The 63,600-nt window shown below is 45.3% G+C and overlaps 4 protein-coding genes across 5 annotated transcripts; 1 reads left to right on the top strand and 3 right to left on the bottom strand.

Moving 5' to 3' along the window:
* Positions 1–6,426: 6,426 nt before the first annotated feature.
* kctd9b (potassium channel tetramerization domain containing 9b) lies at positions 6,427–13,830 on the bottom strand. Of its 2 annotated transcripts, none has more exons than XM_076029779.1 (12): positions 13,549–13,830; positions 13,272–13,393; positions 11,617–11,660; positions 11,299–11,392; positions 10,753–10,808; positions 10,524–10,652; positions 10,389–10,456; positions 10,184–10,279; positions 8,996–9,145; positions 8,384–8,489; positions 8,130–8,263; positions 6,427–8,018 (listed from the first exon to the last, which is right to left on the bottom strand). In XM_076029779.1, the coding sequence occupies exons 1-12, from the start codon at positions 13,594–13,596 to the stop codon at positions 7,902–7,904; spliced, it is 1,164 nt and encodes a 387-aa protein (XP_075885894.1). In that variant the 5' UTR covers positions 13,597–13,830; the 3' UTR covers positions 6,427–7,901. The 2 variants fall into 2 exon arrangements, with proteins under 2 accessions (XP_075885894.1, XP_075885893.1); XM_076029778.1 differs by having other exon boundaries at positions 10,753–10,811; positions 13,549–13,828.
* A 232-nt stretch (positions 13,831–14,062) lies between these two features.
* Positions 14,063–19,331, bottom strand: marchf5l (membrane-associated ring finger (C3HC4) 5, like). Its single transcript, XM_076029781.1, has 7 exons — positions 19,186–19,331; positions 18,384–18,477; positions 17,861–18,063; positions 17,488–17,618; positions 17,237–17,408; positions 15,786–15,952; positions 14,063–15,605 (listed from the first exon to the last, which is right to left on the bottom strand). Exons 2-7 carry the CDS (start codon positions 18,410–18,412, stop codon positions 15,441–15,443), a joined length of 867 nt encoding a protein of 288 aa, XP_075885896.1. The 5' UTR covers positions 18,413–18,477; positions 19,186–19,331; the 3' UTR covers positions 14,063–15,440.
* Positions 19,332–20,298: 967 nt separating this feature from the next.
* Positions 20,299–27,750, top strand: actr1b (actin related protein 1B). The gene is made up of 11 exons (XM_076029780.1): positions 20,299–20,491; positions 22,082–22,146; positions 22,310–22,385; positions 22,940–23,065; positions 23,166–23,290; positions 23,371–23,587; positions 24,393–24,485; positions 24,572–24,746; positions 24,838–24,899; positions 25,488–25,528; positions 25,630–27,750. The coding sequence occupies exons 1-11, from the start codon at positions 20,444–20,446 to the stop codon at positions 25,730–25,732; spliced, it is 1,131 nt and encodes a 376-aa protein (XP_075885895.1). The 5' UTR covers positions 20,299–20,443; the 3' UTR covers positions 25,733–27,750.
* Positions 27,751–41,917: 14,167 nt separating this feature from the next.
* On the bottom strand, positions 41,918–49,706 carry npy8ar (neuropeptide Y receptor Y8a). The gene is made up of 4 exons (XM_076029777.1): positions 49,353–49,706; positions 47,922–48,163; positions 43,884–44,030; positions 41,918–42,965 (listed from the first exon to the last, which is right to left on the bottom strand). Exons 1-4 carry the CDS (start codon positions 49,659–49,661, stop codon positions 42,515–42,517), a joined length of 1,149 nt encoding a protein of 382 aa, XP_075885892.1. The 5' UTR covers positions 49,662–49,706; the 3' UTR covers positions 41,918–42,514.
* Between the last annotated feature and the right edge of the window lie 13,894 nt (positions 49,707–63,600).

The following is a 63,600-nucleotide window of genomic DNA, read 5'->3' as shown; positions in this document are numbered from 1 at the left end:
GATGTAGAAAAAACGCATAGTCTTTTACCTGTTTACATCACCTCAATCCAATTTGTTCACCATGACGGAAAGTGGATGTGAAGATCCAATGTCATGTCGATTTTGCATGCAATAACTAACACCTTTTCACAGGCACAAATCTCAGGCCATCTCAGAGGAGGGAACAAACACCTGGCTGGGGATGTAGTCACTAATCTGAGAAAGGAACCATTGTGATGTCACATTTTGCATGCATTTTGGTATCTTGACAAAAAGGTGCAGCAAGCAAAAGTAGCAAAAGGTGGATTTCCCTCAGGATTGTTTTGCACCAATAGGCAGACGACACAGGAAGTGCATTTTGTAATATTTCATAATACGGGGCCTGTGATGTTTTGTCAGCCTGAGAGATATTCTAGTATGAAACGATAAAACACTCTCAAGATGAGCAGATATCACACAAGGGTTTCGCGAGAGTAAGCAGAAAGTGTGTGAACCTCAGCATCACTCTTGTGCCGGTCCTTTAAATGGCCGCCCGCTGCCTGCCTCCACCCCTCCACACAGGACAGACGGACAGACAGACAGACAGAGGCAGGGAGAGAGAAACACCACAAACTCAGGAATGTGGAGTTTACATGGGCAGCTTTATTCGGCCTGGAGAAAATGTTTCCTCATTGAGCGCAGAAAGCCACATCCCCAAATGCGAGCACGCACACGCACGCACACACACACACACACACACACACGCACACACACACACAGAGCGAGAGAGAGGCACACACGCCCCTGCGCATCCACACCCGCCCACATAAAGAGTATGACTGAGAACCCACACGTAAATTAAATGTCCAAAATAAAGCTCCGCCTGCGTTTGACAATTAACGTTTCACAAGTTTTGCTGTGCAGAAAGTTTTTCGAAAAAAAAAACCCCAAAAAACCCTGCAGGTAATTTTTTAACCACCTCACAAGCCAGGTAGCAGCAGCCCCTGGCTTCCTATTGGTGAGCGGAGTGATTTCTCAATACTGATTAAAATGTTTATTTTTTTCATTATTGTGTTGTTGTTGTTATGCTGCCCTCCTGTTTTTTTTTGTGTTTGTTTTCTTGCACACTTGAAAGAAATGCGTGCATTTGTTAGTCGCCGCTGTGACCGAGTGCTCACGCAAGAAGGTGAGCCCGAGCGGGAATTCACAAGAGAGGTCGGAAGCACATGGTTCCAATCTCTGCGGTGGACTTTCTCAGGAGGGCTGCGTCTCCGCCGCTGAGCACCGGAGACAATCTGGCGACTGGCGCGGCGAGGATCGCTGCCTTTAAGCCGCCTTTGATAGTGATGAGCTCCAGCTGTGTTAACGAGCGCCTCACCTGCCACCTGGGGATCCACGCCCGGCCCCTGCCTAAAAAAAGGGGGGGAATGGGTGGGTGGGAAAGGGGGGGAATGGGTGGGTGGGAAGGGGGGGGGAAGAAAACAAAACACACACAAATAACCTCACGCCTCTGCAAAACTACCACAGGTAGTTAACCGTCAATAAAAGACATTATGAAGTGTTATGAAACATTACCCAATCCTTTCTATTTACTTTGCGCTTCACATTACTTTTTCAATACCCCACAAATGAAAGACTTCACTTAATTCTTAATGGAATTTATGTTGTTGTCATTTGAGGACAGATTTGTAGCTTCCCCTCGTGATCAGACGTCTTCTGGAGTGATTTTTGGGCCAAAACATCTACTTAACGCAGGAGAAGGGGAAGCTGTTCCTGTACCGCAACCAGAATAAGCATGGAATGAGAAAGAAGTTGGCCGCGCTAGCAAAGACCTGACTGTTGTGAAGTCAAATATCTGCAGTCTTGAGGGGCCACTTCCCCCTCAGAAGCGTTTGGCTCCAACCCCCCCCCCCCCTTCCCCCCGCCCAACCCGCCAGCAATAACACGCATATTAAAACGGACACTATTGGTTTTGGGGGAAGGCAGTGGAACAGATGTGACTGTGTGACTCAGCTCCTATTAGAGTAGGCTGCTGCTGCTGCTGCTGCTGCTGCCATTTCGACAGCGAGGCAGACGTTACACACTGAACCGGGGTCATCTTATTTAGTTTTAGAGCCCACACAGTCGGCGACATTTACAGAGAAGGTCTTTGGTTCGTGCAGGACAGGACATTTTCCTGAGTTCAGTGGCAGGTCGGCAGGGCCAGCAAGGCCTTCTCTGCTGCCTTGCATATACGTACTACTTACTTACTTGGTTGCACTGCCTTCAAATATTAGGGTAGAGTTTTTATCCAATCATACGTCAGAACTTCAGAATCAACACTGCAGGTCCATGTCCGCTGTAAGTGAACGTACCGCCACAGTCAGTTGTGATAGCCAATCAAATCTCCCGTATGGAAAGCCAAGGCTAGCTAGCTGGCCTTACGCTGAACTTCACAGCCACACCTCCTGTGATTGGATAAGTACTGAAAGCCTGTAAGACTAACCCTACTCCCTGAGGGAGTCATCCCAAAGGGATCAATAAAGTCTCTATCTATCTATCTATCTATCTACTTGGAGATTCGCTAGCTAGCATTCAGATGGCTGAAGGCAAAGGTAAAGACTTTAGTTGCTGAATCATCTGCAATTTAAATAACATGGCGCACTGGCACAGTGCTATTTTATACAAAATAACAACATTGTGGAATTTTTTGGACAAATTTGGACAAGAGTTTTAAGCTCAGCTGAGTGTACTTTTAGTGGACTTATTAAAACTTTATTAGAAACCTCTTAAACTCACCTTTTATTTTTACTTTTTGACAGCATCAGTGGCTTAAGTTCCTTACTCTCAATTGCAATTTTAAACGCTTGACTTGTTTAGCTATATTAAACGTGATGCAATGTGTAGGTGTGATTCTGTTTGGATTCTCAAGCCGAGGTGTCATATCGAGGGATGATTAATTTAGGGTGGACCAAGTATGACATCACTGATGGCCTTGGTGTGAAATACCTGAGTTGGTCCACCGCATTGTCGTCTCATTTCAGTGTAACAAATTTTTCAGGGTCACATCGGTGGTCAGTGACTGGTTTCAGACTTTGGTGTTGCACCAAATCAATAAGTTGCTTTTGATTGGTCTTGTTTAACGATGAGACGTAGAATCATAACACCAGACATTTTTGACCAACATGTGCATTTGTATAATCTGTATGCATTTGCATTTTACCTTATATACTCTGGTCTTCCGCGCCACAAGTAATGTCCTGTTAATCAGCGCTTGCTTGTTTAGGCTCATTCCAATCTTAGTAGCACATCTACCTTCCTCATAGTCCTCAAAATATATTGTAAATAGGCCTGATTGCAGGGCTTTTTAGAATTCAATTTCCCAAAGCCGGGGAAAAGACAACTTAAAAACACCACAAAATGGACAAAACAATAAATAAACGGAAGTCTAGCCCTGTGAAAGGTTTAAACAGCTCACCCCAGAGTCCCAACACATTTATTGACCTTCTGGATGCAGACTGTGTATCTTTCCGGTTTCAAAATAAATCTCACTTGAAAAAAAAAAAAAGACCTTTATGTTCTTCCAGAATAAACAGCCCTCTGCAGACTGCAGCGTGCCGAGTACCTGCAGTGTTGACACTCAGCTGTCAGGAGGCAACTGAGCCCCGAAAAGGTGTGCAGACTCCAGCCTGTCCTCATGCATTTTATTTTTAGCCTTTTGACCCTAAAACACAACATATACAGTCATTTCATCAAACACTCAAAGTGCTTTTTTTAACATTGCATTTTATTGACATATAGATGTGCGTGTGTGTGTGTGTGTGTGTGTGTGTGTGTGTGTCATTAAATCTGAAATTGAAGTGAAAAGTTTCAAAATAAATGTCCGGGCCGAGTTTCAAGTGCATCTGAAGGGTTCCTGGTCTGATTCGGCCTCAGATGACAAACGATGTTTTGCGAGTCTGTCCTGAGACGCGCATTGAAATGGTCAGGCTGCTTGTTGTTGCCCAAGCCGCAAACCACCAATCAGAAACCCCTCCACCCACCGCCTCATTTCCTCAGGTTAAGGGCGCTGCCACATTTCGGTGTTGCGGCCGCGCTCTACGTAACGTGATACGGCCGGGGGAGGGCGGCGGAGGGGGGCACGGCGCGCGGATGTGCCGTTGATTTTGTGAGGCAGTTTTTTTTTTTTTCTGAGGGGGGGTTGACTCACTGATTTACATGTTCCTGTGTTTACAGTCGAGCCTCGCATGTGTACACAAATGAACCGCAGATGTAAACCCCAGCTCCAGACACATGACTGACTTCCAAGGTTGCCAAGAGAGGCTGCTGCAGGACTCGGGCTCATCCTCTGGATTCAGAGGTCTGGCACGGCGCCGGCTGCGGTGTGTCCTGTCAACGCCAGAGCGGGAGGGCAGGAACTCCGACAGGCCGCCTGGTAATGATGCATACGCTTGGTATATATACAGTTCATGTGCATCTATTCGCTGATTGGCCTTGATCTCCGCGTTATTTCTGAAGCAATCTGTCGCTGTGTTCCCTCACGCTGAGAAGGCAGCGTCCTCCCAAAGAAGGGCATCGTGGCGATCGGAAAACCCCGGGGAATCCAGTGGAGCAGCCGTGCAAGGTTAGCTGGCTGGCGAGATCAGAGGTGGGAAAACTTTTTGACTTGATGTTCACAATGGGTTCTAAAATGTGACAGAGAGGCTGGAGCAGGAGCAGGATCAGGTGGATCGAGCGTTTTGGTGACCCACCTCATAGGAGAAAAAAAAAAAAATCTAACATGGGATATGTATAAAATGCGCGTTAATGTCAATTGAAAATGAACAAATGCGTTACGACAAAATATGTGTCTTTGATGCCCCAAGGTATTTACTGTAGCTCTTTATTGAAAATGCTCTAAAAAAAAAAAAAACTCGGGAAAATTGAATGAAATTTCTCCAAGTCCGGCGACATGGTGGCGCAGTGGTTAGCACTGCCGAATACAGCAAGAATGACGTGGGTTCGATTCTGGTCTTTCTGTGTGGAGTTCGCATGGTCTCTCCAGCTTCCTCCCACTGTCCGAAGAAATGCATGCAAGGTCACTTGAAGACTCTAAAGCAGGAGTCACCAACCTGTTTGAACCTGAGAGCTACTTTATGGTTCCTGAGTCATATTTTTTCTCAGCTGTATATTATCTGATCTATCTGAAGACATTGATCACGTTAATGAGTTCTGAATAATTATCAATCATGACTTCACAAGGTTGGATAAAATGGAATTTTGGACATAGCTCGACGAATTGTGCTATTTTTCTAACAGGTTTACGGGCTACTTGCGTGGTCCTTGGGGGCGACCTGGTGCCTGCGGTCACCATGTTGGTGACCCTTGTTCTAAATTGTCCGTAGATGTGTGTGTGTGTGTGTGAGAGAGAGAGCGAAAGTTTGTTTGTCTCTATGTGGCCCTGCTATGGCGACTTGTCCATGGTGTCACCCTGCCTTCGCCCTATGACAGCGAGGATAAGGCTCCAGCAGGTAATGAATAGAGGCTTTGCTTTACCTCCAGCATCTTCAGAAGGGGTCAGCACAGTATGGAGTCAGTGGGTATCTTGGACATACCTTTTGTCCTTTGTGACATCACAAAGAGACTGATTTGCCGAAACACATGTTTTAGCACACAAGCAAATTAGTTCAGTGTGGTTGGGAAGGACATGACAAGAGGTAGAGTGAAAACTGCAACAAATGCAATGCCTTTTTTTTTCTTTTCCAAATCTGAGAGCCTTTTTTTCCCACGTTTGTCTCACTCTGTTTATGAATCTTTTATTGCCATTTTACTCAACCCACTCTGTTCTAAACGGATCTATTCTTCTTCTTCTTTTTGTTTTGTGTTTGTAAATTTCTGCGTTGGTGGTGTTATTGGGCTTTCGCTGCCCTCTAGAGGTTTGTTTGGGCGTGAGCTCCACGTTGCGGTTTCAGAATAGGCGGTGTTAAAAGTCTTTTTTTTTCTTTCCCCCCTGAATGTTCTATTTAAATTATTACGACTGATTGAATTCCACTCCAAGTTCTACTCATCTGAATCCACAAACTCTATCAACTTAATTATACTATTTATCGAATTGTATAACTTTGGGATGAAAGGAAAAGGAGTGATATATATATATATATATATATATATATATACTTAATATGCTCGAGTTATATGTCATTGGCAATTAGAGTGTTATGAGCATTCCCGCTGCCCAGTCTTTAACCAGAGACAGTTGTATGTCGACCATGACAAACTTAACTTGTCTCCAATTATCCAAATATGAGGTTGAAAAATACTGGAAAATATGGTGTCACACTTACTATAAATATCTGATAGAGATGCAGATCATGCGGCTTGGAAATAAAACAATAAAAGACGAAGTACTTGGGAATAACTAGGAGTGCTAGGAATGCTTGGACTCCCAGCTGAGCTCTGCCTTTGACGTTGGGCTAGTGTTTTACCAGAGCATCTGCCACGGCAGAGAAGTAGTTCCAGAAAATCATTTATTAAACATCATAAATGAACTCCATCTCAGCAGGACAGACGTCTTGAGCACCTCTGTGGTCTCACACCAATTTGTGTTGACAACAGTGACTTTGAACAGAAGTTAATACAGACAATACAGTAGACCATCATTCAGTAGGATAACGCACATATTAAAAATACAGTTTGCCTGAAGGGACGGTGACACCGTGTACACCATGTAAAGAGCAGTAGTCTGACAAGGCAACACTTCCAAGAGAAAAGAAGACATTCTGGTTCGGAGCACTTACTGCATGTTAAAATGTGCACACGACGACTACTGTACAAGGCATCTCATTTGGAATGTTCGTTACAAAAAGCAGGTGGAGCTGAAAACGATGTCGGCACCTGTCAGAGGTATTATAATGGAGGTGTAAAGTGGCCCTTAATGTGTCAGAGCCAATACCTGCGGTCACGGATGTGTCATCCTCTGAAAAAAATTAAAGCAATTTTCTTTTTTTTTTTTTCAGTTGCTCACCCGGTAAAAAAAGGGGAAAAAAACAAAAAAAAAAAACGAGTTCACTGAGATCACGTCCAGAAAAATGAACAAAACATCAAGAGCACACCAGTGTTTACAACGACTGCGCTAACAAAGCATTACTCATCAACACTTTGACTCTGTGACGATGGAAAAAAGCAAAGCAGTCCCTGAAGCCAGGTTGGCTGCTTACTCTGCCAATTACAACATCACATCAACGCAGTTAATTCAACTCCGAACGGAACTCTTAATCTTGAACAAAACATGCGGCGGGGCGCAGGCAGCTCTGGAATGCAAAAAAACTAAATGCATTTTTCATTTCACGCTGCGTTTGTTCTGCTTCGTGGTGGACGTTGTTGAAACCGTACAGGTGGAGAGGAAAAAAGCTCGAAGGCATTCGGCACGTTAAAAAGAGGTTGTCTGGACACGAACCCGACGACATTCACGAGCTGAATGGATGAAGCGGCACTACACGTTTGGCATCAACTCTGTTCACTCGGACAGAAAAGCACGCGAGCTGCTCCTGTTGCACAGAAACGCACAAAAGCAAGTGTTGGCGCAGGGAACGACAGCAATCATGAGAATAATTCTCGGTGAGCAAATAATGAAGTTTGTGATGATGATAAATTACACATTTCCATGGGACTGTATTTAAGCAGGGATTGGCCGAACAACACGTCCAGTAGTAGGTCACATTCATATATGGTGCACAAGATTCTCTTAAAGTACAATCAGGATTTTGCTAAATTTATGATGTCGAAAAAAAAAATAAATTTCACCAGCGAGGTATTAAATCAATCTAATTCACATTCTGGTACATCTCTTTTGCTCAACAGTAACACCAGGGGTCAGTAGCGGTTAGCAGTTAGCGGACAGGATGTTAGCGCCTGGTGGGGCGCTAATATCAGTTGATCATCATACACTCTAGGGTGAGTGGGCGTTGCCAGTAGGGAAGTGTGTTTCACCGCACGCTCTGGGACATGTGCAGGGGGGTCAACATCTCTTCAAAGATGGCGCCTTTCACGTTGGAGCCTCTCAGGTTCGCCTCCTGGAGGTCACAGCCGGACAGGTCGCAGTTCTAGGTGGGTGAGGTCGGGGAAGAAGAAGAAATAATAATAAAAAAAAAAAAAGCAGCAGGGATTGAGAGGCATCTGCAGAAAACGACGGCGGTCCGGCGAAGCGCTCTCACCTCGAGGTCGGTGCCGGCCAGCGTGGCTCCTCTCAGGTTGCAGTTCTTCAGTTTGGCGTTTTTTAGCGTGGCCACCCTCAGGTTGATCCCCGTCATCTGGCTTCCCTCCATGTCCACGCCCTTGAGGTTGGCCCCTGCGGCCAGAGACACGCCCCGCGTGAGCGCAGCCAAAGCTTCACCCAAATTTTTGAAAAAAACAAAACAAAACAAAACAAAACAAAAAAAACTAAACAAGGGGAATTTCTATTCCTCACCCTCCAGATTGGCTTTGACCCCGGCGGGGTCCTCAAAGTTGCAGCCCCTCAGCGACGCTCCCTCGGCGTTGGTGCACAGCATCTTCACACCCTGCAGGTTGGCAGCCTGCGACGGACAGTGTTGGCGAGTAATCTATTACTTAGTAATCCACTACTGTGATTAAACTGATTTTATTTAGTAACACAGTAATGGTACGGGATTACTGTGGCAAAACTGGCAATTATATCATAATTAATTTATCAAGTAACGATTCCATTACTTTTCCGAAAATATTTTGCAAGCTAAAAATGTCTCGTTATCCACAAAATATCTGAAATTTAGGAAAACAACCGGAAACAATGATGTCGCAGATTGATGACGCAGCCGCGCATGCACCAGAACAAGCATGGCGGCGGTAAAAGACAAAACAGCAAACAGCGGGATAGTGTTCGGGAGATTAGCTTGGGCGTTGCAGTAGGAACAGGTTTGAGAGCGGCGTGCCCTTTTCACGTGGTAATTATATCATTGGAAATTGAAACCCGTCTTTCTTTTTTGTTTGTTTTTCTTTTGGCACAAAAAAAGCAAGGGGGAAATGTGGTGTTAAATCTGTTAAGAAAAAAGAAAAGTCTCACGTCAAGGCACGCCATGGACAGGTCGGCTCTCTCCAGATTGGCGCCGCTCAGGTTGCAGTGGCTCAGGTTGGCTCCACTCAAGTTGGCCATCTTGAAGTTTATGTAGCGCAGATCCAGGCGGGAGAGGTCGGCACCATTGAAGTTAAGACCCTGGCGGGAGACAAATTTCCCACTGGATAACGCTTGATCAGTCGATTTGTTTTGCCGTTTCGCAGAATCCTTTTAACATTGCACTCATTAATGCAACAGGAATTTTAAAGAGATGCGTTCCATTTCTCTCAGTTTTAAGAGTGAGTTATTATTTTATTATTCATTCATTCATTTTCTTCAGTTCATCATCATTACCATATAAATTACAGAAAAATATTAATGCAAGAACAATACAAGAATACAACTGAAAGGAACTGAAAAGGTGCAGGCAGAAGCCATAGCTTACATGTTGCCTACACCCACTTTCCATTATTCAAAATGCCACACCAAAACAAAACATTATAAGGAAATAGATTTAAAAACAAAGCACTATATTTACACCATTAAGCATAAACCAAATACAACGCTGCAATCAATAATAATACCTGATGTAGATAAGGATGGATTATCTACATCATGGATTAAAAAGAAATACATAACATACATATACCAAATTACATATTCAGTCAAGGCATGCTATATTTATAGATCATTTTTTTTATCTATAACAACAATTTATATCTATCAATTACCTTGACTACGAATAACTTTTTGAATTTAGGGACATAAGTACTTGCACTTAACTCATCACAGAGACTATTCCACAACTTTACTCCCTTAACTGAGATACATCAGCTTTGACAATCTGTCCTGACCTTTACAGTTGTAAACATATTAGTTCCCCTGAGATTATAGTGGTTTACTCTGGGTAAGAACATTTCCTGAATGCAGTGAGGAAGTTGGTTGTTATGTGCTTTGAACATTACCAAGGTTGTTCTTAGCTCAACAATGTCAGAGAATTTTAAGGTATTTAGTTTAATAAATAAAATAAAAAAAAGAAGTGAGAAAAGTGAGTTTCCACCTTTAAAGACTGGGAAGGAATTTAAATGGTGTGAGAGTGAAAAGCCACCTGGTCGGGTTTTTTTTGTTTTTTTTCACACGTCCCTAAAGCACCTTCCATAAAGTTTGTTAGTTGAGCGAGCTGGAAATTCTGCGTACCTGACAGCGCAGCTCTGACTTGGTGGTTGTGGCCAACAGGTATCTAATAAACTCCTTGCGGGTCAGAGGGGAGTGATCATCAGGGGGCTGCGACGCCTGTTGAAAACATGCGGCCGTTACGGGGCTGGCAAGGAAATCGCATCACGCTCCGTCGCATGTGTGGTCTCACACTCGCACTCACACACGCACACGCACACGCACACACCTTTATGAGGGCCTCCAGCTGCTCGGCGAGTTGCTCGATGCCAAAGAAGCGAGCCTCCTCCAGCACACCTGCGGAGGTCCGACGGAGGATTAGCAAAACGCTGAAACCTGAGTTGCTAACAGTAACGTGCCGTACCCAGAGGGTTGATGCCGTCGTTGATGATGAGCTGCCCGTGTCTCAGGTAGTTCAGGATGGGCTCGAAGTAGTCGGGGCTGCGATCTATGAGATAGGCGCCGCGGGAGTCCTGCTTGTTGCCCCAAACATCTGAAATCGACAGGAAACGGCCGTCAGACACGCCGCTTAAAAACAAACAACCTGGAGTTCACTTTGGTTCTCGTTGAGGTGAGCTGTGAATTCACGTCACCTTTCTCTCTGAACATGTGAGCCAGCATGCTCTCTGGTTCCTTGCTGACCAGGGTGCTTCTGCAGGCCAGACACACACACACACACACACACACACACACACACACACACACACACACACACACACACATACATACATACATACATACACACACACACACACACACACACACACACACACACACACACACACACACACACACACACACACACACACACACACACACACACACACACACACACACACACACAGAGTCAACAAGAGATGTCAAGAGATGAACATGAGAAGTCGAACACGCCCAGAAAATGTCATAACGATCTGGCTTCGCTTCAGTTAATCTTCATCTACCTTAATCGCACTAGGTGGGCCTACAATGCTAGTCATCAGCTTTCCAAGTCCCACCAGGTGAGCCGCCCAGCCTCCAGTAAACCCCAGAATCCCTGCTTGACAGTCACAGCACAGACCCACTGCGGCCTCAATCGGCTCCGCTGACTCATCGCCACAACGTTGGAGACTAGACGTCACATGCGCGGCACTCGTGGCTACCTCGTGGTGGTGAAGCAACGCCCGCCGACATTCAGCGTCAGCCAGTCGGTGTGCATCTGTCCTGCCTCTGGGCCGCTGAACTCCTCCTGAGGATCTGAGCGCAGAGGTGAAGTCAGGCTGACTGATTGATGATGATGATGATGATGATACTTGCTTTATGATCAGTTTCTGTTCAATTCTAAAACTAGTATCAACATTTATTTGCTATAATTTTTCCCCTTAAAAACCACAACAAGGTACAGTAATGTCAGCTTTGAACAGTTATATACTGCTTTCTATATCTCCTGCTGCTACAGTTGTTATTCTACTATAACTCACCTTCAAGAGCCTCTTCATCGGAGATGTAAAGTACGTCGTCATCCCTGCGGGAAAATCCAAAGACTTTATAACCATGACTGTGTGGGCAGAGTAATTTTCTTAATACCAGTAGCGCACTTAAAGCCTATGGAGGAATAAAAGTGCCACAATGAAATAAATAAATACGTCATTAAAGAATTATTTAAATGCGTCATTGATTAATTAAAATTTGAATTAAATACAAAAATGTGTTATTAAATGTGCCATTAATTCATTAAAATACCAATTCATTTTAAGTACATATATATATATATATATATATATATATATATATATATATATATATATATATATTTATATATATATATATATATATATATACATATACATATATATATATATACATATACATATACATATATATATATATATACATATACATATACATATATATATATATACATATATATATACATATATATATATACATATATATATATACATATATATATACATATATATATATACATATATATATATACATATACATATATATATATATATATATATATACACACACATACATATATATATATATATATATATATATATATATATATATACATATATATATATATATATACACATACATACATACATATATATATATACATATATATATATATATATATATACACATACATACATACATATATATATACATATATATATACATATATACATATATATACATATATATATATATATATATATACACATACATACATACATATATATATACATATATATATACATATATACATATATATACATATATATATACATACATATACATATATACACATATACATATATATATATATATATATACATATATATATATACATATACACATATATATATATATATATATATATATATATATATATGTATACACATATACATATATATATACACATATACATATATGTATATATATATATATTTATATATACATATACACATATATATATATATATATATATATATATATATATATATATATATATATATATATGTATATATATTTCCATACATAATTATTTCACTATTTAATTAATTATTTCATGTCTCGCAGTGCTTCACAAATTTATTTTATCTGTCAAACTCGTGGGCGGATCTGAACACCTGACTGGTTACCCTGCACATCAAGTCAAGGTAAATCCATTCCAGATAATTGGTCGGAGAGTGCAGAAATGACTCCGACATTTTCAATGATCTAACCTGGGGGGCCCTGGCTCACGCTGATTTTCACAGGAGTTGGGTAGTGTCTCTGCCTGTGGCAAAGCACTGGCCCTGTTCCTGGCTCTGGCTCGTCTTTTTTTGTATCATTTAACCACTTATTACACACACTGAAGTTAGCAGGACAGTGTGTGGGACATGTCAAAATCACGTACATCCAAATGAAAAAATAAAATAAAAAAATAAATAAAAAATAAAGTTTAAAATGAAGGAAACACATTTTAAGAGACATATTATTGTACTGATTGATATGTGTGCAACTCTTTTGTCACTTATAATAAGACCTCAGAGTTTAATTATTCTGCTACATTTTCATGATGACTGAGTTATTCTGATGAGGACACCAAAGGCACTTTATAGTGATACTGACTCACCTGATCAACGAGATGTCGTCTATCAGGCCGCCGTTCCCGTTGTAGACACTAGAGGCTCTGATTCCCAGTTTTGAACTGGCCACCGACAGCAAATCCTCCAGAGAACCGTACACGGCCACCACCTGTATGATAACACCGGGTGCGCAAAACGATTGTGAGTGAAAGCGCCGCAGCTAATTCATCAGGCAGTGGCGAATGACAGCGGAACAAGCCAATGTTGTTACTACAGTGCATGACTACTCATCCGCATCTATTTCTTTGTCTTCTCGAAGCTCACCTTTCCATTCGTCGAGGTCCCGTTGACAAATAGCGTGACTCTTCTCATGGCAAAATTATATATCTATATATAATCGAAACCGCCGCCGAAGTGTGGTATACCAATTCAAATAGCGTCACATTCTTGGTAACAGTATTTCCTTTCTTTTCTTGCTCCAAACGAACAAGGAAGCAGAACAGCCAATCACCCTTTTAGACCCAAAAGCAGCAGCCAATCGCAAAGCCGACAGGGCGGGACATCCCTAAATATCACCGAAGACGAGGAAACAGTTTTTTTTTTGTTTGTTTGCTTGATTGGTTGATTGATTTTTGTCTTCTGCAAAAATTTCGGACACTTTGCACATGTGACATCTACAAAGAGAAAATTATCACAATCAACTGAACACCAATTAATACATTTATTAAAATAAAATGTAATCAACACTAACATTTTTGATATGAACCCCTAATTCAGTTTTAACTATTTTTTTTAAACGAAAAAAATGAATAAATAAATAAATGAAGCATACAATACATTTAGAAATCACTTCCTTTAATGCAGCTCCCCAAATGCAACAATAAATCTGAACATTTTAAATTGTGGCTTCCAAAGGAAAAAAAAAAGTTCTCTTTGCACGCACAATAATAGCAAGAATCTAAAAAAAAAAACAACAACCAACAACTTTGAAATGAAATAATTACTAAGAGGTACTGCATTGGATCAAGCCAAGAAAGAAGATTAAATAGCTGAGATTTACCCGTATCTTGAGGCCGATTCAAGAATTAATCAGGTCAGTCAATTCAAATCAAGCTCACAGTTCAACAAGTCAACCGATTGTGTTTGGAAGACACAAAACACCTGATTAGTGAAAAGCAAGCAAGTTAATTTCAACTACAAAATGAATAAGTAATGCATAAAACAATCAGTAGAAAAGCCGCAAGACAGAAATGAACATGCGGTGGATTAGTGAAACCGATGACCACGCATGATGAAGAGAAACACAATGACTGATAAATGAGTTAAATGCTGTAGGTTATTTGCAGGCCAATGGCTGCTTGCATGAGCCCAAAACCACCACCACCACGGCAACGATTGTAAAAACCTTCTCTGCCATCATGCTTCAAATAAGGCACATATGAGGAAGACCCAACAGTGAGGCATATGTGGAAATTCTATAAACTAACGAAAGCATTTTGTTTGTGTTTGATCCTAAGGTCACACTGGTTATCAGTGAATGACCCATTACCCAGTGTTCACCCGTTTACCTCGTCTTGCCTTCATCCTTGATGTGTTTCTCTGCCCCCAAATGAACAAGAACCGCCAACAGTGTTTGACAGACTGAACCTGCGGTACTGCAGCTGCGTTGAAGAACAATTGCATTTGAAATAGTGCAAAAGAAAAAAAAAAAACAAAACCCTGTGTGCATATTTATTTTCAGAACAGAACAGTACTACTAGAACAGTAGATTCCATTTTCATTGGTTTTTGAATATGTGCAAATTATTTGAATATGACAACACATCTCAATCAGTAGTCTTCATTCTTTAATGGCCAACTCTGAAGATTTGGACACGCTTTGCCTGACTCACCATAATAATCACACTTTTGCGAGTCCAACAAGTCCAAAAAGCTCAGCAAGATGGAACCTGTCACCTTTTTCTGACATCAAGGTTGAAAAATGAGCGGGAAATCTTAGGCTGAAACCTCTCGATCACCCCTTGCAGACAGGTCATTGTTAATTCCACTGCAGCCGATGATGCTTTTACTCTCAAACATACTTGCTTCACGTTTAATTGCGGCTTTCTGGTTTACAATAAAATGCTTTTTTCCTTTGTTGCGCCTCCAGTGGATCACGTCCCACAGCAGTCTTCTCCTCTCGTCTCATCCAAGAAAGAAAAAAAAAAAAAATGCATCCTACTCGTTCCCACTGTCCTCTGTGTCCTCCTCTCTGGCTTCGGCCTGCTCGCCTTCGCTTCTCTCCGGGTAGTTTAGGATGTGACGGTTGGCCTGAATGATGTACTGCTGCTGTTTGAAGTACACCTTGAGCACGCCCTTGATCAACACAAAGGCTATGCCACCCTGTGGGGGGAGGATACTGAGTGACTCGCTGATTCATCAAGATTTTAACACCAGACAGTAAAGTTGAAGTTTATACCGACCATCCCTTAATTATCCATCGCCTTGTAACTCATCACGCTTTGTGACATGCAGGAGGAGGCTTCAATAGTTTTACATTGAACAGATGAGGGGGAAACTCACAAGTACAGTGCGTTGCAGACTGGAGGACATCCGTCGAAACAGCAGCCGTCCCACCACGCTGGCGATAGTTGGGAATATGAGGGCGCCGCACAGAGTCCTGGACACAGAGAGGTGATCGCCAGCGCCAGGTCCATCTCCAGGGACACGGGGCAGGTAACGACTGCTGCCTGTTGTGAAATTTGAAGCCAGTTGCATTGTATGCGATTTCCTAGATTTCAATGTTAGGTTGATATAAAGTCAGTCTCCAACGCTCCAAACCAGTGCAAATAGTTTAAGAGAATAGTTTAAGAGGAGTCAGCACGGTTAAAGTCGGAACATCTCTTCCATTCCATTGAGAAAAAGTCTTTGCCTTTTATGTACATATACATATATATATATATTATATATATATATATATATATATATATATATATATATATATATATATATATATATATATATATATATATATATATATACATATATATATATATATATATTTATATATATATATATATATATATATACATATATATACATATATATATATATATATATATACATATATATATATTTATATATATATATATATATATATATATATATATATATATATATATACATATATATACATATATATATATATATATATATATACATATATATACATATATATATACATATATATACATATATGTATATATATATATGTATATAGATACACACACATATATATACATACATACATACATACATACATACAAACTAACAATAGATAGATGGCTATCTATCTATCTAACTATTGTTCATTCTTCCTTTTGTTCATTCGACTGCAATGTAGTTTGTCGTAATAGAATTGCCGTATGTGACGTTATTGGACGGGGTACGCCGACTATCTATCTATCTATCTATTCATCTAGATAGGTAGATCGATAGATATATACTTTATTCATCTCCCGTAGGGGAAATTCAGGTGTCCAGTAGCAAGAGAAACACACAACAACACACAGCCACCAGAAACACATTCATAAATAGATAATTAGAAGTTCTAAAAATAAAAAATAACAGATCTATCTATCTATTGTTAGTTTGTTATATCCATTATATATATGTATAAAATGACTATATCTATCTATCTATCTATCTATCTGTCTATCTGTCTATCTATTTATCTGACCGTGATGGAGGACACATTCTGCACCTACACCGTCAGCAGCAGCCACTGGCTTGTTGGTGATTAAGTTTTCAAGGGCAGCCATTGGAGGCTGTTTAGCGATTGGTGATTCTGCTAACCTCTTACAATTCAACTACACTCAAATGGCAAGTGCAAGGTTTCAGATGTGAAATCTCTGCCCTCAAGCTACTTTTCAAAGTCGTAGTCGACCACATTAGCAGGAGGATTCAGAGCAGGTAAGCCAAAACAAACAGCTGTATTTGTAGATCAAGGTGCAGGTGTGTGAGCGTTTTCCTACCTGGTGGGAGACTCGCTTTGTAGTAGAATCTCTGCCACAGACGCACTATGTAATCCTCCCAGCGGATCATCTTCCCCAGGACCAGCGCCACGGGGATGGTGGGCAGCCCCATGAGCAGGAAGAGCGGGTCCGCTCGCTCCATCACGTACAGACCCTTCTTGTGGCCGACCACCTGCCACGCATGACGGAGACACAGTTGACGCCCAGGCAAACGGCGACGATGAACGAATTCGGGCCGTCGGTTCACTGACCTGCATGACGGTCACGGCGCCGTAGGTGACGGCCGACCAGTAGATGGTGCCGACCACCACTCCGACCGCGGCGAAGGGACTGGCCCGCGAGAGGGATCCGTCCACATGCTGGAGGAAATACACCAGCGGACCTGCGGGAACGGCATAGCACAGTGTGTGTTCGTATTCATGTGCGCAAAAGAAGAACAAATGAAAAAAATTCATAGAAAAAAACTTTTACTGTTGAACACCAGCACCATGCCACAGAAGGTAAACAAATAATGAATTCAGCTAAAAAATAGCTTGATCTCCTCTTTATAAACAGATATTACCTCATATATACCCATATAAAATCCTACAATTTGTTGTTATTTGTTTATTATTAACTCCTTACCCATCTTTGGGAAGGTGATGTGGTACTCGGTGCCACACTGTGGACAGCTGACCGCTCCGCTGCTGTTCCCCTTCTGCTTTTCATCCAGCCAGCGCTGCAGACACGACTGGTGGATCCATTTGGTGCAGCCCTTGCATCTGCATGGACTCACCCACTCGGCGCTGTGGTCGTCCCGCTCGGTGGCGAAACACACCCAGCAGTGTCTGGAGAAGAAACAGAGCGTGTCCCGAGTTTATGACCATCGTCAATGCTTTGGCTTTAAAAGTCTTTGTTTGTTGGCCGAAGCATAAAAGCACTCACGGCTTTAAAAAAAAACAAAAAACTGGCCCAATCAGAAAAATACTAAATAATCTGTTTATTGGGTTATCTGTGATTAATAAGGGAGGCACGTCATGCTGCTTCGTCTTACACAAGAGTTATTTGTAAAATGTCGTGACCTGCATCATTTCGTTACCCACTGGTCTTAAATGCATCCCAACCAACCAGTATGTGTAGCTGCTGCTGGTGCTGCTGTGCAACCTACTTCTCGGGCTGCTCCTCGACGAGCGCCATGGTGCTGACCAGACTCCGCTCTCCCGGACGTTCTCACATAGCCATGGAGGTGCAGCAGCAAGGGGCTGAGAAGAGCACACTCGGTCAAAAACAATCTGACGAGACAAGAGAAACACACTTGGCTGCACAACGCGGGTCTATTTGAGGCGTTAAGTTGTGAAGGCTGGCTCTGCCGTTGGCTGCAGACAGGAGACCTTTGACGTTGAATAAACTGGTCATCATGGACAACCAGGACCACCCTCTCCACTACACACTGGACAGACAGCAACCTTGCTTATCCCTGCCTCTGCACTTAGTCTTATTTTGGACAGCCTTGGTTTAGCCACCACTTTAGAAGGTGACACCTGATACGTTACGATCACAAAACGCGTCGCCACACTTGGTCGTTCACGGAGTACAGGCCAATATTACGTCCCCGGGCCGTAAAATCTCAGACAGGACACCGGTGTTCGAAAAGTGACCGCGCGCCCGACACCTACCGTAAAAACGAAACCGATTCTTTGGGATACACTTGCTATCAACGGCGCCTCACTGAACTCCAACAAGTAATTTATAGCGAGTCAATTTCTCATCCCACAAAATGTCACAACTAAATGCTGCAGCTAACAAGTGGTGGCTCGTTGCCGTTCACCTGTGACCTAGAATGGATGATACTTTGGCACTAAGCTATCAAAACATTGACCAGTTGAACACAGTTGAACATGGGTGACTTCGTGGCTGATCAAAGCAACAAATACTTGTCTGATAGTAATATTTAAAAAACAAACACCTACCGGATGTTGAACACAAGTTTAATGTGGAACGTGAAACTATTTGACGCGTACTAATTCGGTTTCGCTCATATGTTAGTCACGACTTCTGAGTAGGACAAGAGACGGCAGGCTAGCAACTTTGTGATTGGTCGAATCCGCGGTTTTTTTTTTTTCTGTTCCTGCAACAGAGATCAGTAAAGACCCTCCCCCACTTATTTCTGATTGGGTTAGAGGGTCGGTATATAATTTTTTTTTTCATTCCCCAAACTTTATTGAAAGAAACAATTAATACATAATGTCAAACAACAACCTACACAACACTTGAACTTTGTTTGCCAGCACAGTAAACAAAACTGGTAGAAAAACAAAAAAACAAAAAAAACAATACATTAAATTGTAGAATTCGTTAACAGGAAATAAACTACCGACTTTAATCTCCATAGATATCGATTTCATTAAATGTCAGTGAGTAAAATTATTTAATCTTGTTACTTCAAATTTAGAAGAACGGTTAGGGATTCATATATTTAATTAAATTCGACCGACAAATGAGGACATGGGTTTGCAGTAGGGGTGACAAGGCCAATCCATGGGCCAATCAGAAGCAAGTTGAGGCCAATCTCAGTTGCAGAAAAATCGACACCTGCGACAACTCTAGCTGCATTTATGGACTGCAGAAAATGACAACTTTAGTGGGGGAAAAAATGATATCAATTCAAAAATAAAAAATTCTCACATGGTAGATAAATGATAGTACTACAATTTCCCCTGGCCCGTGGAATGACATACCCTGCTTATATTTATTATCAATAAAATAATTATCATGTTTTTGTTTTGTTTTGTTTTTTGTTTTTTACATTACACACATTTATTCAAACGACTGATTGGGTTACTATTTTCTTCAACGACCACAGTAAATCAAGTGGGGGCAAAACTGGGTTTAATCATTAGCAATGTTTCAGGAAAGATGCCGCTTCCGTTCATTGACAGGGTACCAAACGCGTGGCTATTCAATTGAACACAATGATTGGTGCGCTGTCCCGTACATCAAAGTGTTCCCTAATACGATTGGCTTATTTTCATGTCGGTCAAACCCAAGCGACAGTAATGTTGTTGTTGTAGGGAGTTGGCCAACCCTCCACAGCAGCAGAGAGGAGCGGCGGCGTCGAGACGGCAGAGTGCACAGTGACAGGGCGTTATTTTTACATGATTAAAACAATAAACCGGGAGGAATACGTGCACGGATCAATAGAGACATATCTTAAATACCCAATCCGTCATGGAATCCTATGACATTTTAGCTAACCAGCCAGTGGTGATTGATAATGTAAGTATGATGATGTCATTCATCCACACCCTAACTGAGGCCGCTGTCTGTGAGAGTGTGCTAACTGTTAGCTTCGCTGCTATGTGGCATAACGCATTGTCTTGTGTCAACCGCGCTCACTCACATGTACTGATGACAAATGCACTTTTAAGGTGTTACCCTAAGTGGTTGCAAACGACTGGGTCGGAGCCATTGATGTGTTGCGTCCGTTGTAGCTTCTAACATGACGCTAGCTTGCTAAAACTCCCGGCTAGCTTCCCTAACAAACGGAACCGGCTAGCCGTAACCCTGTCAGATCTCCCGTGCTGGCGCTCCGGACAGCACTGGATGAATCACAATTAACCAGCACGGCTACAGTCATTTTAGTATCGCATTGAACTATTGATTAAAATGCACTATCAGTCCCGTAAAATTCGTCCACCAACGGCAGGAAGCCTGGAGCACCGGTGCGCTAACCTCGCAGTAGCAGTGAATTAGTAAGCTGCATGTTGCTGATGTTGCAAATACCAAATGATGATCAGAGTTGATCAGGCACCGTTCAATGCAACCGCTGTATTTCTCTATTAACGTGTATTATGACAGCGCTGAGCACAGCTGTGCAATTTGGACACCGCCTCATGACGCTAAACGTCTCAAAATGTGTTAACAGGAGCAAAATATGAGCTGTAGGTTTTTTTTGTTTTGTTTTGTTATGTAATTAACACTATGACGCCTGATTTGATGTTCATCGATGTTTATTGACACGCACGGAGAAGGCGTTTTGCGTTTGCAAAGCTAGCATTGATCAGTGTTTACAACGTGGCGGTCCTAGCCCGGATAGAGGGAACGCTAACGCACGGCTGAATTGCAAGCGATGAACCCTGTTACAGTCAGAACTTCAGGAGGTGATGTGAATAACAGCGAGAGTCAAGCTGTTGCTTTGACGTATTCGTTTAGCTGAAACTTCTGCCAGCTCGGCTTTATTTCTGGGTCATACAGACAGAAGGAGTAATTAGATTGATGGAATTGATTACAGAGTGCGCAAGCAGCCAGCAATTAAAAAGCATCTTAACTTTAAAAAAAAAAAAAAAGAAAAAAAAAGAAATCTTAAACTTGAACATCTGTTGTTCCTGGTGTTAATAGTGATGCATATTGATCCCTCATAAAGTCTCAAGTGAAAATTGATAACAGAAAAAGCCATAAGACCTCTGCAGTCTAAAAGTCCCCCACCCCCAATATTACTGTAAATGAGTAAAAACTAAATAAAAAAAATAAACATTGAGCAGAAACTTCAATGCATCTCGCATTTTATATCAGCTTTTCTTCCCCACATGACTTGACAGTGGAGACAAAGTATCTGTTGAGAGGGAAGTGATGCGGGACACAGTGTTTCTGCTCGCTGCCAGGCGGCTGACTGCTGGTGGCTCCGGGCTGTGTCTCATGACCTGCCTCTCCTTCTCAAACAAACACGCACACACGCACACGCACACACACACACATAATATATATATATATATATAATAAAAAAAAAAAACAGCTGCAGCAGCCTCAACAAAAGGTCAGTCATGATGTGTGGCAACATGTTTGAACGTTTTCTCTCTTGTCTTTCAGGGTTCGGGGGTTATCAAGGCTGGTTTTGCAGGCGACCAGATCCCCAAATACTGCTTCCCCAACTAGTGAGTGCTCGAATGGAATCCCGCCGCCGTCACATGGGTGACGGTTTTTGTGTCTTCTGATGCCCATTTTTAGTTCAACCGGGGGTGGCGTGGCGGTTATATTTAGACAATCGAGTTGTGGCTTTGTGTTTTGTGACTGTCTGCCCCTGTGTGCTTTGCACAGTGTTGGACGTCCCAAGCATGTGCGCGTGATGGCAGGAGCTCTGGAGGGAGACCTCTTCATCGGACCCAAGGCGGAGGTGGCAAACACACACACACACGCACACACACACACACACACACACACACACACACTTCCTCTGTTTGTGTAGAGAGGAAACATTAGACAGCAAACAGTGCTTTTTTTTTTTTTTTTTTTTTTTTACTTGAAGCAGCAGAAGTCTCTTGTTTTTTTATGTATAGATCTTTATTTATTTTTCCTTTATTTATCTTATTTTTATTTCATGGAGCAGCCTCGCACATTTAATCATCTAAAAAGTATCTGGACAACAGAATAGTTAGCCCTCTGTTTACAGCATCCCGTTTAAGCTTCATGCTAAAACCGATGCAGTGTTGGACCTTCCAGAGCAGAAAATCTGTCAATCAATAAGTTTTCACCGTCTGCCCCTGAGCTTGTAGGAGCCAGTCGAGTTGTCATGTGACTTTTCATTCTCACTGTGGTTCTTTTTGCCAGAAATTAACACCGATATGAAACTAGTGGTCCGTTTCCCTTTTTGCTTTTTAATGCCACACAGTTTTCCTTTGCTCAGACCAGGGCGTTTTGTTGTTTTGTTGGCCTTTTCTAATGAACCAGGAGCACCGGGGCCTGCTGTCGGTGCGGTACCCGATGGAGCACGGCATCGTGAAGGACTGGAACGACATGGAGAGGATCTGGCAATACGTTTACTCCAAAGAGCAGCTGCAGACCTTCTCCGAGGAGGTGAGTCCGCCCCCCCGCCCCCCCACCCTAATACCTCGGGCTCGGGAATCTCCGGCGAGAGTTGCAAGCGAGTGACTCTGTCCCCTCCCTCCGACCGCAGCATCCTGTGCTGCTCACCGAAGCTCCCCTCAACCCCAGCAAGAACAGGGAGAAGGCGGCCGAGGTTTTCTTCGAGACCTTCAACGTTCCCGCCCTCTTCATCTCCATGCAGGCTGTCCTCAGTTTGTAAGTACAGATTTAAAAAAAAAAGAAAAAACCCTCTTGAACGGATCTTGGAGCTAAACGCCCCAGCCTGCCCCCTGCAGGTACGCCACGGGCCGCACCACCGGCGTCGTGCTCGACTCGGGCGACGGCGTGACCCACGTGGTGCCCATCTACGAGGGCTTCGCCATTCCGCACTCCATCATGCGCGTGGACATCGCCGGGCGGGACGTCTCGCGGTACCTCCGCCTGCTGCTGCGCAAGGAGGGCTACAACTTCAACACCTCGGCCGAGTTCGAGGTGGTCCGCACCGTCAAAGAGGTGAGCCGGCCCCGACCGTGGACGCATTGTCAGAACCCGATGCTGGACTGGCAGTATGGAGGTGTGTCGATTCTTCTCCGGTGGCCACTCCAAGTACTGCAGCCAAAACCCCATCTGGCCCAAAAAGCATTTTTCCTATAAACCGCAATACAAAAACTATGACCTGAAACGCAGTTCATAGCAAAGACGTCACGGCGGCGCTCTCGCTGCTGTCTTGGTTCGTTCTGATTGGCTGATGCGTCCTGATGTATCCGCAGGCCTGGTGTGAAGTGCGCATGCTCTATGGCAGGGGTGGGCAAACCTTTCGACTGTTGGGCCACAATGAGTTGTAAAATTTGACAGTGGGGCAGGAGCAAATGGATGGAGTGCTTTGGTGACCCGCCCTCATTGGAGAAAAAAAATCTACCATGGGACGTGTAGAAACTATGCACTTTAATTTCAATAGAAAATGAACAAAAGTGTCAAAATCTGTGTCTTTGAAGCCTCACGGTGTTTAGCTCTTTATTGAAATGACTCTTAAAACACTGAAAAAATGGCTGAAATTCTGCTATTTTATTACTTGCTTCCTCTTAATATAATTTCTTCAAGTTCGTCCAGCCGGATTAAAGAGCTTAACGGGCCGCGTATGGCCTCTGGGCCATAGTTTGCCCACGCCTGCTCAATGGGAATCATAATGTGGAAGCCAAAAAGAGAAAGAGTAACCACATTGAAATGAATCGCCACCGAATGGGAAAAACGGCATCTGTCTTCTGCTCGGCTCCGTTCACTTTAACACCCAACTGAGCGCCTCCCTCCTCCCCCGCAGAGAGCCTGCTATCTGTCCCTCAACCCGCAAAAGGACGAGACCCTGGAGACGGAGAAGGCCCAGTACGTCCTCCCCGACGGCAGCACTTTAAATGTGAGTCCCGCGGCGACACTTCGTACGGACTTTCTGCAGCTCGGCCGCTCAAATTCACCGCACGCCGTCCGCCTCGTCTCCCCCAGATCGGGCCGGCCAGGTTCAGAGCGCCGGAGCTGCTCTTCAGACCCGACCTGATCGGAGACGAGAGCTCGGGCATCCACGAGGTGCTGGCGTACGCCATCCAGAAGTCCGACATGGACCTCAGACGCACGCTCTTCTCCACCATCGTGCTGTGCGGAGGGTCGACGCTGATCAAAGGTTTGGAGCCGATTGGCCGCGAGCCCTACGTCCTGGACTTGGACTTCACGATCACCCGCTGACTGCGTTTCTTTCTTGTCTCGCGTCCCAGGCTTTGGAGAACGACTACTAACCGAAGTCAAGAAGCTGGCGCCCAAAGACGTGAAGATCAAGGTGAGTCCAGGTTCAAAACAGCAGAGCACTGATATCTGGCCTCCCGTTCAAACTCTTGATTAATGATTATATAATGCAAGTTGTGAATTCAAAAAGTGGATTTGGTTTGAGACAGAAATACAGCGTCTGCGAGCCTCTGCGGGTTCAGTTATTGATTTTTTATTTTTTTTTCTCAACCAAAATGTGATCATGATCTCCAGAACAGCAGTCCTGCTGGAACTGAGGCTGTCCCTGAAAACAAGTCAGCCACGAAGTAACCTCAGGTGGCGGAATGAACTTGAGGCTTGCAGCGTTTTTGTTAACCTGGGAAAGCTGTCAGTGTCCATTTGTGACATCACAAAGGGCTGATTTACGGAACAGGAACATAACTTTTAAAGGAAAAATTGGACTTTCTGTCATTTTTAAACACATTATTCTTAAAATTCATTGCAAACAATATTTTTTTTGCCTTTACACATTACACAAATGTAAAATTTGACCAAAGATGCTGTGGGAAGATTTTACAATCTTACGATTTCCATGTAAAACGTATTTTCATGACCCGAGTGTGTGTGTCTGTTTCTTCGTTTGGTTTTTTTCCCTTCCTAGATTTCCGCTCCCCAAGAAAGGCTCTACTCCACATGGATTGGGTAAGAACGCAGCTCCGCCCTCGATTGGAGAACATCCGAGTCACGCCACCAGTAACAAAAAAAATCAAATAAATAAATACATTTTCTGGTCGTCTCCGCAGCGGCTCCATCTTGGCATCGTTGGACACCTTCAAGAAGATGTGGGTGTCGAAGCGGGAGTACGAGGAGGACAGAGCACGTGCCATCCACAGGAAGACCTTCTAAGACGCTCCCCGGACCCCGCCCACCTCGCCCGCTCCCCCCTGCCTCTCCCCCGCGAGAACTGCCCCTGTCATACTGTCGGGAGATTTCCCGCGCCTGCGTCACGTCTGGGTCCCTCTGCGTCGTCGTCCTCCTCCTCCTCACATGCACTTCCTGCTTCGCTCCACCCCCTCTTACCTTCCTCCCCTCCTCCCCGCCGCCCCCCCCGCCCCTCCGTCCTCCTCCTCCTTGTCCTGCTGCTGTGCGGTGGCCCCGCCCCACCAGCCTCCAAACACACACACACACACACACACACACACACACACACGAAGAGGGCCTTCAGGGTGTCTGACGAGAGGGGCAGCAGTTGAGCACCGTGGACTCGACCTGCAGGCCGTGCTACTTTGATTTAGTCCACATTGAAGTATTGTCATTGCTCTCTTGCCTGCAACATGGTGTAGAATATAACATGTCAAATAAATCTGAATGTTTTTTTTTTTTTTTTTTTTTGCTACTGTTAAAAGTTTCCATTCCAGACCGAAGATTTAGATTTTTATTTGATGTGGTTATTTTTTTTTTTCTTTTGTAGATTTATTATATTTTTTTCTTCTGTTTCTGACACAGAACAGAGCATTCAAACGCTAAAAAATAAATGGTAAAACAGTGCGACTCGCATCAGTCAGCAGGTTCAAAGGCAAACCACTGTGTCGTGTATCTCGCCCAAACTGCACGGTTTAAAAAAAACAAAACAAAAAAAAAAAGAAACAGCCGGGAGCGAAGCTAATTTATCATACAGCCGATGGAACTGAAGTCAGCTCTTTTTAAAATATTTCTGTTTATTGTCAAGCAATTAAATGTTTCTACATGAACGTCACATGTTTGTGTCGACTAGGAAAGACCTTCTGTCAGCCTCTTGTGTCAGCTGATGGGATTAAATCCAAGAGAAAAAAATGCCTTGTTTTTTTTCCCCCCCTTTCCTTTTTACTGTTGCGTTCCGGGTCTACAGGAGCTTTAACGCAAATGTTCATCGCGTCGAAACGCAGAATTCCGTCTCAAGGCGGAGTGAGAGTCCAAAAGCTTTCACAATTACATTTAACCTTACAGACAATATTTTACATTTGTAGCAACATTCAGATGGAGCAGCGTTAAAAAAGATGGAAAAGCCTTTATGTGTTGTCTTAAAAAATGTTTTCCCTCGTTAGATTTAAGAGTATTTCCAGGCTGTCGCAGCCTTGCCTTGCATGTCGTGGACTCCTCTTGGATCAGAAGAGTGTTTACATAGTGTTTTCAGTGCTGGAACAACCAGCACTGAAAAAAACTTACTAAAACAATTCAACTAAAAAAAAAAGATGCAAAAAAACGAACAAAACCAAACTGATTCGACACTAATGCAACAGTTTAACAGTTCTTGGGGTCCAGTTGCTTTGTTTCTCCCAAGCGAGCGCTGTCCAAGTCAAAGGAGCAGCAAAGTTTGATCTGCTTTGTTTGACTCAGCAGTTTAAAAGCCTTATGATGCAGCGTTGGTGACCAGAGGAAGACTCAGATGTTGTGAGTGCTTCCTTTCCTATGTTCCGTTCATTCACTCAGTTTTTGGCTTCTCACTCTGCTTGTTACATACCTGTTAGTCAAACATTAGATCAGACTGTGGTGGAACCCCGGAAATGTAGAAACCAACACGCAAACAACTTTGGATCCGTATCCATGTCTGCTAGTGAAGGGTTGACGACCATGCCAGATCCAACATTACTAAACAAACTTCTCTGCTTTTCTCTCTTCCCCTTATACTCTTTTTTTGTGGGGGGTTCTTAAGACAAAATGTAGATGTTAAATACAACCGTAACAGCCGAGGTGGTTAAACGTCATCAGCCTTGTGTACAGTGGAATGCTTTTCAAAAAAAAAAAAAAAAAAGGAAAGGAAAAGATATCACCACATAAAAATACCTGGGATAACATACTAAAAATGTAAAATACTGTTTATTCAAGTGTTGGCTTTTACTTTTTCGTAAGTTCAATATTATAAATAAATAAGTTAATGGCTGCTGCTCAACTGTCCTGTCATTCATCTGTAGGCTAGCCGTGTAGCCGTGAGGTTTTCCTGCAACGGTAGTTTCAAACTCGTGGAGACATTCACTGAACGTGAAAATGTTCCATTTTTATTTTGGACCCTGACCGGAAATGGACAAATCATTACATATTAACATAATTAATTGACTGAATAAATGGATGTCCTGCATACAAACTTCCAGCTACAAGATTACTTTGTTATTCTCGTCTGTGGTTACAGTGTTTTCATATTGACAGAGACAGAGTGACATTCATTTACTTGGCTGAAATGATCGATTACATAACATAATAGAGCAAGAGATAACGATAGAGATCGACGTCTCCACATCTCGCTGCGTCGCCTGAAAGGTTTTCTGTTCACAACTGGGACAAACTCGCACGTAGTCGTGCGGTGTATCCGTTTCCGCCACTAGATGGCAGGCAATATCTTTTTTTCATGAAGCGACTGAAAACGAAGAAAAGTCAGTTGGGGTGGGGGTGGGGGGGGGGGGGAAAGAAAAAGGCAGGCAATATTCCGGATCCACTTGACTGCAAAAAAAAAACAAAACATTTTTTGTATTGTCATGAAAATCAGAGTCAATAAGCAAAGGCTGGTGGAACAGTACAGTAGCCAAAAAGAAAGAAAAAAAAAAAAATCGATCTGATGTGACAGTTACACGTGTAATTTTCACATAATGTTTTTTGACCTTTTGAGCAATGCTGCTGTGATTCACTGATACACTGAAAGCACTGCATAATGCCACCACACAACAACAGGAGCATGTTCAGACATCGTCAGTCACTGACAGTTTAGTAAAATGATCTGACAAAACAAAGTTTCCCCCTCACGCAGACCGTAGCGTTGGCTTTGTCTAGCTTGATTTGACGCGAGCGAGGGCCATCTCAGTGAAGTGAGACCGTTGGAGGGCGGGTGAGGGGGAAGGGACATCATTTAGCAGCGAACACCAGGTATTTGTCTGGCACTCTACAGAACTAAGCCAGGATCACTTTGACAGTAATAAGAAGCAGCTGCGTTAATCCGCTGCCGTTCCTGGGTCTCCGTCTCATCTCGTGCTTGGCGTGCTGAGCCGTCGCTTCAAATGTAAGACAACGTCCCTCCAGTTCTTCAAACGAGAGACCCGTTTATTAATTCACACAACTTGCTGCGCCTAATCGGATTAAGTGGTAATTAATCTGTAAACGATACAGAATCCAAACACTGGTAAACCAAAAATGAGCGAAAACTGCGATTCTGTTCTTTCCTCTCATCATGGTTGACGCTGCACCATGAGGCAGCTACTGTAGTGCCACCCCTCCCAGCGATACGAAGCCTCGAGACGCAGCACAAGGACTAATGATGACGCTATGACGGGGATGCTTCGAACTCTGCACGTGCAGGTGATCTTTTCCAGACAAATAAAATACACATCCTGAATGAACTCAAGCAAACCACAGAAAGGGGGTGGGGCTACTGATTTCAAAAGCAAAGAGCTCACTCAAGAACATTTATGTGCATGCATTTGAACTGTGCCTTTAATCTATATGACTTGTAGGGCTCAGCAAGTGTGTGATCATCCTCAAATGTACGTAAATACACTCAAGAGGATTATATTCTTTTTAAGGGAGCCTCCACCTCCCAGCATTCTGACTTTAAACACACAATCGTGACCATTTTCAGCAAAGAAATAGAAACTCCTTTATGTTAAATATTACTGTGACAGCTGAGGGTCCTGTCACTATGCCTCCAATGGATCATGTGCCCTGGCTACTTAGCCAAGGGGATATCTCTTTCGCCGACTGGTTAGCGCACATGACTATTACCCTGGGAGTCTGGGGTTCGAAGCCCGCCCGGGCCACATTATCATAGGAAGGCATCTTTCTTTCTGGTAATTGGTCCAAAATAGTCATTCTTCATATCATTTGTGGCTGAAAGAAACTTTTGTTGTGCACTGAAGTCAGAGACAATCAAGGCAATGCAAACTAAAATATCGTCGACAAACAAAACTTTATTTGCATGAACAAAATGAGGGCAACAGAAATTAGTTTTACTGGAGAGCTTATGGTATTTTCACCCAGCAGAAATAATTAAAAACAGTAAATAAAAAAAGCTGCCCTATTATTGTGCTCTCAAAGAGTGCAAGTTTGAACGCCGTCTAAATTTCCTCTCGAATAAATACAAAGTTCCTTCCTCTCCCCGGTTATTTTCATAGAAATCCATCACATGAATTATGGATGCTCATCAGATAAACATCAGGATCGGCGAGAAATGACTGCGGGCGCCGGGGTTTCAGAGGAGGATGATGGAGGGGAGGGGAGGGAGGGGATGCGCGGACAGGAAGTCGGCCGGTATTGGCGGCTGGTGGGGGGAGGGGGTTGACGGCAGGAGGATCATGTAATCAGCTCCTCCGTGTCATTATCTATCAGCTGATGCTGGAGATACGTTTGGCCACAGTGACACGTTACGGCCCTCGACGCTCTTATCTCCCTTCTTCGGATGTGCCCTTGGAAGTCCCGCAGCTGCAGCTGTGAGAACGGTGGCTGGGTGAAGGAAGATTATTGTTTTCATTAATTAATTTTTCTTTAAGCGTGTGCGAGGCAGCAGTGCCGTCTGCTCAGATAAATTGGTCCCTGCTCTGCGCGAGTTTCCCTTTCTGTTCTGCTGAGCCGAGAGTCTCTGCGGGACTTTTAAGCTGCGGCGGCAAGTCGGTCGGTGTACAGAAGTGGGGGACAAGACAAGAGCTTTCCGGGGGAGTGGAAGCGTTCCACATGACAAGACGGGGATGTTATCTCTGCCGACGAGACGAGGTGGTGGTGGGGTGAGGGGGAGTGGGGGGGGGCGTCCACCGGGGGAAATGACGCCGAGCCCAACTGTTACATCAGCATTAGCGGTGGATTACACGCACACGTCATCACCCCTCTTCCCTTTGAGCTGCGATGGAACGTTTCTGGATACTAATTATTATTATTTTTTTTTTTGGCAGATGTTTTTTTTCGAGGAGTGGAGCAGTGGTTTGCACTGTTAGCATGTTAGTTAGCTGTGACTGTTTGTTAGCACTTGCGTGTTCTCCCCGTGTCTGTGTGGGTTCTCTCCGAGTTTTCTGGCTTCCTCCCAAAATCCAAAAACAAGCATGTGAGGTAAATTGCGAACTCTAAATTGTCCTTAAGTGTGTGTGTGTGTGTGTGTGTGTGAGAGAGAGAGAGAGAGCGAACGCTTGTTTGTCTTTCAGAAAAAAACCTGCTTTTGCAACGACAGCTGGGATAGGCTCCAGCACACCCACGCAACTCTTAGTGCAGGACAGATCAGGTATTGGTGATGGATGGATGTTTTTTTGAGACTTGTGTGAGCCATGAGACAGACAGACAGGCAGACACACACACACAAATACACACACACACACACACTGACATGACATCCATGCCAAATGACTGATTCAAGAGCCGTGCGGCCAGGAGAGGCTTTTGCTCCCCCTTCTCTCGCACAACAGAGAGCAATTAAATTTCATCTCCGACACAAATTTCGGTGATTTGAATTAATTCCTCTTCTTCGCCGGCTGCCCTCAAAATGCTTTGGAAGAGCGTTTGACCCTGCTGTGTGTGTGTGTGTGTGTGTGTGTGTGTGTGTGTGTGTGTGTGTGTGCACGCACACAGAATGAATGAGTGAGGGTCGTCATGGGGTTTGGGTCGTGCGTGTTCTTTTCCCTATGTCTGGGTGGCTTCTACTGAAGTGTAACTCTGCCTTCACCCTCTCTGAGAAAGCAGGGCTGGGCTCCAGCACCCATGAGACCCTGAGCGCACGAAATGGAGGCATTCAGTCCCTTTCGCTGTATGAGCTGCACACACTCCAGCTCTCTCCTCCAGACTGCAAATTCAACCCTCAAGAGGTTTTTCTTTTTGTCTCCTCCCAGCATTTGGCAACCCCCCCCCCCACAAAAAAACAAATCATGGGCACTCGATTAAAACTCCTGCTGGTTCGCCGGTTTTAGTCGATTTAAAAGGAAGAAAAAAAAAAAAAAGGCCACAAGAGTCTTTTGTGATAAAAAGAAAGCAGACCCCCTCTCCATCCCATGCCTGCCTGCTCCAGTAGGAAGGTAAGTCACAAACATGTTTGGGCAAAGGACAGATGGAAAAAGTTTGTCATCCTGGGGATGAACTTTGCGCCGACCGCTGATGACTTTCAGCTGTGTCAGCAGAGCTCATCACGTGCAGGTGTGTGGCTGAGGCAGCGGTGGGCCGTCAGGGCCAGCTCGGTTTTCTCTGCTGGCCTAAACATACTTAGAAAAGTACATTTCCCAGTAAATACGACATCGCTTGTTCTTTTCATATCATGTAATATCCACTTGGTTGTGTTGCTTCCATTGTTGTAAGTTACGCTGGAGCTTTTATCCAATCACATTTCAGCGAGCTTGGGCTGCCACGTTCGATGAAATCTGCCTTCGGCCAGCAGAATCGACAATGCAGCCTCCTGTCCGCTGCAAGTGAACAGACCACGGTTAGTTGTGACAGCCATTCAGATCTCGAATATGCGATGCCAAGCCCAAATTTTATTTGTATGTTTTGACATTATTAGTGACTTTAGTTTCCTACTCTTAATGGAGATTTAAGTGTTTTGGAAACTAAGTTTTACTCGACTAGGTCCCATATATGAATGCGATGCAATGTGTAACTGTGATTCTGTATGGATTCTTGAGCCATAGTGTCATATTGAGGGTATTATGAGCCGGATCAATTTAGAGTGGACTAGATATGACGTCGCTGATGGCCTAGGCGTCATATCTATATCAGTGGTCCGCCACTGGGTGGAGGGGCCACGCCCACCAAGGCTGTGGGACAGCATGCGCACGCACACACACAGACTGCTGATGTGACTCACACAGTAAATAATAAAATAAACAAACAAACAAACAAACAAATAAATAAATAAAGGTCCAAGTCGTATTTCCTGTCCCTCAACTTAACATCCGAAGGGCTCACATGTTGTTTTGGGGAAATTCTGGGATATCGCTGGGCCACGTGGTGGATCCATGTGGTGTGCGTTAGTCATCCGTTGTCATTTGGCACGACGGGACATCCCCAAATGTGTGTGCAGCCAAACAGTGACATGTTAGCAAGTGGAGAGATGGCGATTCTCTGCACAAACATCACATAATACGATGCAGCCGACCAGGATTACTGTAGGTTGGTATTGGGGTTTTCTCAAAAGTAAAAACCCATTGCGGTTTTTGCCGGATGCAGCTAGTTCGTTTGCGTTTCATTCCCTGTCACCGAAGATTGTTGGAAATGATGTTCGCACTCTTTCGAGCGTGCGTGGAGCTTCATAGCATGTTCCTCAGAGTGGCACTGAAGCGGAGGAATCACTTTGCAAAGAGTCGTTGGGGAGCCGTTGGATCGCCTCACATGCAACACATGGGAACCATGAAAGTGGAGGATTCATTTATTTGGCGCTTTGCAATAGCGGGAGTTAATAGTCCTTTGATAACTTTGCGGCTTTGTCGGGGAGAGACAGCTAGCGCTCTGACAAAATGACTCGGCTCTGCAGTTAATCAGTAATAAGTCCTCGGCAAACGACTCTCAGTGACTGCGCAGCCAAACAGTGAGTCACGAGCAGGGCTGTATTTATACCTCGGTGAGTGCGCCTGGTTAGGGAGATTGTATGTCGGTGCAAGTGGAAAGCACTAAACATAATGACATGAAGAAAATGAGCAGCATCACATCTTTCCGACTGGTAATGGTTCTGTTTTGTGGATGTTGTACTATTGTGTAAATTACAGTAGGGCTGCCGTTTCTAACGGCTTCTCACAGGTCTGTCACTGGCAACCGTTGCATCCCAGATAGAGTAACAGCTTCTCACGTCCGCACCTCACACTTTACACCAGTCAATAACTCGGAGCCAACAGGAGCCAAACCTGGGATGTACTGAATGGTTATTTGATCATTTACTTTACATATCGAAAGTGTCATTTGTACAGTGATGCTTCGGTAAAAAAAAAACTATCCTTTCCATGTGTGAGCAGGTAAGGATGAAATATGACTTTGCAGTATCGCTGGTTAATAACAAGGGCCTAATTTGTGTCAAATTACGCAGGTTGAAATTAATAGGGTTCAACACTGTTTTGATATGTTTTTTAAAGGTCATGTTTGAGTCCAAGGTGAAACCAAGATGTTTGAAGTGGGAGAATATTTCCAATTCTCCCACTTTAGATTCATTGATTTTCATCAGTCGCTTACTGCACACCCTGTTCAGTGCATTTCAAATACGTGATGAAATTACCATCACTTATTTCCAGGGAAATAAAGCCCAGGGACATCAGTGTTCTTCCCATGTACAAGGATGATGGCATCATCGACATGACTACACAAACTCAGTACATACAAAGCCTGGGAGCACACTTGGGGATTTTATGACCAATTCGTAACCCGATTTGCTCACGTTGGCGTTTTCGCAACTTTATCAGAGATAACATGTCTGCGACGCCTGCGAATCAGCTCAAGCCCTGAGGTATGCGGCCTACCTGTCTCATGTCTGATGTCGCCCACATTTTTAAAGTGGGTTAAGATTCGAAAATCCTCAAGTGTGTCCATGGCCTTCGGCAGATCGACGGCCCACAAGTGAGCAGAGTAACACACTGTTCTCTGTTTATTAATCATGACCGGAACAGCCGTAGTGACCCAGTGGAAAAAAGATTCAAGTGGCACCTTTGATTTTTGAAGAAGAGGGTGCAGCGGAGTGGAGCCCCGAGTGCCTGGTGGGGTGCGAGCGTGAAGTTGTTGTTGACTGTGCTTTCGAGTTCTCCTCAAACTGCCTCTGCGCACATCCGGAGAACAACCGGAGTGACAACTCAAAGACAAAGACACCTGCTCAGTCCAAGCACGTCGTCTCTGTGATCCAGATTTTCTTTTTTTAATGGACTCTGCAGATTGCAAATGAAGCACAAAGCAGCAACCGTCCGTTTTTTTTTTTTTTCACTTCCTCGCTGATTTGAGAATGTCAGGTGCGTTTTTGGAATTTCTGCTTTTGCGGGGCCAGGTATCTGTATCAGGCATTCACAGGTCAGAAATTGCCTCCCCAAACGTGTGTGCGAGTGCCTGCCCTCGCACGCGCCGCCGAGGGGTAACCAAGGAAACAGGACGGGGTGGGCCGAGGCGGTGGCGCTTTCTCTTTTAACCTTTATCTCTCCCGTCTCCATCTCAGGTGGAGTCGTCTGATTGCCCAGCGGGGATAAAAAACAAAACAAAACAGCGACGCTGACGTTGTCTCGTCAACTCCTCCCCTCCTGGTTGTCGTTAGCTATTATTACGTGATTCTTTTTAACAAATCAATCCATCAATCACATTTTATTTGTACAGCGCTAAATCAAATCCAAAGATGTTTTTGCACAATCAGAGAAAAAAACCAACTGGGCCCCCAGAGCAAGCGAAGTGCGACAGTGGCCAGGAAAAACTCCCCTGTGGGAAGAAACCTAGAGCAGATCCAGACTCCAGGGGGCGCTCATCTGCCTCTAACCATAAATGAAATAAAAGCAATGCATGCAAAGTGAGTTAACCGAGTGAAAGCCCAGCGAATCCTTGCTCAGAAGTGCAGTTTGATGAAGGCGACGCGCACTTGGCCCGACTTCTAGACACACACACGCACACACACACACACACACACACACACACACACACACACATGCACTGTCACTGTCTGGCTGTCAGACTGCATGAGCTCCTTTAACACCCACCCGTCCAAACCCCGAAGCAGCCACCCAACAGCTGGTGGAGGGGCCGCGAAGAGAAAAAACTCTTGTCTCACCCCAATGTATGTGTCACGTTGGATTACAGAGATCTCTGCAGCATCTCCTTCGCACACACAAACACCCACACACACACACACACCAACTTGTCCCCCGAAAAAAGGACACCGCACTCAGTCTGTCCGTCCCCATCAGAGCGGTCATGTGCGGGGACTGGCTGTTTTCTCGGGGATGTCCGTCCCTCCGTCCCTCTGTCCGTTCGTCTGTCTCTCTCTCTCTCTCTCTCTCTCTCTCTCTCTCTCTCTCTCTCTCTCAGAGATGGCACTGGACTTGCTGCAGGACTTGTCCTGACATAATAAGCTGCTATAATTGAGCTTCAGCGAGATAAGGGCCAGTCGAGATGAAGCAGGTCGCCGCCGGGCCGCCTCAGCGCCCGGGGTGAAGATCAGAGTGCGAGGCTTTCATCCACACGCGTTTCGCTTCTCCCAATCAACAACGCGCACTGAGGACAGACGCCCGCGATCCGCCTGTGCCGTTTGATATCGCGCCTCATGTTGTTTTATCGTTGTTGTTTTCCTTTAACCCCCTGCCACCCCATCGCCCTAATATACCACAGCCTGGCTTTTGGAGAAGCGGCACTCTAAAGAGTCATTATTGTATCGCCAAAGGCTCAGCAGGAGACATTTTACACAGTGACACGGAATGAAGAGAGTCGGTTGAGGTCTTGGGTAGCAGCGACATTTCAAACTGCTCTTGCTTCGCCTCTTTCTGTTGCGCACGTTCTTGCTGTGCAAGAAAACCAAGGCTCAAGCATGTTTGGAAGCACCTTGCAAGTACCGGGTACCTAACGAGGTGACTGATGAGTAGCCTTGAAGAATGATGAATGAGTTTGATTAACGTGTCAGCCAAACTGAATCAACGTGATAGGGACTGATTTCACTGAACTGATTTTTTATTTCATTTGCAAACAATCGCTTTTTCCTATTTTGTATGTTTCAAACTGCTTGCTTTATTCCTCGCGAAATCAACTTCAAACTTAACATTAGTCATTTTTGAAACAGGTCCATCCATCACTTGAGAGATAAAGTGCCCAGCTGACCCCTGTGACCCCGAGTGCAGGAAGGAACTGGTGTTGAAAATGGATGAATGGATGGATGGATGGATGGATGGATGGATGGACACCTCAAACAAATAACTACTTTTTGGTCAGAGCTACATACGATGTCCTTCCGACACCAACCAATCTCCAGCAGTGGGTTGGTGAAGACCCGGAGTGTGCCCTGTGCGCCATGCCAGCTTCCCTCAGGCACATTCTCACAGGGTGCAAAACCAGCCTCGGCCAAGGGCGGTACACTTGGCGTCACAACCAAGTATTAAAGGCCCTTGCATCCTCCCTGGAGGGCAAGCGCATAACCAACAATTCCCAACCACCGCCAGTTTCCAACCCCCCATGGGAGACTGCGTTTGTCCGGGAGGGGGCTAAGGTAATCAGGGGCAGCTCCACACCATCGGAGAGAGGCCTCCATCAACTGCCAAACTACTGAAGGACATGGGATTCAGGGGCCAGAGCCAGCGTTCAGCCATCAAAGCTGCACCAGAAGCAGTGGAAAAAAGCCGCCAATGGCTCTGGCTGAAAAGGAAGGATTGTTCACATGAGCCAAATAGTTTGCAAGGGAGAGATCTTTTAAGCAGGCGTAAATCCGTGCAATATTCATTGTAAGAATGGCGGTGTGGACAAAGTGAACAGGGAACCAGACAAACGCAAAAACAAGAATTTGCAGACCAATTCCACGGCGACTGCATCAATCTTCCCGCGGTCAGTGATTCCAAGGTGCATCTTTTATGGCTGCGATTAAAAAAAACCCAGACAAAAACAAAACTGTGTTCTTCCCGAGTGCACGTCGTTTGCTTCCAGACCAATAAATCTTAGGCTACACAGTTTCACAGTTTTATTTAGGTAAAGATGACTTTAATCCCGCAGTAGTAAGAGGGAATCCGTCAAGTTCCAAACACCGAGCGTTGTTATTGTGCTCCCAAGGTGAAATTCAAGCACTATCAGAAACATCGAGCCATGGAATTCATAATGACTAAAAAGAACATCTGCATTCTGTCTGGTTTTGTCCTTGATGAGGGCTATGGGACTTGCCTATACTTTTGAGGGATAACCACGCTTGGCCTATATGATACTTTAAGCAAAAGAAGTAACTTTTTTGTTTTAAAAAAGTATTTTCACAAGGATTCGATTATTAAGAATAATGATAATAATAATAATAATAATAATAATAATAATAATAATAATAATAATGATAATAATAATAATAATAATGATAATATTATATATATTAATCACCAGAATACAATTGAACTCAGGTAGAGTCGTGCAGGTATATAATCGTTCCAATGAGCATTGAACCAGAGCCACATCCCAAGCAGGTGATCAGTCACATTTACTCCTCATCTGATTGGGTCGCACTATTTAAAGATGATTGCTTCTGGCTCTGCATTCTCGCCGCTGTTGCCGCCGCCGCCGCTGCCGCCGCCGCCGCTGCCGCCGCCGCCGCTGCAGCCTATGAGTTTTATTTCTGGGATCCCCTCGGGGGGCTTGTTATTGCATTCCCTGTATTATCAGTTTGGCACATCACTTATTCATCGCAATGATATTCATGCTTGGAGGGAAACCGAGACAGATTGTTGATGCCAAATCTTGCCATGAGATTGCTATGCCAAGATAAATACACTGATGCAAGGGCTGTCTGGCTGAACTTCCTCATTGGAGGGTCTGAGTTGGAACTGTGCACTCTTTGGATATACGCTGCCACGTGCACTCACTGTGCACTGAAGTGACTTTGCTGCTCTGAGTGTTTCACAAACTGCTGCTGAATTGGCACAACCACCCTAGACAACATTCACTGGGCAGCAGGTGGGTGTGTGACAGGGGTCAGAGGTCAGAATGGACAGGTAACAATCACTCAAATATGGGCTGTGTCTCAATTCAGGGTCTGCATCCGGCCGAGGAGGCCAAACCCAAACCCGCCTCCCCGGTAACCAAATGGGACGGTCTAGCCTTCGGGGTATTTCCTGGTTGCAACAACGCCGTTCCCTACTGCTGGCCAACCCTGGAAGTGATGTTTATATAGCATCAAGCTAACCATTGGTTCGCCATACAACCGTGCGTTGGATGTTCAAATAAGTAAAAACCCTACGGTAAAAACGTAATATTTAATGTGAAATTTGAATACTTATACTTATATGTAGTGTCTATGTCAGTAGATGGCGCCATTTCAGCTGACTTTCCAGGATCCCAGGATGCTTAGCAGCAGCACGCAAAGCATCCTGGGAAACAGAAGGATGTGAAGGATAGTAGCGGTGCATCCTCCGAACTGGCTTAAAGTAGGTTGTATTTGGAGCGTCCTTCGAATTCTAGTGAATTGGGACGAGCCGTCGCGCAGTGCTATGATGCAACTGGCCTTCGAAGTGCAGACTTCGAAGGATGGAGACCCTGAATTGAGACACAGCCAAGGCTTACAGGATACCGCAACACAGAAGCCTGCCCAACATTAAAGGCACCGTGTGGACATGTAAATAAACTGTACATGCACCGGCCAATTTAGGCCAATACTAACAAGCTGTGCCTCAAAAAGTGGCCGGCGAGTGTATCTATATCCATCCTTATTAATATATTCATTTTTATCAAGATATTCGACCTACAGTCATACATTTGACGTTAGCACTTGCACTCGTAATGGTAAAGTTGACTAAAAGAAAGCAGCTCCGCTTGCTTACTTTTGAACACCAGTGTTATTGCTCTTGCAGAGTATACTTTTGACACAAGCCGTCAACACAGTGTGCGAACTTGAAGAGAGCGAAAAGTGTCTCAACGTTTGGCAGCACCAGTCCTGGAAGTTCTTTGCTTATCCCGTTCCCCCTCGACAGCGGGCGCACCCGCCTGTATTCCTCCTATTCCGAGAGCCTGCCGAGAGGAATGCTAATGCAACGCTCGCAAAAAAGCTTCCATATTTATGAGGCGCACACCTGGGCCCAGAGACACTCGTGAGTTCCGCGGGAGCTGGGAGAGGGCGATCGAGGGGAATTACGGATGATTCAATCAGCGCGTGATGCAGGAAGAGGAAGCCATTGTGCGGCCAAAGGCGCAGATTCAATCAGCGCCGCGACCCGGGGCCACTTCACACGTCGAGTGAGAGTTCTGACGCGAGCGGAGCGGCGAGACCGCTCTCGGAGGACAGCCCCGCCGCTCGTATCGCCATCATCCCCGGGACCGACGCACGGCCGTACTCAGAGCTGATTAGGCGGAGATAATGTCAGACGTCATGAGAATCAAACGCGGCGCACGCCACCAGCGAGCGTCGTGCTGAACTGATTGGGAAAGGTTAGGGGGCGTGTTGCAGAACCAAGACGCGCGCGTTTACATTTGTCACACTCGGTTTTATTGATTTGGCCACAATAAATCGGAAAAACTTGCTGAAATTTATGATTTTCAAAATTAAAAAGAAAAGAAAAAAAAAAAAGTCTCATCAACTCTGACATCAAACATTAAGTACAGGTTGACTGGTGGCGTTTCACCTTTTCAGATGAAGGCCTGCCTCCTGGTTTATGGACCACAAATAAACCGACCAGCAAATAAAACAAATTAAATCCATTAAATAAAGCAAATTAAAGCAAATATCAGCAAAGCAAAATCAGAATATCAAGCAGATTCTAAATGGCAAAGTGTGTTTAATATGCCCAGTTGATTCTGAAACAAGCCTTTTTTATTTTTTTGTAATTTTTTTTTTAACGTCAACTGTACACTGGGCAACCAGTGGGCATAATAGCAAAAGAATCCCAGATCAGAAATAATATTTACAACTGCATTTGGTGTGATAACTGCTACAAAACTTGCTGAGTATTTGCGACATTCCAGTAGATTTCATTCAGTAGTGTAAGGCTGTGTGGTATCGGACGAAACGCATCTTCCAATGACGGACAAACTCATTCACAGTTCTAAATAGGCATTGCATGTCTTCCGTCACTTGTTTCAAAGCTCTTTTTTTTTTTGTTTTGTTTTTTTTTAAACCTTTTATTCTATGAATGCTAAAATACTAACGCAGGGCAGCCTCGTTTCGCCTGCACTGAATTAAAGTCAAGCGCTGACGATCTTTACCACACAACGCTAAGGCATGCTAATCAACAGCGTTCACGACCAGGATGATGTCATTTACACTTGGTAAAGTTACATATGAAACACGTCTGTCAGTGAGTTGACCCCATATTTCCTTCATTTGGAGAGTCTATTATTACAAAGTCCCAGACTCTTCCATCGTGGTGGGTCCAACCCTACATTCCCAGCAGTGCGGTTCGGTAACAAGCGGCATCTCGTTCCATCCCAGGTGCAAAAAAAAAGTCCTTCAACCTCTCATTAAAGATGAAAACATGTTTATCACTTCCTGGAAAAGCGAAAAATTCAGTTTGTGTTCTTTTTTATGTCGATATTTAGGGTGAAGTCAGGTCAATAATGTACTCTTGCTATTGGACGTTGAAATCGTGTTGAATATTCTCGTACTATTGCTACACTATCGGGCACACTTACTGGGGAGAGAGTGAGATCGCTCAAATAAAGCAGCAGCTAACTGAGCAAACTGCACTCATGTCAAAGCAACGTGCAAACAAGGTTAAAATTTTGCAAAAACGTTGAGAAAGTGCTCTCACAAATAACTGAGCTGAAACTAAAAAAAGCCGCAGAGACGTATTGTGGAGAATTGGATTTGTATTCATTATATCATAAGTTGCAAGCTAAAATGGGTCAAGATCTCAAGCTAAATGAGGCCACACAGACACTCACACACACACACAGACACACACACACACAATCTTGCACCTGCAGAAATTGGCTGCAAAGATTTGTTTAAATGGGTTGTAATTTTCCATACAATACTGCAACTGTATTTTTTTTAAAATAATGCGTTGAATACAGTATGGCCCATTTTAGCTGCGCAGGAGGTCCGTGTTACGCGGTAACAGGAAAAAGCGGTAGCCTGCTCTGTGATTACCCAGTTGCGATTCCATTTCATTCCTTAATATTTATATAACAAGGTCTCATTAATAGCGCATTTTATTCACACAGCAGAAAACTGGCCCACTTCACCTGACTTCACCCTAGATGCCACTGAATGTTACACAAACAACCTGGCCGTCCACTGGAGGGCACCGCTCTTCTGCACTCATAAGACTTAGCAAACATTAGCAGCTAAAACATTAGCTTAGCAAGATGTCACAATAAGGCATTACATTACAGGCTCGAGTTTTTTTTTTTTTTTTTTTTTTTCATTTGTTTCTTTTAATGTGTCTATACCTAAATAGTTGAGGAAACTTTTCTTAAACATTCAAAAACTTGTTAGCATATGTTTCCACGGAATGGTTGGGGAAAATCAAGATTTCAGGTTTAATTTTTTTTTTTAATTTTAAATAATTATTTTCTGTTGCTGGGTCTTTCGTCTAGCATTTTCCCTCCGTGTGCGTGCGTGTGTGTGTGTGTGTGTGTGTGTGTGTGTGTGTGTGTGTGTGTGTGTGTGTGTGTGTGTGTAGCCTCATGCCATAGGCTGACAAATAACTGAAGACATCCGCCTTTGACCTTTTGCTTCTGGACAAGAGGCTGATTTGTCAGATTCTCTCCCCCTCCGTTGTTCCATTGTTTGTCGGGTTGTTATTGTCAGTTTGTCATGTGTCTTCGACCATAACTGCCAGTTTTCGAGAGGCTCTGCGCGAGGACGCTTCCTTGCCAACCGCCCTCACGCGGTGCATTTACACGGCGGCTAGCCTGTGTCCGCTACCTCTTCCTGACCTTGTACATTCCCTTCCCGTGAAGAAAAGCTTCGATTTATTTTCGCTCTCAGTCCGAAAAAGTTACTCCGGAGAAGTCAGCTGCATTTCAGGTGCGGCCTCGCACAGGCTGCCGTTTGCTCCCTGTCCGTCACACACTGTTCCAGCTGTCAGCCCTCCAACCGTCCGTCACGAGGCGCTTTGGCAATTTGAATAATTAGGTGTGCGCCGGTATTGTTTTCCCGGCCATCGGTGTGTTCACCTCGGGCTTGGGCGAGAGAACGCACGTGGAGCCCATCCTGTTGAGCGACGTGGCTTTGGTCATGCCCTCGCTGCCCAGGGTGGACAGCGGGAAGCTCTCGTAGCTCTCCGCCGCCCGGCTGCCGCACTGGCAGCGCTGCAGCGTGGACTTGAGCTCCTTCTGGAAGTTGCTGTTGAGGAAGCCGTACACCACCGGGTTGATGCAGGTGGACGCCATGGCCGTCAGGTGGCACGCGGAGAAGATGGCGTCGTGCTGGCAGTCGGGCAGCACCTGGTGGTGCCAGTCGAACACCGTGTTGAAGACGTTGAGCGGCAGCCAGCACAGGGCGAAGGCGATGACGATGGCCAGCAGCATGACGTTGATCCGGTGGGCCCCTCGGGTCCTCCTGCTGCGCTCCAGCATGTCCCTGCAACAGCAGAGGTGGCAAAAGTATTACGTAAAAGTACGGATAATTGTGTAAAGAAAAAAAAAAATAAAAAAAGAACTCTGGTAAAAGTACCCATTCAATTCGTTTACTCAGGTAAGTACAGGTTCTGAAATGCACTCAGGCAAAAAAGTAAAAATGATTTTGCAAAAAAAACAAAAAAAACTGAACTGTCTTGCTTAGACTCAACTCTATGCAAGACCACAGGTCTTGCCTTATAAATACAGAATTGTCTCGTATTGGGTTGGGTGACCGAAAGGTTGGCGGTTCAAATCCCGCTCCATCTTGGTCTATCGTTGTGTCCTTGGGCAAGACACTTAACCCTAAATTGCTCCCATTGGGGCGAGGCAGCGTCTTGCATGGCGGCAGCCACCAATTGGTGTGTGAATGGGTGAATGAGAGGCCCTTGTAAAGCTCTGTGTAAGTGCGGAACATTTATATTTTTCTTTAATGTACTGAACAGTGACTCCAAAGCCGAGGTAAAATAAACTCCCTGTAAAAAACTGATGCGCTTTTATATTTAACTACGAAACAGTGTAGTTGAAATAGCTCCACTTCAAGCAACAACTGCAATAAGTAATGAGTGAATTACTTCCAACAGAATTTACATCTTTGAAACACATTTAAACACAAAAGTAACAAGCAGGTTTTTCCAATGTAAGGAGCAGAGAGTCCAGCTATTTGTGTGCAAATGTAGGGAGCGGAAGAGAGAAATAGAAATACTCAATAAAGTATAAGTACCTGAAAAACCTACTTCAGTACAGTAGCAAAGTATTTGTACTTGTTCCTTCCCACCTATGCAGACAATACATAGAGAGGGAGGAATCTCATCCTGGGGACGCCGGAGGCTTTGTTTGCGGCCCGGCGCTAGTAAACGGAACGGAGGAGAAGCGTTGTCACCTGCGTCGCTTCAGGCGGAGGAAGATCCGCACGTAGCAGAGGAGCACCAGCACGAGCGGCAGGCAGTACTGGAAGAGCAGCAGCGAGGTCATGTAGGCGAGGCGGTGCTTGTCCGACGGCCACAGCTCCATGCAGATCAGATGGTCCCTTGGATGAGACAGAGGTGGTGGTGGTGGTGGGTGGGTGGGTGGGTGGGGGGGGGGGGGGGGGGATATAGAGGACAGGCATTGTTACATTTACAGGCTGGAGCGCTTCCAGCCCATCATCCATCCCAAGGTTCAACCCTACTTATGTAACCGTCCTTGTGGAAAACGGGTTTTATTGTCAGCTGGGGAGAAGCTCCAGACCTGCGACGGTTCACGCGGGGTGCTAAAGAGATAAACACCGCAGACCCAGAGTTACCGGGCGAGACGTACTCGCAGTGACGCAGCAAAAAGCCCCGAACCGCGCCGAAGACTCGGGCTAATTGATTCCGTTTCATCGGGACACATCCGCCAGCGGTCATTCATGTTTAATTTAGCAGCCAGGAGTGGACGAGTGAGTAAGTTTTTTTTTGGCACGCCGTCATCTGGAATGAGTTGCAATGAGATCCGTTTGGGAGATGAGAAATTGCTTGTGAAGCCTGCGCTGATTAGGATTCTCCGGAGATTCCCGAAGATTTTGCGGGCAATCGGGGCGGTCGCCCTTCTCGCTCGCGTTTGCCAACGTTTTTTTTTTTTTTTTTTTCCGAAGCGCTTTAAAATTCATCGCCGGGCCTCGTTTGAAATGATGACGAGGCATTGAGTGCAGAACTAACTGTAACCTCCCTCTCCCTCGCTGAACCCCAACCCACAACTCCCTGCGGCTTTTCCAGCCTGACGTATCACTGGGTTCCGAACAAAAGCTTTAGCGCATCGCGTCAAGGTGAAAGCAATTCCGATCAGGTTCGCTGGTGCCGAATGGGGGGCAAATGATTTCTGGGGTGCCGTCTCGGCGGAGGCGTGACGAGCAAACAAACAAGTCATTATTCCCGTTGAGGCCCTTCAGAAAAGGAGGAGCGGCTCAATGCGGACATAAATATTCACGCAGACAATCAGACCTCAAACCTGACCGTCCTTGTTGTTTCTGCTCGTGCCGCACGCCGCATGCTCTGATTTTACCACGCCGCCTGATTGGGAGAGAGAGTTTGCATCCGCAGAACAAACACACTGATCGGTCTGTTAGCTTCTCTTTTAATCTGCCAACGTCTTTTCTTTGTTGTTGTTGTTATTAGAAGTGCCTCCAAAAGCTAATTAGATGTACACGGGAGAGACTAAAATTCACAATGATCAGCAGATCGGGCCTCTCCCTTTAAAATTCATTATAGAGCAGCGCACGTGGGGCGCGTGGACATGGTGCTGATGTGCTGATGTGAAGAATACCAGGCTTGGACGGCAGCGTCCCACCTTACAGGACCCACAATATCTTGTTCACAAAAAAAAACAAACAAAAAACACACCAGCCCTGAATCCAAGCCGAGAGCGGCTGTGCAGCAGTGGCTAACGTGTAATTAGCACAGCAGCAGTCACTGCGTGACCAGTGGGTGTGTTGTATCCTCAATGTTTCCAGACAAAATAAATAAATAAATGCACAAATCCTGTTTATTTCCCTTTAAGAACGGTGCCACGTTTTTTAAGGAACAAGCATTTGTAGGATAAAGCGGCGGAGCCGCGTGTGGGTTGCATCCACCCCCAAATTAGCCAAATCTTCTCTTCTGCTGCCTGACGGCTTCATTTAGCGATTTTGGCGGGTGCAATTAGGTGTCTGCTCCAGAAGGATGCCGCGGGAGGAACGGCAAGACGGGCCACGACTACAGAGTCTGGCAATTTGGCCCACGGCCAGAGTGTGAGGAGAGGAGTTACCGCCAAGAAGCAATGAAACAAATCTGCTTAATTTTAATTATATCTTACTTATTTAAAAGCACAAACTACAAGTAGTCGGTAGAAAAATATGTGCAAATTTGAACCTGCAGTAAAGTAACCAGTTGTAACCGTGCAATTTAAAACTCTACAACTGCTTTAAATGCCGTTTAGAACTTTTGTTTTTGCTGCATCGCAGGGGTCAGTCTGGCTTTTTGTGGTAGTGGAGGGAGAAGTGAATCACTGGAACGGTCATCATATGAATCTTTAAAATTGTTATGATCTTCTACTGTATACAGATCTCTGTATTGCCGCCAACTGGTCACCAGTAAAGTTTTCCGCATCAGATGCTGTCACAGCGAAGTTCATGGGAGTAGAAAGTGCCACAGGTCATTCACAGTAAGAGCGTGAGAGCAGAACATGGGCTCGGCTCAATTAACAAAGGCTTGTAATCGGAACTTTTTCACAGGCAAGTTTTTGGAACGCGGGGAGTTGAGTTGTGCCAACCCCGACGTGCATTCGCAATAAAAGTTTGCTCGAGCAAATGAAAAGGCAATTTCATGCGGCAATGGCTCCACTTTAGTTGCACTAAATCAGCACAAACACAGCCGCGGCGCAGCCGCGTCTCAGAGCCCTGCACAAGCGTGCTAGCCCAGATATTACCCGCGGCTAAGGAGTGCGAGAAAAGGTAGACCGTCTCTCACCTTCAGAGGAAAAACTGCTGACGGCGTCGGTGGCATTGCCAGAGAACAGAAAAGAAGTCCCTGCGTATTCTCAGGACTCGCATCATTTACCTTTTCTTCTCTGCCAACCCCCCCCCCCCCCCCCCCCCCCCCCCGCACCCTGAGTAGAATACCAAACTGAGAGCTACGCCTTCGTTCCCAGCAAATGACTGTCCTGCTGTTGGCCTGGTATGTCGGACTGGACTTTTTTTAAGACTCCCGGGGGATTTGTTTTCATGCGCCCATCTGCTAAAGAGCTAATTGGCTTTGGAAAAAATCGATACAAACCGAAGATGCCCTCTGCTGCAAGTTGTGAGTGTTTTTTCACGTTAAAAATCCGAGTGATTCGGGCTGCCGCGCAAAGGTCGTCGGAAGCGGGTTTGGCAGACTACAAATGACTGCGACATTTTCACGCGAGGCGCCCGCGACAGCTAGGAGCGGTGCGTTGCAACATGCTAGCACCTGCCGCCTCACCGTTTCTCACGGTTCAGAACCCGATGTGTGCTGCCCCCCTTTGTGGTCGAAGTTCAAGAAAGCATCTTTTTTGTTCTTTTGTTTGTTGCGTCTAGCCGCTAGCGAGAGCTTGAGGATAACGACGAACATGAGGCAGGAGTTTGCGCTCGTCAAACGCCACGTGTAAGCGCATCCGCGTCTCAAAAGGATCATCACCAAGCAGCACACTGATCCCCACCTCCTTTGATGGCCGAGGTGCCAAAAGACGTACTCGGACGCCGTGTCTGCCAGTTACAGTCGATCTAATCTTGTTTACACGGCAAGCGCCTTTGGAAGCTCTTTCAAACTGAGGCTTGTTTCGGGGGGGAAAAAACTGATTGCTCATTCTTTCATTCAATTTCTACCGCAGCTTCTCCTGCGCTTAAGGTTGCTGAGGGTGCCGGATCCAAAGGTGTCCCCGCCGGTTTATCACAGGGACACTCAAAAAAACAAAACACAAAACGCTCAGACTCACTCCTACGGACAAGTTGCCCAGTTTGCCTCATAAATATTTCTGTGGAACTGTTGGAGGAAACCGGCGTAGCCTAAGGATGAGGATCAATATAAGATCAGTGAAACTGAACAGTGGCTGATGGAAAAATTCTTCACTTTTCTGGCTCAGGTAGCTTGGCAGGCAGAAGGAGGTGTGAAGCAGGCCTCCTCCTCGAGAGTCTCACTCTGTCTCTGACTTCTCTGATGACCTCCCACTCACGCAGGAGGCACCGAGCTTATCTTCAGTGCAGCCAGGTATAAACACTGACTCTTCTGTGCGTTCGAGGAGCTGCTCTCCCACAAGCTGTGGTTGACGCTGACATCCTTTGTTTGTGTGTGTGTGTGTGTGTGTGTGTGTGCGCGCGGTGACTTTTTCACTCCCGCAGTGACACAAACACTTTAATCCCGCCCCTTCCCGACCTGGATTCCCTCCCGCGTCTGCGCCGGCTGCTCACCTGAAAGGGTTGGCGGGCAGGCTGATGTTCTGGAAGGGGTCGTTGGTGAGGATGTTGAAGGACAGGAAGGGCAGCGAGATGAAGCAGGCCACCAGCCACGTCAGGCCGACCGCCAGGTAGGAGTGTCCGGCGGCGGGCGACCAGCCGGTGGGGTGCAGGATGAGCTGGTGGCGCTCCAGGGCGATCAGCACCAGGGAGAAGATGGACACGGTCACGGACATGCACTGGACGAAGGGCGTCACCTGTCACCAGAGGTGGGAAGCAACAAAGTAGCAATACTTCGTTACTAGATTTTTCAGGTATCTGCACTTTACTTGAGTGCTTTTTTTTTTTTTTCTGAGGATTTTTTACTTTTAGTACCAACAATTGTCGACAAATATCTGCACTTTTTACTTCTTACATTGTAAAAAAAAAAAAAAACAGACTTGTAGCTTTTTGTGTTCAAAAGACAGAAATTCTGTTCAACACGAACCAATCATAATTTATTCTAGTTGTTGTTGCTTGAAGTGGAGCTATTTGAACTATGATGTTGTGCGGTTCAATATGAAAGTGGAGCATATTTTAGAGAGATTACTTTAGAGTAGCTCGGCTTTGGAGTCACTGTTCAGTATGTGTATGTGTCAGTAAATGTTCAATAATGGCTCACTGGTCATAATTATTTGCAGTATGGAATTGCAGTATGGAAAGTAGCAAAGTTGTTAAAAACTGTTAAAGATTGTCTAGATGCTCAACAAGACCTCTGACCTCTGACCTCTGACCAGTGCAGTCCAGATTATTCCATAAGAACTCTTTACTTTCTGCAAATTGATCGACCATTGCATTGAAGTATTAATTGAACTCTAAACTTTAGTTATTTGTATGGCACTTTTCAAACATCGCGCAGCTCAAAGTGCCTCACAGCACACAGAAAAAAAATATAAACAACAAAGAGAAATAAAAAAAATAAATAAATGAATAAAAATGAAAGAGAATTAAAACAAACCTAACCCTCCCACGTCCTCCAATACAGAGACAAACAAACACCTACATACTCTCAACCAGCACAAGCACAGTCACACATACACATACACAGGCTCATGTACTCACACCCATACTCAGGCTTATTATACTTACTATTATTATATATTATACTATATAATAATATAGTATAATTTATAATTATACTTTAATACTATATTTTTTCTATTGAATTAATTATATTTTTTAACTTTTAAGTCCAGAAGTCCAAACTGTACTTCCTACTTTCACTTTTATCAGCATGTTTTTTTTTTTTTACATCTGTGTCTATATTTCTTATACTATATAAAGCGCTTTATAAATAAAAAAACATTATTTATTATTATTATTATTATTATTATTATACATCTCTGCCTGTTACACACAGGCACAAATCGCTTGTCATTAGTTTGTGCGCGTGCGCTCCTCACAGACCTTGCACAGGGCCTCGCCCAGCACCCAGCGGTCCATCAGGGTGTAGATGACGGTGACGGGCAGACACACCACACACATGAGGATGTCGGAGCACGACAGGTTGGCGATGAGGATGTTGGTGACGTTGCGCAGCTCCTGTTGCCGGGCGATGATGAACACCAGGCCGGCGTTGCCTAGCAACCCGATGGCTATGATGGCGCTGTAGGCCACGATCCAAAAGGTGGCCCCGCCCACCGAGGGCAGGCACTGAGAGGCGTCGGGCCAGTCGGGCGCCTCCCAGACGCTGAAGAAGCTGCTGTCGTTGGACATGGCCGCGCCGCGTCCGCAGGGGTCAGAGGTCAGGCGGGCCGACTCCTCTGGCGACAGAGGGGGCGGCGGCGGCGCGGGAGGGGGGGGGGGGGCGGGGGGGCGGGAAGGGTTGGTTGTCGAACGAGCGGAAAAGACGGCGGGGAGGTTGGCGAGGTGCGATTCAAATATAGACGTCGTCCTCGTTTTCCTCGCCGCCCGCCAGCGATCCCAGACGTATTCGTTCGGCGTCAGTGCCTCCCTGCGAAGCCGCAGAAAACATAAAGGGGAATAATCAAAGACTGACAGACAAAAGAGATGAAGAGCCCTCCACGGGAGAAGAGCCGAGGCGGAGGTGAGCCAGCGTCTCGGAGTCGACCGCAAGGAGAGTGGAGACAGAGCCCAGAGAAAGTCGGCTTCCCCCTCAGCCGTCCACCTTCCACCGCTTGAAAAAAACGTGGCGTTCCGCAGTCTGGACAGACGGAACCTTCATGACGCAATGTGTGAATCGTTCTCTCCTTTTCGTTATTTCTTTTCTTTTTTTTTTCTTCTTTTTTTTTTTTTACATCGTGCCTGCATTGCACATTTGCACACATTTACATTTGAATCAGGGTGTGATGACGAAGCATGATTTGAATAACCCGAGCGCCCGGAGCGACAAAATCAAACAAAAGGAAAACAAAAAAAATGAGGGGAAAAAAATTCACTCCTGCACTTGCATTTTTTTTTTTTTTTTTTTTTTGTTCAAGTTGCTTTCTTTTTTCTTCTTCACTTTGCGAGCAAAGCTCAATCCAACACCATCCGACAATAAGTCAAATTAGAACAAATCATAGTTCCACATGACTGACAAGATGCTACTCATTTGTTGTGGACGTCATTCTGGATTCTCCCAAAACTGCTGTCGGGAAAAGCGCCTTCAACTAATTCATTTTCAGTTGAGATGGATTCAATTTGCATCTAATTATTGCAGTTGCTGTTTTAAAAAAAAGAAAAAAAAGAAAATTGCCTCTCAATGCACAAGTCACATTGTTGTTTCTGTTTCAGATAAGCAGATTAGTAAAATATTGTTATTTATTTATTTATTCTATCCGTTACATATTGCGGCTTGAAACGTTCAAGGACTTTGCTGCCTCTGGTTGTTTCCAAGTGTCGGAGACTTTTGCGGGCATCACTGTGCACTGTACAGTCACTTCCGCGTTAGGCTCCAAAACCCTTTTTGCCAGCACTCACAATGGGAAAGTGTCATTTAAATAATACACATTCCTCTCAAGTGATAAAAACCCCTCGGACTGGCATGAAGTCTCCTCTTGAGTAAAACAGAGCTGGCTATTAATCACCTCTGTTCAGTTAAAGGGCCCCCCCCCTCTCAGAATTAATGACTGCATTTTCACTCCACACGTGTACAACGTTGTAATTGCTCAGCTGGATGTATGGAGAGCCACTCCAAGGACCAAAACAGATAACATTTGCCGTCAGCGTCATTAGCGCTGTTGATTTATCCGCCACCCGGGGCCGCGTGAGAGCAATCGCTGTAAAAAAAATAAATAAATAAAATAAAAAAAATAAATAAAAGACGCCTCGTTGACATGAAGGATTCGGACGGCAGCTGGAAAATAAATTAGCGAGCGTTCAAAGGACAACACTCCGGGATCAGAAAATGGCTGTGTAATTAATTCCCACCATCTTTTTGCCGCTGTTACATTTCGAAGCATTAACTCAGCTGTTGTACTAAACAAATTTGTTTTTTTTTTCCCGTGATGTGCGCCACTTTTGGAGGAAGATAATTGGACCTAATTCCCTGTTGTTGCGCTGTGTGAAACAGGAGGGGGGCCCCAACGCTTTTTTTGATCCGCCGCTGTTCTGAAATGTTTGCGTTCCCTCAACATCGAAGAACAAAAAAAAAAAAAAAGCTATTAAACTCCACTAATTTTCACGGTGCAGCAAAATTAAATTTGGGGGGGCTCGTCGCCGAAAGTGGATCTGGCTGGTTGAGACACCTGCAGTTCGGAATTCCCCCCCAATTCTTTCATTCGCCGCCCTCATGTGGCGGCAGGAGCTATGACGTAATACATCTCGATGTAATATAGCGTTCATTATTAACGGCGCAGATGATTGATTCGTTTAATAAACCATCTCGCCAGTCATCTCACGCGAGACCTCCCGCGCGCCCATTACGTGTACACATAAATTAACAGAGAAGGAGTTGCATGCGCCACACAGGAGCCATTTCGCTCCCTCCATCCCCCCCCCTCTGATCCCTCTGTGTTTTTTTTTTTCTCTTTTCGCGGACCTAAGTGGAGGGTTTGATTTCGTCGCGGCTCATTCACATCCTTCATATCCTGCTGGATACATCTTTGCCCACATTACCATATGGACACATCTGCATGAAAACAATCAACTCGTCCGGCCCGGTCCAGGCCCCTCCCTGTCTGCCGATGTGTCGCTCTCCCCTGGCTGAGACACGGTGGCAGGTGCTGCGGCACGTCCACGGGGACGAGAGCTTTGCAGGTGTTAATGAAACGCACGCACGCACGCACGCGGCGGAGAACAGCAGAAGAGATTGTGCGCGACTGCGCGAAAAACACAAGCGGCAGACGTCACCGGGCGTTCGCTGGCAGGCAGGGAAATATGTAGAAGTCGCCGTCCAAAGTCGTCGGCGTCCCGGGGCGACACACTTTCGCACGCTGTTTGGCTGTCAGCGGCCTCTGCCCCGGAGTCCACAGGCTCAAACACATCTGCAAAGGACGTGTTTTGCCGGGCAGGAGCTTCCTTCAGCAGTCTCTCCTCCCTGTCTGAGGCAGAGGTTCCTCTCCTCGCCAGACCTTGCACCCTCCTTTCTCTAGACCCAGTAAAGCTTGAAATCATTGAGAGAAAAAGTCTGTTGACGTCATGATGCCGGTTTAAAATGACAAGTCTTCTGTTGAGAAGGTCTTTAGGCGCAGTATCGGTGGGCAGTGGGAAGTGGGGGACGACATTTAACAATCATATCTTCCCTCCTCAGTGGTTTGATTCCGGCATTAATAGGAAAAGAAGGCAGACAAATTTGGCCAAATAGTAAATTTGGATATCTTGACGCACGGATGCGCCTGAGTTTCCTCCGTGTAGGGAAACGAGGAAGCAGAAAAGCGGATCAGCATCACATCCCTGCCTCTGTCTCCAGCCGGAGGACCTCCTGGCCTTTGCGTTTCTAACAGCGGCCTCTCAGGACGGCACCTCGATGCGCACCAAGACCTTCTAACCTCAGCTACACGGAGCAGGCTGTGTACTCGGCCCACCTGAAATTCAGATCATTTCGGTTTTTGGCAATAAATAATAAATAAATAAATAAACTAAACTTCTAGCCTGAGAGGAATTTCTCTCTCTCTCTCTCTCTCTCTCACACACACACGCACACACACACAAACACACAACCTAAGCTGCAAGCAGGTTATATTTAAACACACCTCACTGTTAGGATTAGGGTTAACTGAACTTATCTTCTCATTAGAGGCAAAACTCACAAATGGGTCGGTGCCGGAGATGAAACCTGATCGCCCCGCCTCCCCTCCGCCAATGCTACTCTAATCCGCTACACAGCTGAAAGGTCCCCTATTATTCGCAATCCCCCCTTTACAAATGTCAGTGAACTTCCTTGGAAAAGAGGAAATCTGCTTGTTACTTAACTTGTTAAGGTACTTTGTACTCTCTTCTGAGTCTGCCCTGTTTTTGTCCCATTCCCATTGTGGAAAAAACAATAACAATTTTTAATTAGTCTTCGCCCACATATGCAGTTCACACTAAATTCAATCAGTGGCATAATTTGTAATACTGGTATGTTTGTATGTGCACAAGACGTCACGCTGGCTCAAATCAAATACCCGGCGCATTCCGCTCTGTTATGCGGAATGATGTGTATAATAAGTACATGCTAGGCGCCATGTAATACCCAAGAAACCTGCCTTATTATCCCTAATTGACGATGTAAACTATGCTTTGAGAGCATCCCGTTCCCAGCGTGTCCCCCATATGTCCACTTCGATTAACTAGCCACCCCCCCCCCCCACACACACACACACACACACTCCCCCGCACCCGGATGAATTGCTAAACATTGAGCCGCGCGTCGGTTGAAGCGCCGGGGCGAATACAAACGGCACAGAGACGCAGTAAAAAGGATCGCTCATTATGTTTGGCCATTAAAAATTCAAAGTCTGTACTGCATGGATAATTAAATCTTCTGCGTTCACAGAGCTTCACTCAAGGCTAATAGAGAGGATCGTCAGCAGCCGCCTACAAAGTCTAAAAAAAAAATAAAAAAAAAGAAGGAGAAAAACCACACAGAGACAAAAGGAGACATCTGCTGCGCCTCGCTACGCCCACAGCCATAAATCTTGGTCAAGGCCGCGATAGCCTTCATCTTTGAATTTATTTGGCTCATTATTTCCATTTCTCGACCTCAAGATCCGGGATTTAAAGAAGACACACTGCACTTTTGATCCGTTTTCCTTTTTTTTTTCTTTCTTGCCGTTGAATGAAAAGCCTGATGGCGTCCTTACTGGACACTAAACGGACATTGATCGGCTCTGCCGCGTAAGAACTGGATTTCCTGCAAGCTATGGAACAACAGTAGTTTCCATTACAGTTTTTCGCAAAATAAAAGCGATATTTCTAAAAATTTCGACAAAGCGCAATTGCGATTTGCAGGTGCTTCCATTGAATGGTGCGAAGCGCATTAAGCCGTAATACGAGTAAAATCTTGTCCCGAGAGAATTCTTGTAACTCTAGCGGGACATAATTCTCGTAAAATCTCTCGTTAAATATTCCCTCTCCTCCTCCGTCCAAACATAACGCGACGTTTTCACTTGAAGTGAACTGGTCACGTGACCTCCCCCATTCGTCACGTCCGCCCGCCTACGCGTAAATGCAAAAGAAGTGTTTTCATGAAACTTTTGCGATATGTAAAAAAAACCCACCTGATGAGAGCGTCAAACCTGTTTAGCGATATTTGAGCGGTTTTTCGAAGTTTAGACGTTTCCATTTGCAGTTTTTTTAATTGCGATATTTGAGTTTTGCACAATTCTAGGGGTCATGGCACCTTGTGACAGACAAACAGAAAAGATCATGAACAAACTCTATGTAGAGTTTTCTATTATTTGAAATGGAGTTTAATTGTGCTCCTGCCTGCCCACCACAGCCTCAGAAAATAAAATAGACCCGAGGCAAAACTGATCCAGCACAAAAACTTCGAACAAGGTGAACGACACAAGACCTGCTCCACTGTTTGTGAAAAAATAAATAAATAAATAAATGACGGTACCTTTTCCCTCACTGAGATTTGACTGAAACTGAAAACCTCAGTGTTTATCACAGCAAATGTTTTGCGTTCTGTGTAGTTGGACACTGCCACAATGTTACTGTCAGCACAGCTGGGCCAGTCTGAATCGTCTGAATGTTTTTTATTAGCAATATTAGCTATTGTGCCCTTCTACATCACTGACAATATATGATTGGTTCTCTCCACCTTACAAATATGTCTATTACCAATTCTCATTCCTCGCACACACACGCATGTGCACACACAAACACACACACACACACACACTCTGTTTGAAACACAGACTTCCCAATACAATAAGATTAGCAAGAACAAGAACAATAGTTTTCTTCCTTTGCTTTGGAAGCAGCAATTGATTCTAAAAGGAGTAACCCATAGGGGGAGAAGAGAGAGAATCCTTCTTAATACATGCACACTCTCTCTCTCTCTCTCTCTCTCTCTTTATTACCGATTGCTGCAAACATTCCTCGGGGACCATTGTCAAGCGTCGGCGTGGAGAAGCGTGCGCTTGCCATGATTGAGCGCGGCCGTCGCCGCGTCTCTGCAGGAGCACCGCGGAGAGTCCGGGGCGACGACGCTGCAAGTTCAGCTCTCTGGACGGCGGGCGTGCATGTGCACGCGGGGGCCTGCGTGTGTGTGTGTGTGTGTGTGTGTGTGTGTTTTGTCTGCGTAGATATAAATAACTTCCATCTGAATGTAGAAGTGGGACAGCCAAAGAGTGGAGCTACTTAATCCGTTTGGGTCTCAGCTACGGCGCAGGCAGTTTATTTGATGTCGAGAGAGGGGAGAAGTGTCGTCGGATTTTTTTTTATTTATCCCCCCCCCACCCCCCGCTCCCCTCCTCCGCCTCTTTTTGTCCGTTAGGATTTAAAGATCCTCCTCAGCCTGGGGGGGGGCTGCTTAACAGGGGGGGGGGGTGGTATGTAGCTGGGAGGTGTTGTGCAAGACAAAAAAAAATGTAATAAATAATGAAAAAACTGAAATAAAAGGAGGACGGATCCAAGGATGGAACAGCACAAAGATTGGGGGGGGGGGGATCTCTGCCTGTGCTGCCTGCGACAGCCGTGCAGATGGCGACCTGGTGCCTCGTCCGGCCAATCGCCTGAGCCACTTTAGTCGCTTGCCACGCGTCGACTTCAGCCTCGGTACCCCTGCGCCTGTCACATCTCCATCGGTGGCAAACAACTGCGGCGCAGCACCAGCTGCGTGGGATGCGTGCGAGGAGCTAATTTCTTCAGAAACACACACCGGCACGCTCGCGCTCGGTGGCTCTCGCCGTTTTTTTTCCTCTCCCCCAACGCCCACCAACTTTCCCTGTCCCATATTACGCAACCGCGCGGCGCGGCGGGCTGCAGGAGATCAAACGATATGTTCATCAACAACCTCATCCTCTCCATTTTCGAGCGGTCGCTCCACCTCGTCCTCGCGCCGCTTCGACAGTTCTCCCAGCCACAGTCGTGTCTCGGCGGTGCTTGGCAGCCCGCCCGGGCTTTAAAATAAAGAGACGAGAGGGAAGAAGGAAGACGAGTCTGTGATGGCGATCCCTTGAGGATACGACGCCTTCTCTTTTTCTTTCGGGAGTCGCTGATCTCAGTCGTTTCCCTGTGGTGCCGAGAGTTGCGTTCGCGATTGCGAACGCTTGCCGGGGTCAATTTGCGTCGCCTAGTCGACGCTGTAACCTGACGTCTCTGTTAATTACGTTTGAAACAAACGTAATTAACAGGGCCAATTGGAGTTTGAGACCGCTACGTCTTTAAAGATCGAGAGAGATTGGTAACAAAGTTTGCTAATCTGCTAAAACTGCCTGCTGCAGATCTACCTGTGAGCGTACCCACGCTGGAATTAGTTGTTTTTTTTACGATCAATTCTGCATCGATCATCTTAAGTTAAGTTACGTCCGCCTCCGTCAGTCTCGCCTGGCTTGATGCCGCGATAAATCAAGGCAAACCTCCTGCCGCCTGTGCCGGGATGATGAACTGCGTCGCCATCAAACGCGCCGACCGACCGGCAACCCGGCGGGGCGAAGCGATACCCCTCCATCTTTACATCGGGGTTTGATTCTCACGACGAAAAAGACGCCCCTGATGTCTTATCCCTCCTCCCGCAGTTGTGGTCTGGCAATGCCGTTCAAGACAAATCTCGAAGGAAGACAGGAAGCGTGGCGTAATTGCCTTTAGATTGCGATGCTATCTGCAGAGGAAAAAAAACCACCATGTGAAAAACAAGCGGACGGGCACGTGCGTATCTCACAGCTGCGTGCGACACAATCGGAGAGCTAATTGATGAGCTTTAAAGTCCAGACAAAAACGGAGACAAAGACAAGTGATTTACTGCCGGCCTTTACGATCGGATCCTTTGAAGCCTTGACACTTGGCCTTGGCATCCCCAACAGTATCGCCCCCCCCCAGTATTTTATTTACGGGTTGAAGAAATTCTGACCCTGGTGGAGCCGTTATGTGGATTTATTCTATTTTATTATGTATGTATTCGCCAACTGCACCGTGGGAATAGTAAACACTGAAGGGCAGCTGCAGAGCGGCACCTAGGCTCATCATCAGAGGACCAGCGTTTCCATCCAACCATCCCCCACCCCCGACCCCCCACCCACATATCGATGTGTCCACCCACTCGCTGATGGATGGGCCAAAGTCGCCAGTTAATGAGTGTGTGTGTGTGTGTGTGTGTGCGTGTGTGTGTGAGTTGAATACAAACCCCAGTGTCTTTGAATGATAACATCGACGTCATTTACAAACTGCTACTACGAAATTGCCGTTGTCATAGCCTGAAATTGCCATTTCAGCCTTAAAAAAAAAAACCCTGCTTTCCACACGTATTAGCGCTCCCCTGAGTAAATACATTTCCACAGAAACAGGAACCAGCGAGTCTGCCTCCCCGCCCGCGTTCCATAGAAATCTGTGCTGACACTGACCAACGCGTGGTTTCGCTGACTTAAGCCCGATGCGCACGCTTCAACGCGCCCTCGCAAAATTGGTTGCGTCGTCTGCTGCTGCCGCGCTCCCCTCCTCGTCCTTAAAGAAAAAAAAAAAAAATGAAAAAAAAAAAATCCACGGCCGTTCTCCAGCTGACATCTGCGAGCACGCCGGACTCCGCTGTGGTTTGGAAAACACAGGTGCGTCAACATCCCTGGACCGAGTTCCCCTTCTTGACCCCCCCCGCTGCAGAGCATTTCCATAAACTTCAAGGCCACACGCAAGCGTTCTCTGCCAGTGTCTCTGCTGGTATACGCCAGGGCTTGACATCAGAGACTGCTGCGGAGTCGCTGACAGCCGGACAATAAATATCGACAGGTCTCACAACAATCCGCTGGGAGAGCGTGGACCGAGACAGTTATGAAAATCCGCCAGAACAGGCTTGTAGTTGCAGGTAGAAATCCCACCAAGCTGAGTCATGCAGGTCTAGATTTATCCAGAAAAAAACAAACAACCCGCAAAAGCTTATTAATTGCCATGGTTTAAACCTCGTGCGTAATGCTCGACCAGAGTGGCGGGCGGGAAATCCGATAAATGGTCAGTGACCTGCAGAGTGGAGGCGCACGCAGGCAGATGGAGACATTAACATCGGCACTCGGGGGAGTTTTGATTTTCCTGTTCGCCTGACCGCCGTGTCAACGGCAGGGAGGAGGGAGGCGCGGAGAGCTCGCAGTGGAAGGACAGAGTGGCGAACCAGGGAAGGGAAAACCATTTAGCCCGGGTTCCCAGTTGGAAGAGGGCCCAGCAAAAGATTGTAATCTTATCGGCAAAAACACTAAAACCCCGCAAGTTGAGAAAACAGGCAATAGGCAATTCAATATGCCGTCCTCGGCTGTTGTTTTGCACTTTGTGTGGGATGTGGCCATCCTTTGGTCGTTGGCTAAAATATGCACAAATGTGTGTTTCATCGAGCACAAATCGGCAATGAAAATGTCCCCCCGATGTGAACATCAGCGGCAGCTAATATCCGCACGTCAAGCAGAGCTGCCCCGGTAGCTATTAACCCTGATGTTGACGTTAGCTAAATAGCTTCCCCCGAGAGCTTATGAATGTTCATCAGCTGGGATGTTTGCGCTCGGTCAATGTACCAACAAACTGACACCAAATTTTTCAAAGCCCTTTGTAGGAAGTGTGACCCGTGGAAAACCTTCATCCCTTCAGTGCCGACACCTTTATCCCTACCAGAACGTTCTAAAAAAAACAGCCCGGGTCTCAGTTGGAAGAGGGCCCAGCAAAGGATTCTAATTTTATCGGCCCATGGCAGCAAGAACACTAGACCCGTCCCAAGTTGAGTAATAAACAACAGGCAATTCAATATGCCGTCCTCAGCTGTTGTTTTGCACTTTGTGTGGGACGTGGGCGCCCTTTTGTCGTTAGCCGCTACACGTGGCTAAAATAATCCGCAAATGTGTGTTTCATCGAGCACAAATCGGCAATAAAAATGTCACACCGATGTCGGTGAACATCAGCGGCAGCTAATATCCGCATGTCAAGCAGAGCTGCCCCGGTAGCTATTAACCCTGATGTTGACGTTAGCTAAATAGCTTCCCCCGAAAGCTTATGATGCTCATCAACCGGGATGTTTGCGCTTGGTCAATGTGCCAACAAACTGACACAGAATTTTTCAAAGCCCTTCGTCTGAGGTGTGACCCGGGGAAAACCTTCATCCCTTCAGTGCCGACACCTTTATCCCTACCAGAACGTGCTAAGAAAAGAAAAACAGAGCGGGAGAGCTAAGAGGTTGTGACACGGGGGCAGGGGGGGGGAGACGGGACGGAATCGATCCCTGGAATCCCGCTAAAAGCTGCCCTACATTGCCTCTTTGTCTTCGTGCTGTCACTCAACTAGAAAACAGAGCGTTCTGTTCTCGGAAAATGTTAATTTCTCTATTGTTGAAATAGCCCCTGAAGACACACCATCAAGTCATTACAGTTGAGCACAGAATATGCAGGTTCCCATCTATGTCTATCCACCGAACAGGCAGGTGCTGTTGGACTGCAACCTAATGGACGTACCGGGGCACCGAAAGTGTCAGACCGAACAGAAGAAAAATTAATGTTAGCACATAGATTTCCCACTCCCTTATTTGAGCTCACCGCCGCTCCAAGGCCGAAATAACTCTTTCCGTGATGTATTTACGGTCAACTCCTAGGCAGTGACGGATAGTTACAATAAGTTTTATGATGCAGTCATTTTTTTTTTTAACGTCATACCACTCCCTACTCGTATTCCTTTCATGATTCATTTGACACCAAGGTCATGCAGAGAGTTAAAAGGTCCCTTTGTAACAGCTAAAAGGTTGTCCTGCTTTAGCACTTGTTAATCATTTAGATTTGCATAGCGATTGGGTACATGGGTACCCTTTATTTTTGCAATATACCGTCTGACCACTAGATGCAGCTATGTCTTACACTTTGGGCCTTTAAGGTCAAAACATTTTTTGAAATTTTTAGAATGTCCTTCCCTTTAGGCTTCATTAGCTCCCCGCATTGTCAGCTCAAATCAGAATTCTCTGGCCATGACACAAAGCCATTGTGATGCTGTTACGGGCATGGCATGGTGGGTCAGTTATGTAAATCCCTACCCTATATGAACTGCTTGAAACCTGCTGGCCAGGCTGTTTGCCTCAGTAATAACTGCATGAGAATTACGCGTCATAAACACAACCTACAAATGAAAAAGCAACTGGTTGTGGAAGTGAGTGGCTGCTCTTCCTCTCCTTTTTTTTTTAAAAAGAAAATAAAAAATTCACTCTGAATGTGGTTCAGGGTCAAATCATTCAAAGGCGGAAAGCTGTTCAGGGGTGAAGATTAGAGTTTGGTATTCATTGGCAGCTTTTTATGAAAAAGAACTGAGTACTGGATGAAAAATGCTGATACTCAGAAATTGCTATTATATATTTCTTGCACGGACGGAAGTTTTGCAAGGACTCCCCGAAATGTAACACTGCCTGGAGCGGTGCGGTGGTTACCAGTAATGTGTTGTTTTTTTTTTGTTCAAAGAAAAAATATATCTAAGCACATCGCCCTGTGTTTCAAATGGCAGAACTTTATCAGGTTAACGCTAACAAACACAAGCAAGTCAACCGATGGTCCAAATAGTACAGTATCATCAAACGCAAGTTATCGCAACAGCCTTGTTCAAAAACTTCAATAAACTTCCTTCACTCTGCATTCTGGGGATAATTTTGGAAGTGTACACTTACACCTCTTGCAAAAAAAAAAACTACAAACTACGTCGCAGGAGACGTAGCCCTGGGTAAATGTGGCCTTTAATCAGCGATGAAATGGTGCAAAAGGGACCCTTTGATCAGTGAATGTGCCCACTTTGGTCGTGCGGGCCGTCAATTACTTCTGCAATTTGTCGGGTTCTTTGGTATTTTGCAGGTCTGCCGCGGCTGAACGCTACAGCGGCGACGCGGGGCAAGAATCCTCTCTGGATGGAGAGCAGAGCGAATTCATAAAACAACTGTGCAGGGGAGATGGCTGCGGGATGAGGGATGGCTGTTTCCACTCCGACTTCAGTCCATGAATCTGCGAATGTGGATGAATGTGGGCCGCGTGGCCTTTGAAGTGTGCGGCCGCCGAGAGCTACCCCGGCGCTATTTAGCCCGCGCCATTAATCACGCTGAATATACACACGCCAAAGAGTTCTGCCGGCATCAATCAGTTTGACGAAGAGATGAAAGCGGATGTCACGTAATTAAGCATGCGCTGTGATGAACGGTGAGTTTTCCGCCAGCCACTCAGGTGGCCCAGGTGAACTCTTTGGTGCTGTAAGGACAAGCCTTTGGAATGATGGGAAGACGGGAGAACCAGGAATTTTCAAATGCAACCAGCGATTCCGGGACAAAATGCTAAAATATTAGAAATGACAAAAAGTTGATGAATTGAATGTGATGTCAATCAATCAATCAATCAATCAATTTATCTCTCTAGTCTGTGGCACAGAGTCCCCTCCCGTGTCAGTCGCAGCTTTTAGCTTAGCCAAGATGTTTCACAGTTGCCTTGTTTTATTTTTTCTCCTTGCAAACATACAATGTATTTTTTTTAATCCACCTTCAAACGGATTAAAGTCGCTCTGATTTCTCAACGAAGCAATGTTGCAAATTGCGTCCGGCGTGACGAGGCGGCAGGCAGCGGGGGGGGTGGGGGGGGAGCAACCGAAACGCTGTCACTTCCAGCTGACGAGGTCCTCGGCGTCAGCGGGCGAGGCCCCGGCAGGCGCGTGACTCATGCTGTCTGCTTCTTCCTCGCAAAGAGCTTGTTTTGCGCAAAGTGCCAAAACAAAATCAAATCACTCCCGCGGCGTCGCTCTCCATTCCTGCTAGAATTCTGAAGCCGCGGCGTTTAGTTCCCCGCTGAGCCGCCGCGCCGCTTACGCCTGCCGCTGACGTGTCCCCGTCCGCTGCATATGTGGACTGTTCGCTAGTCTGCAGGAGGACACGGTGGCACCGTTAAGGGTCATTATCTCAAGGAGGCTGAGGTCTGAAATGAATAGCCAGAGGTTGTTCTTTCTTTATTATTATGTAACTTGTTTTTTGTTTAATACATATTTGTTCGCATTGCTGTTAGGTTTGTTTCAAGGCCTTCATACCCCCAGAAACAAGAAGCAACACGCCCGCATGGAAATCGGAAATGGTGACAGAGAGGGGAGATGGAACTGAGCCAGCCGGTTTCTCTTCTGTCGCATTTTTAATGAACAGCAAACGATCCTTGATGTTCGCAATGTTTTCGTATAAACCATCTGCACGGAACAAAGACAACAAGGACAACAGATTATATTCAAATACTGCAGATGGTTGATTTGATGCAATCTAACACTTTGTTTTCTTTTGTTTCAAAAAGTTTCAATAAAATATAATTGAGTGGCGCAGAAAGAGAAAATCAGTTCTGCATTAAATTATAAACAAATGACTCGAGCGGCGTGCCGAATGAGTGTTTGCAATTAATTTCGCTGATGAATCATCCACACAACACGCACTTCCACCAGACCGATTTAAAGTCTGCAGTGTACAGGTAATTGGTTGACATAACAAATGACTCCATGACCTCTTCGGTTAGTGTGTTTTTTTGCCACGTCGCACGACTGATGCACGCTATTGTCTACCTTCACTTTTCTTTCTTTTATGATGGCAATCGCATTTCCCCTTTTACAGTCCTTTCGTAGGCTTTAGCGCTTCATATACCACAGTCGCTGCTCTGTAGAGAAAAGTTTGCGCGGTGACATTTCTTTATCTCCGGATCGGTGATTCAGTGGTCGATATTGTGGTCTGCCAACGAGTGCCATGGCTGCGTGCTGGCTGGCTTGACATATTGGCACCTCCTTGCACCGGCTTGGCATTCAGCTGATAAAGCCGGGATGTGAAAATGAAATTGGGTCTGTCATCCGAAATTTCTTTAGTCAACATTATGCTGCTTTTCCGCACTAACCCCTTGGTGTTGGCCTTTTGCAGCGTGACAGAGCAAATAAACACTTTGAGCAGTGTGGTTTGACTGACTCGTAGCGGTGGTCTGGTATCCTGAATATCCTGAACGCACCAAACACCAGGGCTGTGTCTCAATTCGGGGTCTGCATCCTTCCAAGCATGCATTTCAAGGCCGGTTGCGTCATAGCACTGCGCGAAGGCTTGTCTCAAGTCCCAAAAATCCGAAGGACG

The sequence above is a fragment of the Nelusetta ayraudi genome, unplaced genomic scaffold, assembly GCF_046127955.1.
Source record: "Nelusetta ayraudi isolate G7.1 ecotype Tasmania unplaced genomic scaffold, CSIRO-AGI_Nayr_v1 ptg000026l, whole genome shotgun sequence".
Classification (NCBI taxonomy): domain Eukaryota; kingdom Metazoa; phylum Chordata; class Actinopteri; order Tetraodontiformes; family Monacanthidae; genus Nelusetta; species Nelusetta ayraudi.
Note: the sequence above shows the minus strand (reverse complement) of the source record. Positions and strands in the feature narration are given on the sequence as shown.

Coding starts and splice junctions, on each gene's coding strand:
- marchf5l (XM_076029781.1), bottom strand. CDS start 18,412: ATGGCGCTCGTCGAGGAGCAGCCCGAGAA. Junction 17,619..17,860: donor CATCACCTTCCCAAAGATGG/GTAAGGAGTTAA, acceptor CCGTTCCCGCAG/GTCCGCTGGTGTATTTCCTC. Junction 17,409..17,487: donor GCGCCGTGACCGTCATGCAG/GTCAGTGAACCG, acceptor CATGCGTGGCAG/GTGGTCGGCCACAAGAAGGG.
- npy8ar (XM_076029777.1), bottom strand. CDS start 49,661: ATGTCCAACGACAGCAGCTTCTTCAGCGTCTGGGAGGCGCCCGACTGG. Junction 44,031..47,921: donor CTGCCCGCCAACCCTTTCAG/GTGAGCAGCCGG, acceptor GTCTCATCCAAG/GGACCATCTGATCTGCATGG. Junction 42,966..43,883: donor CTCCGCCTGAAGCGACGCAG/GTGACAACGCTT, acceptor CTGCTGTTGCAG/GGACATGCTGGAGCGCAGCA.
- actr1b (XM_076029780.1), top strand. CDS start 20,444: ATGGAATCCTATGACATTTTAGCTAACCAGCCAGTGGTGATTGATAAT. Junction 23,291..23,370: donor ATGCAGGCTGTCCTCAGTTT/GTAAGTACAGAT, acceptor TGCCCCCTGCAG/GTACGCCACGGGCCGCACCA. Junction 24,747..24,837: donor AGGGTCGACGCTGATCAAAG/GTTTGGAGCCGA, acceptor CTCGCGTCCCAG/GCTTTGGAGAACGACTACTA.
- kctd9b (XM_076029778.1), bottom strand. CDS start 13,596: ATGAGAAGAGTCACGCTATTTGTCAACGGGACCTCGACGAATGGAAAG. Junction 11,393..11,616: donor CGATGAAGAGGCTCTTGAAG/GTGAGTTATAGT, acceptor CTCTGCGCTCAG/ATCCTCAGGAGGAGTTCAGC. Junction 10,812..11,298: donor CGTTGCTTCACCACCACGAG/GTAGCCACGAGT, acceptor TCTGGCCTGCAG/AAGCACCCTGGTCAGCAAGG.